The sequence below is a fragment of the Seriola dumerili genome, unplaced genomic scaffold (genome assembly GCF_002260705.1).
Source record: "Seriola dumerili isolate Sdu_G_001 unplaced genomic scaffold, Sdu_1.0 BDQW01000291.1, whole genome shotgun sequence".
Classification (NCBI taxonomy): Eukaryota; Metazoa; Chordata; class Actinopteri; order Carangiformes; family Carangidae; genus Seriola; species Seriola dumerili.
In genome coordinates, this window is record NW_019174546.1 from 6,007,964 (window position 1) to 6,078,933 (window position 70,970).

Below are 70,970 nucleotides of genomic sequence, written 5' to 3' on the forward strand. Positions count from 1 at the left end.
CAGCCTGGAGCACCCCTCCTATTAGTTAGTCATTCCCTCAGTATCACACCCGGAATCTGTCATTTCACAATTTTCTCCTATAATGCATATGTGCCGCTCTCACCACTCCACTACAGCAACTGCCATCTAACAAGTTGACACAGAGAATGATACAATTCACGTCCAGTATTCAGTTCCATATACAGCAAGCATCTGAGGCAGACGGGTCAAGAATATGGTACATTCTGTTCTCTCTCAAAATTGCTTTTCCAGGACTAAGCTAGATAAAGCTCCCATATCATTCAAACACCTAGGATGAGGTTTTAGGATTGAAACTCACACTCATCAGATGTAAAAATTGTTTGTATTAGTGAAATGATGCAACATCTCCTTCCTTAAGATTCATACCTGTCTACTCCCCATGAATGTTAGTCTCTTAAGATGCATTATCTCTTATACAAGAAAGATGTGGTAAAATCAGCAGTGTAGAGTAGCATATATATATAAAACACAAATAGTTCATAGACAGTTAGGACCTGAGAGGCATGAATGAGAAAGCTTGACTTTTTAAAACTGTGACTGCCTTCAGGAAACATGTTTTGAATGTGCAGTTTGAATGCAATAATGTAATGTCGGTCTGTCCAAATGAAGTTTATCTCATAAATTATTCCAAAGATTTACCAAATTTAGTTTTTTAGTTTGCACCATCTGATCAAGTAAAAAGATTTTATTTTATTTTTTTGAATAAACAAGAAATTCTTCAAATTATATGAACTAGAATTAGCCTACCAACTCCACCCCCCCAGTTGTACCCTCCAACACTCAGACTAGTTATCCAGAATCATATAAAATATTAACTATTCCTGTGAAATTTTGTCATAATTTCTGTGTGAAGTCTTGAGTTATGGCTAAAAAATGTTTTGTTAGGTCACCGTGACCTTGACCTTTGACCACCAGAAAATAATCAGTTCATCACTCCCTATATAGTCCACTACATAGTGAGTGTACCATTTTGTATAGCTGTCCAAATGTATAGTGAGAATTATTATACCCTATATAGTGGACTCATAGTATCCCACAATGTATCGTGAAAAGTAGCGGACAACCCATGGTCACTAACCAAACAATACATACCATCATGCATTGCGCTCGCGCTGAAAGACAGAAAAACGGCAGGTGAAAATGACCGAGTAGTGTCCGAAAGTGTTTTTCATTTTAGGATGAGCTCACTATATAGTTGTCTACATTAAACTCCATGGATAGTGAGTAGGCAGTGGTGAATGACTGAGTGATTTCGGACACAACCCGAGTGAATGTTTGTGCCAAATTTGACGAAGTTCCCTCAAGGCGTAACTGAGATATGGCGTTCACAAGAATGGGACGGATGGAGGGACGTACAGATGGACTAAGGGACAGACATCATAAAGTCTCAAAGCTTCTGCCCTGACCCTCGCCGGCGGGGAGGCATGAAAACATTTGTAATTTTAACAGCAATGGCCATATGAAGATAAGTCTGTACTTGAGCAACTTTTGATAAGTAAGTGAGTTTAGCATCTCCACGTTTTAACATGTCTGCTGTATTAGCCAGTCTAGCCTGTTCACAGTGCCATTGCAATGAACGGAAACCGGAAATTACTGCAATGGTGTAATTTGAACATGAAGTTCAATCTGTTCTCGGAACATTTTTTGATAAATAGGCCAGTTAAAGCATCTCAATCTTTTAACATATTGTCTGCTACATAAGCTAGTTTAGCTGGTGCTTAGGTGTACAGTAGCCTGTCCCATCCTGTTCCTGACTGTTAGGCTTTATTTAAGAAATCTGATATGGTTTGGCTACAGCAACTCTTTAGTTAAGTGTAGTTCAAGTTAAGGTAAGGTAGTTTGTAAGCCAGTGTGTTATCAAAGTTAGGTAGATAATTGGTTACTTAGTAAACCTGCTAGTTAGCATCAACATTTCTGTAAGTGAGTATAAGATTAAATTCTAATAAACTTTCTTAGCATGATAAATTATTGCCAAAGCTATATTTGTATTTATAATAGTTACTGATATTTCATATCTGTGTCTTTATTTGGAATAACAAGGTGAATGTTTTGTTTCAAAAGGTTTTGTGTGGTTTGAGAACATAAGTTACTCATTGTTGGATTGTTTCATGTTTTATCATGATGATGTGATGCTACTGCCCAAAGGAGAATACATTACTATTAATTTAGTTTGCTGAAAGTATTAGCATGACAAATTTGCTGACATGTTTTTGAAGTATGACCAAAGGGGCTGAAGGAAAGCAAGCTTTAAATCAAAAAGCACACTTAACCAAATTTGGGTAGAAAGAAAAAAAAAAAAAAGCTCCAGAGGAGGATAGTGCGCACAAAAGTTGTTCTGTTGCCTGTGAGTGTGGTGACAGCCGGTCCCAGTCCCTGCAGCCCTCACCGTGCACTGTGCAAGCCTGACGGGAAACTGACTGCAGCTCAGGACATGGCCTTGTTTGTTCACAGTCCCCCCTCTCTGAAAAGAGTTATGCTGTCTGTTTTGAATGGACAGCGTTTTTCTTTGTGTGCTCGATCAAAACAGAGGGCAAAGTTAGTCAGCAAGTTGCATAGCTTCTGCATTCTGATTCTTCAAGCCTCTTTTGTATGAAGTTTAGCACAATGTTTTACACTGTGTTTGACCTGAATGGCGTGCTGGAGGTAGGAACATTTTTACAAACTACAAAATAGAAAGGGGTAGAATGTAATTTTGCTATCAGATATTACTCAGTCATGTTTCTATGATAGAACTAAACAAGTAAAATGGTCATATGGGGTTAAAAACTCAGCTATAATACACAAAATGACAGAGTGCAGTGTTGCTGAAATATTTATATGCTTTTATCTGATCTATTTCCTAACCACAAGGTATTTGCCTGCGAATCCCTGGCACTTTTGATATTACCTGAAGGCAAATGGTATATAGATTTATACAAGTTATTTACAACAACAGCCAAGCCATTCCTCTGGAAACTAGGCTGCAGATCAAAGGATTGTTTTGATCTCTACTTAGCATATTTGTTTAACCTAGCCAGTGATTCTGAAAAGTGCACAAGCTTTTCGGTGATATGCAGAGCACCCTTTATCCGTCTTTTTCTTCTGTTAGCTCTGGATTTAAGTACTTTCTGTATTTAGGAGACAACTGGATTTGCCAGCTTTTGAAATTTAGTTGCCCACTGCTAGCAGTCTTGGCACTCAGAAATAGATAACTAGGTATGTTCCACTGCTAATCCTGATCGGCCTTGTAATAGTATTTGCGGACTGTACAGCACTCAATTAGGGCATAATGTGCTATTTTTATTTCCTTTAAGTTGGATTAAATGTGAAAACATGTTTGTTTTTTTTCAGTTTCCATCTACTGTTTACTGTGTGGGTACTTTGCAAAGTATTGTTTTATACTGTTTCAATCAGTACCACTCTCTCCACACAGGACTGCAAAATGTCAGGAGAAAAACAATGTCCAAGCGCTCTCTAAAAAAGATGCCAGGGCAATCAGGAAATTTTCTGGAATGCTTAAGAGAATGCATATGCACACAATGCCCTAATTCTCTCTTACTTTGGGTTTGGGAAAGATGAGCACAGGTTTATTGAGAGCCAAAAAAGGGGGCAGATGGCTCACAAGAGGGATAAACCTGGGAAGTCATGCTGTAAATGTGTTTTACAGAAAACAATGAAAGGAGCGGACAAAGCGATTGTGGCAAAGTCCTTTGGAAAATGGAAAAGCAGCTCTCTAAGGTCCAGGACCATGGAGAAGCCGGATGAGCCGTCCGAGGAGAGTAAGGAGGAGAGCCTATCCAACTGCACCTGTGAAGCCCCCCAACTCGGCAAGAAACCAGTTGGTAAAAGTACCTTATTTTCTTATTTCAAGTCCGTTCATACTGCTGTGTCTCCCAGCTTATTTTTCTTGTGGCAATTTTAATTATTACTGTGGTGACTTGTTTTTTTTTTCCATTTGACTCTCTGGCCTGCCATATCCGGTGAACAAACAAACCACATTGTTGGGCAGGAGAATTCCTTTTGAGGGAAAGTGTGTCTCCGATGATACAGTGTTGCCAGAAAAAGACAAAGCAAAAAATAGCAAACACAAAAACAGTCACAGGTGCATGGGAAAAAGAGAGAACCGAGTGAATGGTCACTGCGGTCCCCAGGAGGTCTTTCAGTGTTAGCCAGTGCGGTGGGTGGACTTCTGACAAGGACGTTGGTTAGCAGCCAGGTGGAGTGTGTAACTGAGAATGCTCCTGTTTATTCTTTTCACATGCTAATGTGGCTCCTATGTGACTTTAATGCGGCAAAACTTTTTCTTAGAGTTAACATTTTTGTTGTTTCAATACCTGCTCTTGTAACACAGTAGTGGGCTGATTCAAAGGCTCCACACTCTTTTATATATGTCTGGGAACGTGCCAGGGATAGAGATATATGCTAACCATGCTGTACATAAAGACAGACTGGTGGAATATTTTCAGTGCAAACAGGTACAAAATATGGCTTTTAAATTCATGAACCAGACAGAGAAAATGAACAGATCATATTGTGTGTTAAAAGTATGATTATGAAACATGTTTTGTTTTTTTTTTTGTTTTTTTACAATGAACATATATGAATAACCATCACTGTAAATACCAAGAGATGCCAGTTTTTGTAGTTCAGTGTTGAAGTGGTGATCGGTATGTAACATAACAAAATGCTCTAACAGATATGTACTCTTTAGGATAATTTTATCTCATGTAGCATTTGGCTCCTATCTTTTTTTCCAGCCTATTATGTTCCATGTTGTGTAAAATGTCGAATACAGTACAATATCTTACAGTAGAGAATTTTTACCTCTCCAAAAAGCGTAAATTAGGCTTCTGACACTCTGCAATGAAAGACTACATGACTACTACTCTAAGCAAATGCACCCCTATGTGGACAAAGTAAGAATAGTGGGGTATTTGGATGAAACGCACAGGCCATGCAGTTCTCATCGGGCCATTGTCTCTATTTCCAATATGCTATGTAACCTGTTAGTATAATGGGCTATCGGTACTGTAGTAAATATACTCTAAAATATATCTTAGCTTTCATTAGTGGTTCATGAGCCAGCTTAATGTCTAATTCAGCTGCACAAAAGAGCAATATGGCCTCACACTATGGGTCTTTCCATACCTTGTAATGTACAATCTGTAAATAGCTTCAAAGGCATTGCATCTGCCATCTGCACTTCTAGGAACTCTTCTGCATAACCATTAAAACAAGCTGTCTCAGAGGACATCATTCGTATTTCAGCCTCAACCCTGAATTACTGTGTGTTCATTATAATTATAAGGGAGGAGTGTTGCCAGGCTAGCCTGCAGAATGCCAGGTGCACACTTCCATAATCTACCATTTTAAACAACTCAGAGCATTAACAACAGTATCTATGTGCTATTCAGCCATTAGTTCACTTTGGCTTTCATGCTCAAACTCACATCAGTCATCTGAACATTTTGTGCCACAACAGACATACAGGAAGAAAGTGCAATACTTTGTAGTGTTCCATTTTCCTAAGCCTGCTTAGGTTATGTGACTGAGCCATGCCGCTGTGTGAAATTTTATCCCGATACTGGCACTGTATCCTTGTGAGGGAGTCTTGTAAAATAGGTTTACTTAGCGCCTTTGCTGGCATTTTCCGAAGATAGCAAATGCACAAACACTGTCCATGATCGGATTAACCGTTCTACAAAATGATGTAACTCTTTGTCTTTTTTGTGTGGCATAGGTTTCTCTGCTTAAGTTTAGTGGTCATCCACAAGAGAATAGAAACATTTGAAATCCAGTCACATCCTCATAATCCATATATTACAAATAAAATAGATGACAGCCTTGGTTAATCACAGCCTTTGTCACACAAATGTGACATATAACTGCCCAGAGTGAATCACTCAACCACAAATTCACCAGAATTTTGCAGATACTGCCTCGAACTGCACAACAACAATCCTTAATTAATACAAGTCCTAATTTGAAAGGCATTTAATTTTGAACTTTGCCTGATGTTCCTCTCTGGTGTTGAGGCACAGGATTTAAATTCCATGTGATAAGTGTGAAAGATTTTTTAAGCATCCATATACAGTATAAAGTACGCTATGCCAAGTACACAGAGAACATGAATTTGCACCTGAGGACATATAGCTATACATCCAGAGTCACAAGGTGTGTCAAGACAAAATGTTAATTACACAATTTATGACAGAAATCAGTTGAAATATCTCCACGGATCTCGCTTATTTACATTTTAATTACTACTATTACTTATTCTTATTTTTTGGATGTGACCATAGCAAGCCCAATTCCTCCCCTACACTAGAAAGGAGCAAAATGACTGTTTTCCACTGGAGGTTTAGATGCTTGTTTATCACTTTTAAATACCATCATCTTTGCTGAAATCCCCTCTCAAAAGAACCTTTCACTTGCTGGAATAAATTCAAATTAAAATTTAAATCCCTCTTTGCATTTCTTCAGCCTTTTTTAAAATAGCTGCCTCCTTTTAGAAAGCTGTTTATGTAGTGATCTGTTCATAATCCAGTTTGTTTCTCAACAGCGAAAAACACAGAAATCGTATTATCACTATCTTGGAGAGATGATGCGAGAAATCAGGAAGTATAAATGTCTGGATCTGTAGAAGTTTTCAAAGTTGTAAAGCTGAAGAATATGGCAAAAGCCTTTCAATAAAGTAGTCGGTAAAACTGCGATTTGACTTGCAAATATACAGAAATATAAAGTACATTGTGTTGTGATAACTCAAAAACATTTCACCTACCTTTGGCAAAGCTAATGTAACGACAGACAATATGTGCTCATTCAACAAATACACAACATTTTGGCATGTTTCACAGAACATGTAGACAGTATTTGTCATATACTGTAGATAGATGGCTCATCAGAAATGTTGATGTGTGTGACATACAGCTATTGAAGTAAGATTTGGAAGATTAACCCTTGGCATTATAGCTGACAAGTCATGCAGATCTCTGTAAACAGCTCTTTCTAATCTTAGGAGGTGCTCACCTTCCATTATACTGAGAAAAACAATATCTAATCAGAAATGTAACAAATATAAACAGAAACAGCAGACATTTACATGCAATGCCTTTTGATAACAACCCATTTCAGAGGTAAAATGACGCAGAAGAGGCCATAGGGAAATTTAATTTGCTCAAGCTAGATTGGATTTATTGTTTGGAAACAAATTATAATTGTGTCTCCAGAAAGTTAACCAAGATCTAAACAAAAGGAAATCAATGACCCACCCCCATTAATCACTCAAAACCAGCTACTTGTGCTGAAGAAACTTACTTCATAATCAATTTCTTTGTTTTGCTCAAAGGGCATTTGCATTTTAGTTCATGTCAGCAAGCTTCCTGTATCTGGCGCAATCAAAAATTGCAAGCCATCCACATTAATGGAGTTTTTTTTCTATTTATTCAAGTGCATATCTCTGAATACTTAAGATGATTTTAGCTTATTATGCAAACTGCCCTACAAATATAAAGACAGAAAAAAACTACTGTTGAGTGGCAGACTTAACTTTTCTGGGGCTTCTCATTGTAGTGTCATAGTAAATCGAATACATCATCAAAGACAGTTCTCTTTTAGTTTTAACGGGTAAGAGCTAACCAATATCTGCTCCTTAGAATCTTGCAATTGAGCACCCACGGGACTTCTGAGACCAGACAGAAATGCCTCCTGTTAGTTTTGTCTAGACATACTATTACAGCCACCAAGGTCATTATCAAAGCATGCATTATACACACCTGTTACCATTGTTTAGATGCTCGTTTTGGCTGAACATCCAAGCTCCTATCTTGCCATTTATAGGCGTGTCTGCTTCATTGTCTGCCCGCCTGAGTAGAAAAGATGGGCAGGGACCCCCAGAGACGCCCAGATCTGGACCTAACCTCTCAATGACACAACACAATGACTCCTCGGCCCATGAACTACAAAAGGCAGACATCGACTGACCAGTCAAGCGTTGATTTCTTAGATATAAGCAATCAGATGCTCTAATTTGAGGGCTGTGTATGTAGAGAACAAGCAGTGACCACTAATAATGCTTTTCATTTTTACTGATAAAGTGGATAATTTAGACCTGCAGAGCAATGCTTTTCTTTGGTACCAAAAAGACATTGAGTGACCAGTCGAGCACTGATTTCTCAGATTTAACAAATTCTATAAATGTAAGGAACCAATTAGTGACCAGTAATGAATGATGTGTTTCATCATTACTGATAAAGTTAATCATTTAGACCTGTGATTGTATAAATAATTCTAAAAATCAACATTATTAATGGATCCAGGTGGTTTTAAGGATTACCAGTGAACTTTTGCTTCCATGCACATCCTCAAGTGTGATTTTTACATCACAGAACACCATGTTTAGTCACCTGTAACATCAAGTTAACCTGTACACTTGGCCATGTAGTCATTTTATTAGTTTATGAGGAACCTGAAGGACCTGAATGTGTTATATTGTTAGTTTTGGACAACAAAGTCAAATATAAGCACAGTCTTAGTTCCAAAGGTATCAGTTGAAGGCAGAGACAGAAAACATTCTATATTTGTCCATAAAACATTTCAAATGTTATTGAGGTATCTTCAAAGGACACTGAATAAACATATTATAAGGTTGCCCACTGTCACACAGAAATCACCCCAAAGGGAATTGCAGGGAAGTAATCTAATCATTTCTTTTAACTGAGACACTGTGACATGCAGTGTAGATAATGATCCCCATGAAAAATGTACTATATTTTCAAAAGAATATTCCCTGTCTTCTAACATTAACATAAAGATAGTTCTACATCCTGGAGCCATATCAACAACATGTACTTATGTTTGGTTCATCGTATTTGCATATGCAAATAATTTTTTTAAAATTTAATTCAGTCCTTTTATGTGACTTTCTGTGATGAACAAGCGGCATCAAGTGGTTGCACAATGAGGGTTCAGTACCACCAAGAAGAAGCATTTGTGCCATTTTAGACCGAGCTTAAAGCATTATAGCTGAAATTAACCACAGTTTAATATAGATTTTTTCACGTCTATCATATTCAATGGCACAGTGTGAATATGCATTGTTGTTTTGGTGTACGGCCTGCCATGCGAAATTAGTCGCGTTGCTTTGTTGAAATTACGGGGCGGGGTGTAGAGTGAGGGGGTTTGTTGAAGTTATACTGCTGACATTTTGATCCTGCAGTGCATTAGAAGAATTCAGTTAAACATATTTGTGTAGGTTTCACGGGAGGAAGGTATAGTGCTCAAAACAACAGGGTGCTGTGACACTTCACTTTGCTTACATAATTTGCAGCAGAATGCAAAAAGCTTTTAGACACAGATGTGACCCATTGTAATACCTTTCTAAATGCAATCAAACACTTTCTACAAATATGAGCAGGACTTTTTAAATGTGAACCCTTGTTTGACATGTAATTTTGTCCAACCCACTCCTCTTTCATTTCTCCATCAGCTCTCTCCAGTTATGCCCACATTTTCAGTTGATGAAATAGCTTGACAAAACACTAGTTTATGTTCTATGCCGACTCTGAATGAGGTCTCTCTTTTTTTTTTGGAGATTTGAACAGATGTTAGAGCTAAAAAAAAATTTTACATTTTGTAACGTTGGCGTAGTGTTGTCTTCAATATGATGCTTTCTCACAATTTGTCGAGATTTCGTTACATGAGTCCATTTGTTTTTTTCCCTCAGCAATACTGATGTCTAGTTAAGAACGTGAAATAATCATCCCTAGAACAAGCTTGTAGTGTCCTCACAGCGAGATTGTCTGCATCAGAAAAAACAAAGAACATGTTACTTGATAAGATGCTTAGACAGATGATTCTTTACTTGCATGTGTTTGTATCATTATATGTATATTATTATCAGGCAGAAATACTGAAAAGAGGGGGAACGTAGCAGGTCTGCTCTCTTTGTATGTCTCTTTCACTGTGTACCATGAATTGGCTCTTGAAGACAGTTGAAATTAGACTTTCAAATGAGGCATTAAACAAGGTGATGGTCAACTGCCAAACCTTAAGTAATGATATTCTCCATCCTCAAGTCCCCAGCCTTGCATAACCAGATGCACAAATCACAGAAAAAAGAACTGAAAATACATTATTATTACATATTGTGTTCACACGTCAGTCTCCAGGGACCTGGGGGGACATCACCGAGAGATAAGCGTGTTTGGGTGGCCCCTACCATCAGCTGGGGAAGGGCTGCGCTTGGATCTTGAGGGGGGGCCCCTCATGGGTATCACTTATTTTAAATCCTGAGCCACACCATCCCACCCCCCTCTTTTGCCCCCCTCGCCCCAGGCTCCACCCAGAAGTGTGGTTGCCTTTGTCATTGTAATCTGGCCCTGTTTGCTAAACGCTTCCACTGTTTACTCTCTGCTATGGGGGCTTGTATGAACAGGAGTCAGCAGGACGCAGGGTGACATCACTTTGGCTGGGGGGGTGTTTGAAAAGCTGCATTTGTGATTTCTCGGGGCCCCTTGCTTCTTTTATTCTTCCTTGTCTCTATCCAGGCCTGTCGAACGCATGAGCTAACCCAGGAGGCTAACATGGCCTACAGGGAGGAATTACACCTAATTACTTGAATAACTGCTAGGCAGCAGCCTTCCGTAGTCACCAAAAATCATTTCCAGGTCTCTGCCTTTTACTGATAGCCAGACTTCTTGTGACAGAAAACCCTGGACAAAGCGTTTACATTCAAATGGTCCAGGAGAAATGAAACAGACTGACAGGTACAAACATTAAAAAGGGGGGAAATCAAATTAACAGACAAGGATTTCATATCGTCTATTTTTGTTGTTGCCGTAGCGATAAAGTCGCAGACATTGAAACTGGTCTGTTGAGCCATTGTTATCATCCCTGGCCATCTGCTGCTGAGGAGTGACATTCCCTCTCATTTGCATGATGAGTGATGTATGAGGAGCTTGGGAGGGCATATGCCCTGGTCTTGTGACAAAGCAAGTGAAAGTTTTTTTTTTTAAACACACGGAATAAGGATCGATACATGAATAAGGCTGGATGAAGGAGTTAAAAAAAGGACTAAATCACCTGTGAGTGTATATGTGTGTACATGTGCGTGTTTGCCTGCGTGTATGTTGCATCTTCACTGAGCGCACACAAATCTGTGGTGCATGTGTCTGTGCGAGTGTACACGCGCGCATGAGTAGAGGCTAGTGCGCATCTGCCTTCTTGTGTGCCTGTTTGTGTGTTTTGCGGATGTGGGAGTAGAGCGAGGAGGGGGGTTGGTGGCTGTTGATGTGCAAATGTGCATCATGTTGAAGGGCTGTGAATGGGGAGGTGTGACGTAAAAAGGGACCCGAACGCAGGTGCTTATCTCGAGGCTGTCAAAGGCACAGTATGTCATATTCCTGGGGACTACCTTTCAAAGCCACAGCACCAGCTCAGCTATCAAGAAACTGGGAGAAAATCAAACTTTTTGGATCACAGCACTAGGTTGGTGTCAAAGTTCTTTTTATTTAATATACTGTCGGTTTGGTCAGCATTTATCATCACTGATACTCTGTATCGCATATGTGAACGACAAGCCTTTTAGCTCATGCTGTTAGATGCTGTCATATGGAATTCAAAACAGAAGCTGATATGTGCAAGTGTTAGAAACTTACTTAGATTTACACTTAGATTCTACTCAGCTGCTAAACTTGTGTTCTGTGGATTTTACATGATGAAATATGGGAAATAGATCTTTGCTGGCATTTGTTTTGAACCGTGTCAGGGGGTATTTAGAAAATTCTTCTCTTGTGATGAACGTCGTTTGCCTGACACAAATCAGTGTTCTTAAAATCTTTGCTGGAAAGTGAGCGTAGCTTCTGTCCAGGTTTCAGACAGACAGTTTGAGAGGAGATTAAATGGCTCAAACTGTTTTTTGAGATGCATGACCTATTTTTGATCATCCAGATAACATGAGATACTGTCTACCTAGATTAAATTCACAGCATTTGTGTGGAGTATAAGCTTGTCTTAGAAGAACACATGTTTGTATTGTGTGCAGAGACAAAGCATTGTCAGGTTGCCTGTGGCTTTGACAGTGACAGCTGTACATACAAGACCACTGAGCCTAATGCACTTAAACATTGACTCTGTGTTCCAGTAACATATTTGAACAGTCAGTGAAGTATTTTATTGCATCCTGTTTTGGCTTTCCGTAATTTCCATTGTAACTCCAGTAAAGTTCGAAAACTGCATGCTAATGTTGAATGTAGTGTGACAAAAAAATAATTTACAAATCAGTTTTTGTGTTATATTCAATGGTCAAGTCTTAGATTTGAACAAATTTAGTAGGGCCAAATCATCAAATTGTCTTATGAATTTCTGTAATTATTCGCACTGTAACTGTGGTAAAGTTGGAAGCTAGTTCAGCTAATGCTGAATGTGGTGTGACAGTAATACAGTCGACCATGAACTTTTGTGTTATATGTGGGTAAGTCTCAGCTTTGAACAAATGCTCTGGGACCAAAGCACTCGACAGTCTCCAGAGCAACTATTGATTTAGGAGGACGGATCCTGGTTAGAAAAGTTCATCATTTACTAGTAACTTGCGGCACACTAATGCCTTGAATCTGATTGTATGACCCAACTTTAAGTTGATCTATGTTAAACAAAAGTAGGATTTTTTTAAACAAGCGTTTAGGCCCAGGTTAGAGGATGAACCTATAGATATTATCACAACTTTAATGTCATTTTAGATTTTGTTCTTTATTGCTTTGAACCACAAAAAATAACAATATAGCCAGGAGTCAAAAATATTTATGTAAACTAACAACATCTCTTGTATCTGCCTGTCATATCTATTCCCATGCCTTTCAGAGACGTTACACTCTGTGATTGAGGTGTTAAATCATTTTTATGTTTGGAGAATTTCTGTGGAAAATGTGTACATTTTTCAGGGGTAAAATAAATTGAAATGCCAGTTGTCATTCTGTCTGTTAGCCTCCATTTAATCATAACTCCATCAGCTTATTTCAGGCAGCTCGCCTCTCTTAATAAACATGAAAAGAGCAGCGAAAGACATTAGATAACACAGCATTGTGTAACTGTGTCACATGATGATAATCCTTTGAAAAGTTTGGAAGTCATTTAGAGATGGTAACTCATGAAGGCAGGAGACATTAGCGAGGTCACAAAGTTACTCTTCTCCGCTTTGTTTTAATTACAATAGCAGTGCAGGCTATGGCAGGGATGTGTGGTAAAGCAGTGATAAGTAAGAGGCATTATTCCTCTCTGCTCCACACCCTCCTCTTCAAAGGACAGGGATGTTAGTTGCTACACAACACATTAATGTTAACTTCTGTTCGCCTCCAGGAACTGTCCATGGTACCTGCTGCCCAACAAAGCTGGATTCACAAACTTATTCACATAGTTGCAATACACACTCAACGTCTGTGATGGAAAATTTGATTTTCTATTTCCAGTTATTTAGCAAAGAAGTTAAAATAAAGTTATTCAAGCTTTGAAATATTAAAAAAAAAAATTTCAATAGCTTGTTTAAATTTTAAGTCAATTGCCGTCGGGTACACACAATGTAAACAACAAAATTGCATGAAAAAGCTCTGCATACATGTCAGTCTAAAAAAACACACACACATTGTGTTACCTGTTTTTGCCCTACTCAAACTTCAGTTAGTTAATCCAGGAAAATGAATTATGTGGATTTAATTCAACAAGGTCTCAGAAATGATCCATCTGCTGTTGAGCAGCTGGTGAAAGGATAAATGTAATTAATTACTTAACTTTTGAACAGTATTCCAGAAAAAACTGTTTATGTGTCCTACTGGAAAAAATGTAAAGCAACAGTGTAAACAATACAAATTCAAATTTATTCATTTTTTTTCTCTTAGCAACATAGCTTTTGTAATTTAGATAGTATTTCAATGTAGCCTGTAGTATTGTTTAAAATTGGTCTTGTGTAAATGTATAATCTATATAATATCAGGAGTTTGTTACCATGGAAATACATCACTTTAAAATAATGTTTGTAATAAACTACACATTTTTATTTATCCTATTATAAATTAAATATTATAATATATGATTAAGTGTATAGAATTCCAGATAACAGTAATCCTCGTTGTAACAATGATATAGGCTTACACTTAAATCTTGATTATTTTTTCTGGTCCTTTCTTTATTAGTGGACTGATTCTAAAACCAGCCATTAAATGATGATTATAAAATTTTTAAAATCTTAATAAAATGCTAGGATTGTGTATAATGTCAGTCATATTTTCTATCTCGTGCTACTTTAAAGAAAAATGATGTGAAATGTTAACAAGGTTAAATCAGGGGGGATTTTCAACAACAGAAAAACCCTTTTAGCGAATACTTATATTTGTTTGACAGGGCAAGACTATGAAATGTTCCCAATTAATATTACATGGGATTTTTTTCTGCCTTTCTTTTTTCTAAATATATTTCAGAATTTACCTTGATTGTAATGTACCTCATTGGCTGTGGTTTTGTTTGTTGGCCTAACTATAAAGGATCTGCTTATACCCTTGTGGGTTGGGAAGAATTAGGATTTATGAATTTATTTCCTCTGTTGTATTGTTTAAACAGCTTTGGTTTAGTTTTGATCCCTTCCTCTTGCCTTTGAGGCTGTTCCACGGTGTCAGCTGTTGACTGATAGTAAGAGAACTGCCTCACAGTGTGAATGAAAGAAAACTAGCGGTTGGTAAACACTGATAAGGGATAAATAGAAAGCGGTCAGGCAGAGATAGTTCTGTGGGAGCCCAGATTGTGTGCGGTCTGTTAAAATGAGATTCTGAGCCTGTCCTTTTTATTCTTCCTCCCCTCCCCTCCCCTCCCCTCCCCTGTGCGGCGTTTGTCTGGAAAATCTCCAGTGACCCGGCTCGGCAGTCCCAGGCTGCAGTATTCTCTTTTTGTATTTGTTTTGTTTTCTAACAAGGGTCAAGTTGGCCAATAGACATGTCCCTGATGCTTATAGACAGCTGTCATGACTTCAAGTACTTACAATAGTTACATTTTACATGGATTCATGGTTCTGCACCAACAAGCACAGCAGCAAGAGATTTGTTAAAAAAAAAAGAAAAAAAAAAAACTGAACTAAATTTCTACACAATTTTGAAACATTGAGTTTTTATATATGCGGTGATTAGTTGTCGTCACAAAATCTACCTTTATAATTTTTTAAAAAGCTGAGTAGGAGTACCTCTGAACATCCATCCATCCTTTCTTATATTACCCACTACATATGTGCTCAACACATACAGTGTCAGGCCTGCATATATAAATATATATATATCACCATGCTATATTAATTACAGTCACATAATTACACATTTACACTCTCATCATGACAGACCCTGAGGAATATAAATCTCATTTCTCAATTAAAATCACTCTAAATGACTGTTTTATTCAATTCTTTTTAGGAGCAGTCTGTTCTTTGCAGTAGTCGTTGATTTTTTTTTTTTCTGGGTGAATCTATCTTTTGTGTGATTAAAAAGACCTTCAGAGGTCTTACCTTGAGGATCACCATGTGGTGTATTTACACAGAAAATAATTCAGCCCATTGTAGCCCAGCAGCTAATGAGATTGGTTGTTAAGTGAATGACACAAAGGCTACAAAAAAAGAAAAAAAAAAAAAAAGCTTAGCGTTTCGGGTGAATATCACAGTGTCCCTGCACACACACACCAACCAAAGACACTCTCTCAGCAGCGAGACTCTGGACTACCCTGTACCCCACCTCGATATCCTTCTGCTCCGTCTCCTCCCCGATGACACTATGAGATGCACAACAAAGGCTAAAAGGGGCATGGTAAGTCGAGCTTGCGAATCTGCCCTGTCGGACATGTTATCATGAGTACATTTAGATGTAGGAGACAAGTGATTCTGTTTGTCTGTGTAAGGATGTGCTGTGCTGTGAAAGCCTCAGGCTCAGATAAGTAGATTCATAGAAGGGTCAATAACATTGATGCTGTTTTGTGTGGCTCAGAAGAAAATCACCACACTTGACCATTCTTAACTTTGGCAGTGCTGCTAAAACTTTTTCTCTCCATTTCTTTCTCTGAGCCACGTTTCTTGCCTTATACTTGAATTTTGTGTCAAGTTTGTATCGGAGGTATGACTTGGTTTTTATTCACAAGCGTATAAAGGTTTATTTTTTTGTGTCTGTGCCTGTGTCTGTCAATGTGGTTACTCAAAGGTCCTTGAGTAAAGCTTGACTCGCTGTTGTATGTTTACTTACTGAAATGTATAGCAGAGCAAAGCATGACAGCACAAGGGTCTTGTTAAGCACCTAGACTCAGTTTGTATCGATTGCTTGACTGTTTAGATACTCACTTAAAAGTGAATAGATGATGTTTCAACATAATCGTGCACATTTTGAACACTGTGCAGATATGTTGTATCTTTGATCTCTGGATAGTGGCACTGGAGCATCAGTAGTGACTGCTGTAATACAAAAATTTAAGTGCATTAGCTTATCATGCTCTACTGTCAGGCTGGAAAGTGGGTTAAAGTCCATTGCGTATATTAAACCCTGGACTTAAGTCAAATTTACATTTTGCTAAAGATTACTCCTTTTATTGATGCATATAATCATATTCATGGACCATCTGCTGATTTGGCAAGCATGGATCAAACTCACAAAACAGCCCTGCTAACCTTTTAAGTACAAAATAGTCTGGCTTAACTCTGCTAGCCCAGACGTGTGTGCGTATGCATGTGTGTGTGTGAGTGTGAGAGATTGTATGGATATTGGATAATACTTAATTTAGATCCTCCAGGCTGCTCATGCCATATTTTATTTTATCATGATCGCTTTGGTATCAGAGCACGGCTTGTGTTTGAACAACTGAGCAAATAATGTTTGTCTGACAATAATCAAAGCAAAATCTCGGTATAAGGAATCTGATTAAACTCTTGACCACAGTGTACAGCTCTGAGTTTATATCTGTCACCATGGTTACGTGGATTTCACAGTGCAGCATTGCACACTTCCACCTGGTTGTGAACGGCTGTGCGGGCCTCACCTCTTGAGTATACTAAAACACTGCTTAAGGTTCTTCTAGTTATTCTAATAACTGATTTAGTCCTGGAGTATCTCCCACTGTGTGTTTCACAGAAATAGGAATTCACCATTGGGCATCCTTACTGCATGAAATACTTATGTTCAGCTCATTCCAAACAAAGCTTACGCAGATTGAGAATTCATATGCCAGAGGTAAATCCGAGTTAACACGGATTTATACTGGCATGAGTTAAAGGACTAGAGTTTGTAATCCAGGTGGCCAAGGGATTTTACCATACAGTGGCAAAAATCACTTAAAACTCCCCCAACATCCTGAGCCACTGAGCTCAGTAAGCAGACAGATTGTTCAGAATTGATGACAGCACAACTATATCGGAGCTGGACTCTGTGTTTGTGTGTGTGCATATATGTGTACCCGCGTGTTTGTGTGTATGTACGTATGCTTGTGTTTGTGTGTGCGCATATGTGAACATGTTTGCTTCCTATATATACTCAATTAGTACTAAAGGGGCTGTTTAGAATAAGACCTTGACAGATTGGTATTATTTTCCTTTAATAGGGTAGGGGAGGTGTATGGGGAATACTGCCTTCTATCTGCATAAACATCAGTAGCATAAATAAAAAGACAGCAACCTCAATTTCAGTAGCCACTGACTCATAAGTAAATTGATCAAAGTTGCTATAATATCCAAATAATTGATGTTTTAATAAACTTTAGCTTGATCACCCTACACAACAATACTGGGTGAAAAACAAAGGTGCGTGTGTATATTTGTAAGGGTGTGTGTGTGTGTGTGTGTGTGTGTGTGTGTGTGTGTGTGTGTGTGTGTGTGTGCGTGCGTGCGTGTGTGCGTGTGTGTGTTTGTGTGTGTGTGTGTGCGTGCGCGCACATGTGCACATGTGTGTGGAGGACAGAGGAGCAGAGATAGAGTGGAGTTGTTTAATGACAGGAACAGCTGACTCATTTAGAGAGAGCAGTGAAAGGTAATTAACCCTGGGAAAACTACAGCTGCCATGCGAGCTGTTCACTTCAGCGCAATCTGATTAGGAATCACTGCTCGAGTCCCTGACTCCTTTCAGACACTGTGTGTTCGAGGTAAACTTTTCCCTTTGCCCCGGAGAGCCCCAGAGCACTGGAGACCTGCCTTTTGTGACGGGGGATTAGCTGGAACGGTTACTACGTTTCTCCAAATTGCAGACCACCTGGTAGCATTCATGCAACCTCCTCCATGAAAGGGCCTCCTTGGGCAGGAACAATGAGCAGGATTACTCTGCTCATTGTTACACCAGGGCTGGAACTTCTTTTTCCCCAAACACCTGTCCCCAAATTAGACAGGTTTGAAAAACCATGTTCATGACAGAATTCAAAGATTCAAACTAACATGAGAGTGGTTTGGCAGGCTGGAGACTTGCCAATGGATGAATTGTCTGCTGCTCCATTTATTATGCTATTGATGCATAGTGTAGTGCAAGAAGATACTAATTTTATTTGTCTCAATATTTTGGTGTGCTTAATTGGATTGAAATTCACAAATAAAATAGCATATCATCTAGGCCCCTTTCATACGATAAGAGAACTAAAAGCACCAGAAATTTGGTCAAAAACAGAAATTGGCTCTTTGATGTCAGAAGAAACAATCTGGACTTGGTGCCTCTGTGTGGTCCGGCTCCAGATGAACTCAATTTAGAGGGAAGGCTTTGGGATGACTTTGGAAAGCGATTACAAGATTCATAAATCACCTCGGCAAAGGTGTCACCATCTGACTCTTTTATGGGACTCTTGCGAACTCCGTCCAATAACAAGTTTCCCCTGTAGTTATGCCATCATAACAAATCATTGAAGCGATAGTAGCTAGCCAGGCTCCTAATTGTCTGTTAAGAATTCTGTGAGCTGTGTTCTTTTATTGAAGCATCTCTGTCTTGGAGAAGTGATAAGATGCCAATACGCTCCTCTATAAAAGTACTCTTTGGCAAAAGGCACAAACACTTTGCTTGGCCGTCAGGGTAGCTGTGAGGCTGTTATATCTGAAATCGCAGTTGACTTCAAGATTTTTGACTGTGTCTGCGTGAATCCAGAAACCTCCATCAGACGGAGGAATGCTCATAATTTGCCGGCAGAATAATTTTCTTCCAGATACAGTATATTTTTTTCTTTAATTTGAAAGAGCATTTACATACGGAGCACATATATAAGCCCAACATTTTGAAAAAAAATGCAATTTTCTTATATATAACACAGCAAATTATCCAATGCTGTTAAATTTTAATTAACTTTCAAATTTACTTTATAGGTAACCAATAAGGAAACATCTTGAAATAGAAAAAAGGGAAAAAAAAGAAAAGAATTTGGTCCAAGTTTTAGCCATAGATTTGACATCTTAGACCTCTTTTGTCCCCTCCCCCCTCCTTAAATATACCCCAGCCATTATTCTGATGTCCAGCTGGTATTTAGGGACAGGGCGTCTGATGGCTCCCTCGCCACCTCACAAAAAAAAGGCAAGAAAGAAAAGTTGTTTATCTAAACACTCTCTGAACAGAAGCTGATTTTAATCTCTGAGCAGAGCTTAATTTACTCACCAAGGAGACATTTGCATCTCAATGAAAAATGGTAAAAGCACTCACCTGCTTTCTGTATACAGTTTTACCTGCTGTCCTCAGAATAGGTGTGAACACTTTTCAAGCAGGTATATTACTGCTAGCTCACCTTTTCCTTTCAGCTAGTCAGGCTGTGAGGGTGGCTGATTCTCTGCACACCTCAAACCTCCTATGGGGTAAATATAAATTGTGATCAGTTTGCTGTATCCTCAGACATTCATTACAAGGAAATATGAAAGTAAAAGGTGCTATCTCCTGCCGTTTGCTCTTTATTGTACATAAACAGAATACACTTAGCATGTAAAATTAATGTGAAAATTATTCCCGGGGTAAACTATAAACACAGAAGTTACCCCGCACATTTACCCTTTTTTTCTCCTTCCCCTAGATCAGAGTGTAATTGCCAGTAATCAGGTCTGTTTGCTGCTGATAAAACCACTCTGAATGCGAGGAACCCTCTTTGTGTGATGACTCAATTATGCCAGAAGTGGCTCATCAAACCTGGCCCATCAGCTGCTTTAATAAATAAGGAGGAAAACTTGCTGCAGGCGCATTATAATTCCATTCATTCCATAATTAAATCCATTCCAGTTTTAACCCTTCACTCAGTGTGCTTCTGGAAGAGGAAACAAAAACAAGGAGAGAGAGGGAGGGGGGGGGGGGAGTACACACCAGACAGTGACCTTGCACAGAGCACCCATCCGTTCCCTATAATTCAAAATGATACCGTTGAAGAAAGGTTAAGAGAAAAAGGCTCATGGAGAAAAGGATGGGAATCAGTTAAGATGCAGCCTCTGTTTTTTATGTATGCATTGTTTCCACACACAGCCTTAGACAGTAATTATATTAAAAGAGTAATCTAATCATAACAGTTGGTTGGTTGAGTGTGCAGTACTGACATTTTGAAATCTTATTTTGTGTAATCTCATTTGCCTCTATCATCTCGCCTGTACAACCTATCTAAAGGAAATAATAAAAAGTAAATAATGTAATTAATTTTATGGTCTCCAGAATCTTACTTTGCTACTCTGGCCTGGTTTATTGGTTTCAAGATGAGGTATCAGCACAGAGTTTTTCACTCCATCACAATAATGTCTGTGTTAATTACATGAGAGCATCCCAAGTGCACGGATAAGCTGGGAACAAGGGGACACAAAGACTCAAGGTCAGTGATGAATATCCACAGCAGCTGCACGGTATTAATAAGGCATTATATGAAAATAATAATAATAGCATCACTTTCAGCAAAATGCGAGAGTGTGGTTAGAATAATGTCAGGAGCGCTGGGGTGTTTTACAGATATTTCCCCTCCATCATCTCATCTTGGATCCAGCCTTTCTGATAATGGTGCGAGGCAATGGTTATTCATGATTGCTGGACTGGGAAGGTCTCTCTCTTTTTCTACCCCCAGTCGCAGCCCATTCTCTCCTCTGTGGTGGGAATGCTGGCAGATGGGGTTAGGGGGGAATGGGCTGGGCTCAAGGACACCTAGCAGCCAGATTAACACATAGAAAATCTCATAGAGCCTCAGCATCAGGCTGCCTCCTTTCCCCCTGAGAAATCTGCCCTCGACGTAGGGAAACAGTCCTCTGAGAAGCATTATTTGTGTTGGACTTGGGGTTTGTGTATGTGCGTTTATGAGGGGGGGGTGGGCGCATAAATATGATTCAGCAGATGACGAACCAGCTCAAATAGTAGTGAGTCTTTTTTCATATGCTAATGAAACTGAGTGAATACCCCTCCCTCCCTCACTCCCTCTTCTTTTTTCACCCAGTTTTGTTTTTCCGGGGAAATGCTCTGTGAGCTATAATTAAGAAGATGTTGGGTTCCTTTTTTTTTTTTTTCAAAGCTAACAGAAATAAATAATTCCATAATAAGATCTGTGAAGTGAAGAGGCTTAATGTACTCATTGTGTTCATCCTTGTTTTCCCTCTTGGATGTTTTGTATTAATTAGAAGCAAGCAATTTGATCTCTGTCAAGCAATCAATTTGCATTGTGCTCCTTATTCCATGTGAGGTATTAATATGCTCTTTCCACCTTTTTCTGACTTCATATTCTCATCCGTGTCCCCAGAATATGAAAATATAATAATTAAATACCTTCAGAAATCTGGTTTACATACATACAATTGATTTCCCATAAGCTAAAAAGTAAATAAGTTACAGGCTGTAAGATTAAAGTTGACACGTTTTTGTGTTTGGTGTATATTCTGTTATAGATAATGAATTACACGATCACCTCCTGAGAGATAAGAAGTGTGAAAGCATCAACCAGGGTGGACAGTGTGGATCTGGCATCTTATCCTACAGAGCGCTCGGAAAACTACAGTCAAAGGTAAATAATCTGATGCGGACGGGACTCAGAAAGAGCTTATAATTCTAAACACAAGGTGAAAAAATAACTTTGTGAGGGACCAAAAAAAAAATCCCTGGGGCTCAGTGATTGTGTAACAGTGTTTTGGATAAGTAGCATGCTAAGTGGTGGAGTGTCACTGCTCTTTTGACCACAGTGATCACAAACTGAGATTGGATTTTACTTATGCAGAGCTGTGGGAGGCTGGCAGATAATATAGTACTCTTTAAAAAGTGTTGCTGAGTCTGCTTTTTCTATTGTGGTCGTTGCCTTTAGATGTCAGGTTGACTCGGCTGGATTTGTACCTGAAAGAACATTCTGTGAAACCACAACAGAAAGTTTAGAGAGATATTTATTCTGTACGTTTTCCTTACATGTCCGTGAGGTCCATTACAGTACTTCAACTTTTTTAAAGCAGACATGATGCTAAGTTCATTCAAAGTCTGTGTGTTTCAAACTGAAATGAATAGAAATCAGTGACAGCCCAAGAGGATCGGAAAGTATGTTCAGAAATCTAAAACCTTGTGCTTTAGAAAATGCTCAGCAGCTGTATGAAGTGAGGATGTTTTGCAATAAAACATGCAAAAACACTCCTATCAAGCTTAAACATCGAACTCAGTGGCATTATTTCTGTGTGTAAACTTTTGTAAAAATGATCTGCCACCAAACAATTGTTTCTTAACAACATTTATTGTGAGTACGGCACAAAATTTAATGCGCACTATGACGTACCATAGCTGGGGATACAAAACTTTGATGGAAACACACATTGTTGTAACACTTACCAAGACACAACATGACATTATTTTTTGGGTAACAAAAGAAGTGAGCAAAGTAAATGATAAAGCCTTTAAATTAATTATTCTGAGGGAGTTTCTAAAAAAAATATTCTTTTATGTTTAGACTGTTATTCAGTCAGTTATTGCACAGGTTATTATCCTGGAACAGAGGCACTGATAAGTATATGTCATTTTTAATTCCACTTACTTCCACATTTATATACTATAAATTTAGGTGGTATATAAATAGTAGTATATACATAATGAAGAAATGGTTTATAGCACATGATAATATATGTAGTTGTAAGTAGATATAAGGATATGCGTGTTAATGTGAATGTACAGTATTTGTCAAAAATTATAACTTATGAATATTTTATATTATTACAGTGGTGTTTTTCTATATTGTCGTTTATTATCTGTTTATACAACAGCCTTCACTTATGGCTGCCCACAGGAGGAGTTATAGTTGCTGTCAAACACATTGCTAAACGCTCATATCTGCTTACAACTATATTATCATTTGTTATGGACCATTGATTAAATGTTTATACTGCTTGAATATGCTAAATTCAGGGTGTTGAAGTAAAATGTGCCCATTCCATTTTCAAATATCCATGACCAAAGGCTGCTTTTCATCAATCTATGACATATAGCACTCTATCTGAAAAATGTATGATCCCCTGACAAAAAGACTTGCCATACAATAGTAATAAAAAGGTAAATTATATATGTACGTTCTCAGCCAGATCATGCAGGGAGTGTTAAAACAAAATCTCCCGTTTCACCCTGAATGTATCTATTTGTTCTGCTTTTGTAAACACTCAGCGTCACATGTTTGTCCATGTTGTTGCCATGCCAGAACTACCTGTTAGTACACCACAGCATCTATCAAGTCTTCCCTTCCCGTCTTGTTACATGTCGCTCCTTCTTATGTGTAATAGATATAAGCTCAAACTCGCTGATAAACATAGGTTTTGTAATTATGATGTCAGAAATACACGTGACACCCTTTAAGCAACGATAAAAAAAAAAAAAGGGTTTCATTTTTTTGTCAGACTAAAACTTATATAATGTGTGAAAGTGGATACTGTAAGCAGTGTACTGTAGAGAGAAAGAAAATGGAGCCATAGTAAGATATATAATGCAGCCTGAAACCCATTGAAACTAATTGTTTTTCAGTGGTTGGACAGAACTGCAACACATTTCTAGGTGATTCTTATAGCATTGACTTTTTAAAAAAAAATTAAACTGACATTAGAAATCTGTTATTATTACACTAATTATTACACTAATATTGATTAACCAGAGAAACTCTGAATTGTATAAAGAAGTACAACATGGCAGGTCTAAAATGTCACATAAAGAAAAAAAAAAAACACCTTGGTAATAAACATGTATGACTCAGTGGTGATATTTAGGTTCACTGATAACATCATTTGAACTTTGATTAATGTCCACGTTACAGATTGCAGTGTGTAAGAGCAACATTTTTCCTTCAGAACAACAAATTTATACAAAACATTGAAACATGTCTGTGTGGAAAAGTGTTACAAACTAATGAGGTACATTCGTTTTTACAGAATGTAATCTATAGTGTTTGGGAGTTGTTTGTCTCAATAGGCTGTAGTAATCAAAAGTAATGAACCTATTATGAGCAGGACCTCTGAGGGCCCGGCGTGGCATTAAGAGTGTGGCACATAAAAGGTTTATTAAAGGAAATTAAGGTCCATCACTGCCACACCTGCTCCCCTATTATAAATGTATGACAGGTCAGTGCCTTCAATCACAACAGCAAACGAGAGAGAGGAGTCATGTTTCCCATTACCAGGGAAAAGTAACAGCATATCCTATGACTCACAGATTTCACTGGCCTGTGACCACTATACGCCACCATCAGCCTGGAATAATTATGTTTAATAGGTTTTATTTGGGACCCACAAGCAACAGCCAGAGAGAGTGGATGGATTTTAGCAACTATTTTTGTCTAAACACACACAGTGAGGTGCTGTCCGTACTTTAATGTCATTATTTAGTGTCATTACATTTTTACTCACCTTTGAAACTTTCCTCCCCTGACATTATGCTCCATGTGTTTGCATATTACTGGTGTTTTAGGAGCTCTTTGTGATGTTGTTGTGCACACAAATTGATTTTAAGGCTCACTGGCTCTGGGTGACTGACAAAAATCAACAATAATCTATGAAGTATTTGAACCTTTTTTTCCATTTCAAATAAAAGAAATTAATGAAAATAGATAAATACACGAAAAAAGCTGTCATCTACTGGCTTTTCTTTACATCCTATGTTTTATTTACAGATGGATTCTGAAGGTGAGGAGCAAACCCTGAAACCATGTAACAGTAGCACAGGTGAGTAAAGCTTTTAGTTTTAGTTTGCTTTTAACTACACACACACATGCATGCACACACACACATATTCCACTTATCGCCATGGGTTAGGGGTATCAGTTCAACAATCCAACTTTATAACTGTCAATTTTATGTATTATCTTACCGGTCTGAAGAGCACTGCACTGCCATTTCATTATTCAGAGGGGAATAACTTCATTAAATTGGAACAGTGGCTCAAATTAGTTAAGGAGTGTATATATATTGTGTGATTGAAAACCTCTAGACTGGATATGTCATTATGCAAGTGTTCAGGGCCTCCGAGGCCTGCCTGCTCACACTGGAGCTATTACTACATCTAGGGAAATTCATGAAAAGTGTTATTATTGGTTGTGCTTCATGGGAGTATGGGTAGAACTTGTGAATGAGATTGACGCAGGCCTCTGGGAAAATTGATTTACCCTTTTAGATCATGTTGTCGTCGCTGTCAAAGGATGAGCTACTGTTGGTCTCCCGGAGAATGAGCCACACTGAATGAAAAGCTTTTCAGATCAATGAAGAGACCACTTCTCCATCCTTATGCTGATTATACCCGATGGCATTGTAAAAGAGAATAAAATCTATGGTGAAAGGCTGGATAAAGCAGTATTAGCCCTTGTGGTGTCATCCCTAAAACATTATCTGTAAAACAAATATTTACAGAGCGTTGTAAAATTTCATTAGCGATAGTCCAAAAGTAGTGAGTCGCCTTGAACCTTTGATGAAGATTATGTCGACAGATGCTGTGCTGCTGTAGTGGAAATGTAAACATGACTTTTTATCTGTTCTTTCTTGGCCTTTATTTCACAGGGCTGGCCGACTGCATCACTGAGACGCACAGGTACAATTTTATGATGTGAACACTTTGAATTTTTCTCACCTTTTTCATCTTTAAGCCAGACGGGAAGTATTCATTTCCCAGATCAAACATGTGATTCTTTCTGAGGGTTTTCACTTGATGATGTATTAAAAAAAAGTCTCAAATTTTAGTAGTTGGACCTTTAAAACAAGCCAGCCGAAGCCTCTGTTGACCCTGCTGCGCTTTTTGTCCGTTCCCCTCGTCCCTCCAGCCCATATGGGTCCATGGCGAGGAAGAGGAGTGCTCAGGAAGGGGTGCAGGGCGCCCCCGTCAACAAGAGAAAGTCCCTGCTGATGAAGCCCCGCCACTACAGCCCCAGCGAGGCATGTGAAGAGGAGAGCGAGGACCTGGCACCGCCACAGGACAAAGAAGAGCTGAGGAACATTGACACTCCAGCAGGTAAACAGATGTCCTGTTGTTTTGTCTGTTTTGATGAACAATTGACGCTGAATTTTAAAATCCCATCTGTTGCATTCATATTTCCCTCCCTCTGCCATCAGCCAGCAGCCGCAGTCATTGTGCAGTGGAAGTGAAAGACTACACTGCTGGGTCCACATTAGTTGTGTCTCACGTCCACAAATTGAAGTTTTGACAGCTGATCTGCCATGATATTTTTGGCGTGGCTTTACCCTCTTTTGATGAGGCCAGATTTCAGACCCCTCATCTGTCCTTTTTCAATAGCCAGTCCAAACTCATTGAATCCATAGAATGAAAAACTGAATGGGGGTGTTCACCAGTTCACTTTGATTTTGAAATTAAACTTCTGCCATTCCTTTATATTGAATTTTTATTGAAGTTGCCTATTTTGAAAATCAAATGAGTTGTCAACATTATTTGGCTGATGTTCTAATATTTAAGTGTTTTATTTTTATTTATTTAATTTCAAAGATTTTACTCAACAACAGGCGAATTTAATCAACAACAGTTAAAAAATGTTTATTTTCACTTATTCCACTGTCCTTTTCAGGAGCGAAAATGTTTTCTTTTTTCCTAATGAATTGAATTTTGTGCATTTTGGCAACAATGCTCGTGGTGTACATGTGCATTCTCGCCCACTATAATCTGCACTGATTTGGTATATTTTTAACGATGTAACTAAGCAACAAACGTAATTGTCCCTTTCAAAAGCTTTTGTTAGGCCCTCTAACACAGTCTAATACATAATTAGGCATAATGTCTACAGCTCATTATAGTACACATGTGTGTAGTTAAATGGACCAGGAGAGTAGCTCACTGAATTGTGTGGATTCATTGGAAATGGAATTTATTTGTTTCCTGGGTTCATATTACATTACAATTATCTAAGTAATTCACTGTGTATCATCAGTTCTTCCTTTTGTTGCTGTGAATTCTAGATACATTTTCTTTTTATCATCAGGCATTGATTGACTGCTGTATATTTTCCCTATTTGAACCTGATATTCAGTGGCCTATGGCTTTGAAACAAAACAAAATCCGTCCAGAATAAAAAAAAAGTCTATTGACGTGTCAAATGAATACGGCTAGCGATAAACATATTTTGCTGTTATCAGATTTTGGGACTATTTTCTGTAGGAAAACAAAAAATGGAAAAAGTGTACTGGAGGCAGCAAGAATTTCTGCAGTGGGAAGCTGGTCATATCTGCATTTTAACAAAAAGGGAGAAAAATAAGCCTCTCGTTTGGTCGAGCCACACTGTGTTCAACTGTAGCCAACTGCAGCCCTGCTGCAGAGTGCTGGTAATGGCTATTCTGGAGTACAAACTGTTCACCTGTTCCAACACACAAACCACTGGAGGGATCCAAGTTTTTTTCCTCCATCTCTTTCCTTTTTTCACTGCACTTATGTGTGTGTCTTTGTCTGTGTGTGTATACGTCTGTGTGCTTGTCTGACTGTATGCGGCTGTGTCAGGCCAGAGAGTCCATCTGGATGAAAAACAAAACCCTTGTTGCTTGCCTCATAAATGTAAATACGTGTAACTGGCTTTAATTTTTCATTCAACAGGGTTTGTCTTTAGACGCCTCTTTTCAAATATTTTTCACAGCAGGGAACACATAGTAACACATTGTAATGTTGCCCGAGCACAATGCGTATGAAACCAGGCATGTCAAATTCCTCTGCAAACAATAATGTACAAACTCATATGTCACAAAAGCAGTTACCTCTTTTATTAGTGCTTGATAATTTGTGTCATATTTTAAAGCTCATTCGGTGAGGATTAAATTTTTGTGGTGGCTGTCTGATAAAGCCTATATCTGTATCATCCTCAGCACTGTGTGATCTGATTCTAACAATCCATCTCTATCTATCTTCTCAACCTCTCGAATCCTACTTTTGCAGCGGTCTCTGATGTCTGGCCACTTAAGAGGATATACAGTCCAGCCTGCTGAAAGTAAAAACCTTCACAGTCCAAAGAGCCTTAGTCGAGCATAAGTTTGACTGGTTTTGGAGGATCAAGAGAGATTTTGTTGAATCAATCCAGATGACAGCTTTCCATTGTTAATCACTGACCATGACTTAATATTATCAGTGGTGTTAATAAAGTGTTGTCTCAGATGCATTTTGAAAGATAAAGCTAACCCTCTCTGTCTGTTCCACTGATCAGACGTTCAGTGCGTAAGGCTTCACTCAGTCTTGTGGCTCTCTGCACATGTGACCGGGATTTCTGGATTTATTCTAAAATATGGCGGACCAGAGGTCAATGCTAATTAAATTATTGAGAGCACTCAGCAAAATAAGCTGGAGAAAAGAGATTATACAAAATGAGTGTAAAATTTAAGAAGAAATGCATATATATTAAATTAATCTGGAATAATGGCACTACATATATCATATATGGTATCTTATCACACCCACAAGGATTTAAAAAAGAAAAGTCAAAACCTAAAAATGATGGAATTAATTTTCTATTAAAAAAAAAAATAGTAAATTATTGGAAAAGCTCTTCTAACTTTATAATTTGGAATAACTTTTTATTAAATAATCAATCTATTTGCCTTACTGTAGGTTTTTAATATTTTTACTTAGATACTTATTAGATAATAAGATATGTTAACCAGGAAATGTTGACATATTTTACCTCACCAAGGCCCACAGAAAAGATACAAATGTATGATTTCAACATTAAAAAACAGCTGTTTTAATTGAAGTAACTGGTCCAGTCAACTTTACTCATAATAACTTGAAATTTGCTATTTAAATTAAATAAATACATTTTTTCTATTTTTCTATAATTAGCTTTTTCTCATGATTTTTAAAAAAATCCAACCAAAATTTATCTTATTTGTATTTTTGCAGTTGCCTTGTGTCATGTTCACTAGGCAGGCCTCTCGTTCCTGTTGTAACTTCTCAATGTTGTGCCTTTAACACTTTTATCCAACAAAATTATTGTCAGTTTTTTGACTGAGGTTGGCTGGCTTCTCCTAAACCAAGTCCTGCCACACAGACAGCAGCAGCTCACAGAAATTCCTCTCTTTTATCTCCGTGTTTGTGGTTTCTGCCATCTGTGTTTTCAGGAATCCTCTTCACTTTCCTTGTTCTCATCCTTAGAAACAACAATTTTGCGTTTTTAAAATCATTTTTTGTGTGCAGATGACAACATGTTGCTGCTTAGCTTGCACTTAAAAATACACATTACTAATTAAAAACTGATGTTCACTGTCCAACGCACTGTAAATCCTTCCATAATCTTGTCCTAAATCTATTTTGGGTTGTTTCTCCAATTGGAGACACAGAGGAAGAAGAAAACAATTGTGTTCTTCATCTCCAGCTTTCATGTTCAACTAGCAGAAAGAAGGGTCATACTGTATATGTTTTCTAAAATATACTTTAAGAATTGCATGGAAATCTTGCAACCTTCTGATTATCATTTCCATTGCGACATGTGTTCTTATAAATCCTCTAGATGTTAATAAAAACATGTTTTTATGAAGATATTATTCATTGAGAAGTAATACAAAATCTAAAACCTTGAAAGGATTTGGAGAAGATTACCAAGGACATACAAGTCTTATCCTGTGTGACTGAGGGGTCAAAAAAAGAAGAACATATGTGGCCTTAAAACACTTGAAAACACAGAGAATAATACGTGTTTTCTTGTTGTTTCAGATGGAAACTTAAATACAGTCAACGGAGTGACCAACAGAAATGGCTGCCACGATGCAGCAGCAAAGTCCAACGATTCGCTGGGATGGTCAGAAGTGACCTCTGATGGCTCTCCACAGCGTGAGCCAGACACATCTGAACCTCTGATGGATGAAGATGAGGATGAGCTCCTTAAGAACGAAGAAGACCAAAGTCAAGAGAGGATGAGCGGTACGTCATCGCCACAGAGTCCATACGGAGACATGAGGGAAGCTGAGTGGGAGCCTCTGTCTCTGTCTGCCAAGGTGAACAGCTCGGGCTGCAGTCCCTCCAGAGCCTCTGAAGACCTTTCAGGCAGGAACGGCCACGTTAAAGAAGAGCCTCACTCGGAACTAGGTGGTCCAATGGGTAGAGCAAGTATTTTTCATGCCGAGGCTTTAAGATACAGGCCGCCACCTACGGAGGAGGACAGCGAGGGGGAGACGGAGGTGGAGAGGCCACCTCGGCTTGACGGCTGGGCGCTGGGCCTCCATGAGAGGGGCCTTGAAATGAGCCGAGGGAGGGTTAACTTCAGCCTGTTGGAGCAGGCCATAGCTTTGCAGACAGAGCAAAGACAGGTCCTACACCATGCCTACAGGGAAATGGACCGGTTCCTCATGGAGCAGATGACCAATGAGAGGAGGCACCATAGGATGATGGACATGGACACCAGACTCAACTATCATGGAGGAAAAGGTAACAATAAAGAGGAAAAGATCTGTGATGCAAGTCTTAAGAAAAAAAAGTGATCAGTATGGGAACAAACAGTTTTCACAGTTGTACCTTCATCCAGTGTAAATCAGTTCGACCACTTGTGATTTGGATGATTGGGTGCTCAAAAAAAAAACATCAAAAAGAATAAAAGAAGCATACGCAGGGTGGTGGTGGGGGGGATCAGAGGGAGGAAATCCTCTTAAATACTAAAAACATTTTGGCAACAAGTGAAGTAATAAATAAACAGACTAAAATAAAGAAGAACAAAATTTTCTAATGGAATTGCTACTACTCAGAATATTGGATTTTGATAGGAATCAACTGGATATTTAACCATGACCATAAGTCTTAAATCCTCCTAAAGTGCCTCTCATGTTTCCCTCTGATTCTTCAAATGACTGCGGCTAAATGTGTAATCCTAGATGTAATCTTTCGATGGATGGGCATTAAGAAGTGACTGCTCTGTGTTGAACTGCAGCCTTAACTAAAATGACAGATTAATAGATGCATTTTGTGAAAAAAGTGTCTAGCTTTGCATGATATTTCAATCTGTTGACCTATGTACAATAATTATACAGGACAAGTGCATTATATGTATATTTCATTTATTTACACATTTCTTGACAGAACACATAAAGACAGAAAAGCTTTAGCATGTCACGGAATCAGCACAGTGGTTGTATTGTATTTTTTTTTTTATTGTGAAATATTATCTTTTCTGTGTCTACAGATTCCCCACGGACAGATAAAAAGGATATAAAGTGTCCCACCCCTGGCTGTGATGGCACTGGTCATGTGACCGGCTTGTACCCACATCACAGGAGTTTGTCTGGGTGTCCTCATAAAGTCCGAGTTCCTCCTGAGAGTAAGTTGCACAAGCAGTTCTGTGTATACATTCAGTATAATGGATGATTTCTACTCATAAAAACTGCCAGTTTTAGGATTTACAATCAGCCGCAGTAATTGAAATCCTCTTAGCACAAGCCCAAAGACAAGAAAGACCTGCTTATATGTTTAGTTCAATTCAAAGATGTGCATGAAACTTTTCAAATAAACTTAAAGGATTTTTTTTCCCTCTCTCTTTCTCGTAATGTGTTGTAATGTGTGAATATTGAATTCTTTTTTTTTTTTTTTTTTTTTCCCACATTGGCGATTGTTAAGTCATTTCAATATAACTCAACAAACATTCAACATTAAACAGTAATGTTACAAAAGGAACAGAAAAAGTAATTAACTTTTTCAAAAAAGCGTGTGCTCTTAGACTGGAGGCAGTATTTGCAAATCAAAGGGCTAGCTAACGCAGTATTCAAAAATAAATAGACAACTCCAACAAACTAATTGGAGAATATGTACAGAAAAGAAGTTTCTAAGGATACAGAGCGGACCTTTAACAACGCGTTTGTTTTGAAGAATATAATCAGCTGTCTTGTTACGCTCCTCTTTGCACTAAGCTATTTACATTTCAGCGACATTACAGCATTCCTCACAAGGAGAAAGCCTTTTGCTTTTTTCTCCTATTTCTGTCTCTGTAGGATCTTTGCTCTATAGGCTCTAATGTACCAGCCAGTTACATAAACCAACGTTTAATGTATGAAAATGTATTTGTTTTACTTCCAAAATGCTCAGTAAATATATATTTATTTACCATCTTATAATCTTTTCAGCTTCGTTCTTCGTTATCTCACATGTTGAATTATTCTGGACATGTTTCTCTTACCATACTTATCTCCTCTCCCCTCAGTCCTGGCCATGCATGAGAACGTCCTCAAGTGCCCTACACCCGGGTGCACAGGAAGAGGCCATGTCAACAGTAACCGTAGCACCCACCGGAGGTACATCCACAGGAGAAAGCCATTAGAAAATCTGTACCCTGTTCATAGATGAGTTACAGTATTAGGCTAATGTGTTTGATTTCCTCCCCATCCAGTCTCTCAGGCTGCCCCATCGCTGCTGCAGTGAAAGTCTCCAAACCTCAGGACGACAGCCTGAAATGCAGACAAACACCTGACCGCTCACCGAGGTATAATGCCAGATAACGCTCGGGATTTTCACTGCTCTCAATGTGGTCACATGTGCAGAAAAATAATTACAACAAGCACCCAGAAATCATATTCAGCTCTGTAGTGGACTGAAGTTGTAAAAGCCTAACTGAGGTTATGCAAAAAAGTGATAAACACTATTATTGTTGAGGAGAGTGTGTGGGATATTTTTATTCAGTGATCCCAGCAGAACGCACAGTCTATTTTCAGCTTTCCAAGCAGACATAAGCAATGGTTGCTGGTCCTGTGAGTTCCTCTCTATTAGAAATGATAAAAGAGCAGAACTCTTTGTTCCCTGTGGATATATCATGGGCAGGATGCCCACTCCTACTATATTAATTAGTCTGGCAACCTGGCTGTGGATCTACAACACACATCAGATCCCAGACTCTATGTGTGCAAAAGCACTGGCGTCCCTGAATGGTTTAAAACAATGTCTATACTTAACTGCTTAATATGAACTTGTGAGGCATCTTATTTTTACAAGTTTTACACAATTAAATAAAGTCTTTTTTCTTTTTTAATTTGTCTCTTTGTAGAGCCATCGGCTTGATAAAAAAGTTCGAGCTGAACCAGCTGAACTACAGGCTCTCTCATCCAGTAGCAGCCTTGCAAACAAGCCTCACAAAAGACATGGACAAGTACAGCAGAATCCGCTTTGATTACGCCAGCTTTGATGCACAGGTCTTCGGCAAACAGCCTCTGATGGGGACCAACCATGACCAGGAAATGTCACATTTCCCCGATTGTAAGCCTCATATATTTTATTTAACCAAAGAAAACAGTTATTTGTTAGTTAACATGTTAAGGAAGATGAATAAATGTTGCAAACTACTTTTTGTCATGTGTTTTAAGTGTGTAGATGTTGTTTCAGCTGCTGCTAAATTAATAATAATCTATTTGCATACATCATATTTATGTGTGTATATTTATGTGTCATTATCTAAATTTTTGTATCACTGGTTGTTGCTAAAACTGTCAAATATGAACTTACAACTTGCGCTCTTATTAAGTTTAGGTGGAACACCTGGTGTCTCAGTAACAAACTTATTCGCTAATTATTTGTTTTTTAGCACCTCAGCAGTATCCTGGCTTCCTTGGTGCTCCAGGTGGCCGCCTGCCCACCCCTGGTCAGCACAGCCCGCCGAGTCAATTCAAAAAAGAGGATGGTCTCCAAGCCTCAGCAGCGACCGCCGCCATCCTTAACCTCTCCACTCGCTACCGGAAGAACATGGAGGCTGTCGCCGGCCGGCCCTTGGCAACCTCCACAAAGGTAATCAAATTAGACCACTTGGAAAGGTATTTAATGTGGTCATTTTAAAGGAACTCTGATTTGTGTATAAAAAGGGAAGACATCAAAAGACAGATTTTGGCAAAGGGAGCCTGGCACTCTGGTGGCAGAAAAACAAGGAGGTTTCCACTTCATAAAGCTTTAATGTACACAAATGAAAATTTGTGTAATCACATCAAAAGAAGAAATACAATCAGCCTTCCTTCCCAATTACAAATACTTGTCTATTTTTTTGTAAAACATGTGGTATTGTATTTAGTTTCGACATCAGCTGGCATGTAAAAACCCTGAACTGTTGTCTGAAAATGCATCTTGCCCACTGCAGATGGCAGAGGATATTTTGCTTAGTTATATGATCCAGCATAGGCTGTTTGTCTACACCAGATAGTCTTTAAAAGCATTTTAATGGATTAAGCCAATCAGCTAAAGGAGTTAACATCTGAAAAGTTTAATTCACACAAAATCCAAACTCTTCTTGGAAATGTGCACAGATCCAAAATCTCTTCAGCTGTCTTTATCTGCAACCCGGCATTGTGTTCAACTTTTTCCAAACTCACTTCATGATTAATATTGATCACATTCTGTGGGTTACATACGTGCACACTGTACTGTAGATGATTCAAGGTTTCCACACCTACACAGCACAGATCCTTGTCTCCCAGCTTGTTGAGCTGAGAATGTGGCCCTGTACCAGGTACCAGCCCACTGAATGAATAAAACAGTGTTAGCAAGTTAATCATCTGTTCTCATTTACAGCTTAGTTTCCTTGGAGAGACGTACAAAATAAAGAACAGCTTTCAAGTCTGAAAAAAAGGGGCCATATTTAGAGTGTTATATGGTGTTGGATGCTTTAACTTATCTGCATATGTATATTACACGTTGAAATATCACACACAAAAAAAGCACCAAAAAGCTGGCCTTTAAAGCGTGAAAGCAAGCTGATTTTACATACTTAACAGTGCAAAAAAGCTTAAATTACATCATTAATTAATCAATAATAGCAAAAAAAACAACAAAATCCTTAGTTTTAGCTTTTAATCAGAGCCAGAAACAAAATAAAAATCAAAGTAAATCACAAAAAGTCTTGCAGGTCCTATAGTTTTACACTGGTGTTATTTTGATTAGGTACACACATCATCAAATGGCTGAATAATTAAAGTGGACAGCCAAATCCAATGTTCATGAAAATTATCCCCTTTAATTAATTTGAAAGGTTCCCCTCTGTTATGAAAAATAATGATGTATAGGCTTTAATGAAACATATGCGTTGAATAATTGGTTCCATTTATGGAAAAGGATTTCAGCATTTAATGAGGTAAACTTTTAATACCATAAAACAGCCATAAGTCATCATGCTACTGCGTTTCAGCGCAAAAACGACAAACACATCTGTCAGCGGGGAAACTTATGCCACATTAAGCTTTTTTAATTTTTGCTATAATAATGATGACCTAAAACCAGCCCCCACCCCCCCAACCCCCCAGCTGCCATCTTGGTTGTGTGTCCTAGAAAACAGATGACACAGCTGTCACTGAAAAACTACACACCAGTGATTATTTTTTTTTGTGTTCAGCAGAATTAACGCTGGCTTAGTTTGGTACTTTGTCTAGTGTGAGATAACCACTGTATGTATTATTTGTTTGCTCTGAACTCTACTCTAAAGTAATTTTTCATGTTTACAGTGAAATGTTGTTGGATTCAAGTTTACCATACTGTTGGCGTCATATTAATGTTAGTTGTGTTTTATTTACATTCCTTTTAGAATAATTAGAAAACATCTTCTATTTTTATCCTCTGATTCATTTGTTTTCATATGTTGGCACGCACTGCAATGATATTACTTTATCTACTGTGCTCTTCCGCAACATGTTGTGACATGTATTACTTGATTAAAGAATTAAACTTCTTGCCTTTAGGACATGCTTATAGAAGTGGATGAAAATGGCACCTTGGACTTGAGCATGAAGAAATGTAAGGAAAATGTGAAAGCCCAGACGAAGGCACCTTCAGACGACCCGCTGTCTCCTCTCGAGTCCACTGTGGCCAAAGGCGGGAGCGTGCTCATCAGCCCCGCCTTCTACCAGCCGCTGTGTGAGAGAGACAGCTGGGAGAGCCCCATCCCTGTCAACTTCAGCAAAGCACATGTTTTACAGGACAAAGAGGTAAAAAAAAAAAAAAAAAAAACACAACAACTGACACCTTTAATGTAATGTAATCTAAAAATGTAAGATTATATTAAACACATGAGAAATGTAAATGGTGCAGGGTGAGAATTTGAGAGTCTGTGGAGTGTCACCAAACCAAAGACATTTCAGTTACACAAAGTGCATAAATAACACAGAGACTGAGGAGCACAGTAATAGACCAAAAGTAAAAGATTAAGATACAAGATTCCTGGTCAACAGGGAGTACTGACGTCTTGAGTTGAAGTCCCCCAACACCCAGCCTCTTTAAGATTCTCTAAAACGTTTACACCATTTGGAGTTTTCATATTCTGATTATTCGGTTTGCTGCGCAAATAGATTTTCTGCACAATAAACTCAACACATCAAACTAAACTGTAACTAAAATCTCAGAACTCTCTATTTGTCCTATAATCATTATCTGATTACATTGTTCTTTCCAGGAACCCAAATAGGGTTTTTAGGAATTTACTGACCTGCAATGAAGCGTTACCTTTTCATTTCCCAACCTCAAATTGTAAATGTTTCAAAGCCTTCTCCACACTGACAAGAATTAAAATATGGCAGAGAATTAATTAATTCTCTTTTATTTATTCACTTTGTGGGCCAAAGAGGTGGTCAAATGTAGTCTAAAAATAGCCACAGTGTCAAATTTGGTCTAAAAATACTTGAATCACACTAAAAAAGTTTCGTAACTGTAAAATCCCCCAGCTTGCTAAAATCTTAATATTTCCAGCATGAAATACAGATGCCATCAATGTAAGCAACGACCTGCTGGTAAACAAAGCAGCAGCTCCGGTCAGATCTGTGCAACTATGAAATGTATTAAATATACACTGAGGACTATAGTGCTAATCTAGTCTCCACATATCACCCTTGCCCAGGGGCCTGAATGAAGCTTAATCTGGGCTTCAAAGGTTTTCTTTTCATTACTTCACAGGTGGTATTCATTTGTAGTTGATATCAAGAGTTATCACATTTGACCTGCTTTTAAATCATACACAACATCTGGTGACTGCACAGTATTGTCTGTGTGAAAAAAAAAAAAAAAGGAAATCCATATGTCATGGCCATACATCATAAAAACTATTTGGATTAAGTATGCCTTTAAATGGATGTATGGTTTACTACAGTTTAAGTATTCTTAAGCATAATCTCTTTGCCTTGCACTCCAACCCCCAGGGCTTGTGTTTTAAGAGTATTATACAGGGCTTTTCATTAATTATTCACTTTTAGGTCATTGCAGATTGTGTTCAGGTTCAATATTTTGGACAGCTAAGGCCATGTTTTTATCTTTTCTTTCTCAGCAGGAGGATTACGATCAGGTCTCCTTGGAGGACCAGCACTATCAAGGAGACGGCAGCATGATAAGCCCCAAAACCAAGCTGCTATTACGAGATTCAAAGAAAGAGCTTTTGAGGTACGTCACGTTAAAGACTGAAACATCTCGAGGCATCTTTATTCAGCCAGCTGTGCATAATGTGAGCTTCCCGTTTAGTTGGCAGATGGTCAGTTTTAATAATAAGAAGTGTAACTCCAAACTGTACCTTTGTTTAAGTAGGACAGATTGATATAAGTGAGTCAAAACACACAAATGAAACTCACCGTGTTACATATATGACTGTAACTGGTATGTCTGCAGGTTCATGTGGAGAAGAAATGTATCTATTTGAAAGTGAGTTTTCTCCCTGTATGTCCTGTACAAGCTTACAACTCTTGACTCTTGTAGTTAGAGTGCATGCTCTGCTGGGTCTCCTCTTGAGAATTACACCACGAGAAAAGTAGGATCCTCTAGTTTCCACAGCACAGCACCCCCTCCGACATTCAGAAACATTGTTAAACTGAATGTTGAGCAAAAATAATAATTTTCTACTAAACTTCCTGCTGTACTAACTCTTTTTTTACTTTAATGCCCATGAAAAGGTTCTCAATGTAAAAGAAAGATTCAGTTCAAGCTTTGCAAAGTCTGTGGGAACTAGAGTAATCTGTGTATTAAATGCTTTGTGTTCTCCTGCAGCTGTCCGACCCCAGGCTGTGACGGCAGTGGCCATGTGACGGGGAATTATGCATCACATCGGAGGTACTGTAATTAATTACACTCTCATTAGACGCAGCCAGCACATATATAGACAAGGGAAACTGTGCTGATTGTTTGATTATGTTTATTACTACAGTTGAAAACTTGTCTCATAGCTTGTTTAGATAGATTTTATGTCGTTTTTTTCCCCACATTGGTGACAGGAAAAAGCTTTTTCATGAGGAAGAAGTGGAATTGTGTTTTCAAACAATTTTGTATAAATATGCATTGAGACATTGTATTAAGATTATTTAATTCAGCTGTGATCAAAGAGTGCATTAAAATGACTGTTAGCTCTTTATCCTCTTCAGTGTGTCTGGATGTCCCCTGGCTGACAAAACACTCAAATCACTGATGGCAGCCAACTCTCAGGAACTAAAGTATGTGTTTTGAAAACTGTTATTGTTGCTAAAGGATTTTACACATTAAGCTAGGCAGCTTGTTTTTGCCTTAGTGAAGATCAGCTCAGGTCAACGCTTTCCTTTCCTTTCCTTTCCTTTCTTTTCCTCTCCTTTTCCTTTCCTTTCCTTTCCTTTCCTTTCCTTTCCTTTCCTTTCCTTTCCTTTCCTTTCCTTTCCTTGTCTCTCCTTTCCTCTTGTCTCCCTTTCTTTCCTCTCCTCTCTTTTCCTTTCTACTACACGTTAGGCACAATCTCTATGTACTCCACATGAAGTTGTTTGCTATTTGCACCACATCTCTGCATATTAGCTTGAATTCACTGCTCTACTCTCAGTCTTTTGCTGTAAAAAGCACCTGGTCTCTGTGTCTCTCAACCTGCAGGTGCCCAACACCTGGTTGTGATGGATCTGGACACGTGACTGGGAACTATGCTTCGCACAGAAGGTAGCAGAGAAAAATCATCGCAACTGAGCATGAAATACATTTGTCAGATGCATGACATTCAAACAGATGGTGAAAGTCTCACTTTATACTGCAAACATGCTGCACTTTTTGAGATCTTGTTTTTACTGATTTTGTTGGCTGCCTTTCATGTATCTATGCATTTATTTATTATTTTAATATCCAAATTACATGCAGTTTTAAGGCTGTCTGTTTGATATTCTATTTTACATATCGGTGCAGTTGTAGTACAACTTTACAACAAAACAACAGGCTGCTATGTGCTAACAAAAAGTACAACGTATACAATTAGTAAAGTATTTGTCAATTAATGAATTTAATTTAGATGTGATTAAATGTGCAACTGAAATTTCTATCTACCTATCTGTCTGTCTGTCTGTCTGTCTGTCCGTCTGTCTGTCTGTCCGTCCGTCTGTCTGTCTGTCTGTCTGTCTGAACAGGCTGAACAGGCTGATATATGCTAATGCAGAGTACAACTTCTGCATTAATTAAACCGTTAATTGTATTTACATTAATACATTTAGATTTGCTTAAACGTGTGTCATTGAAACTCCATATTCCTCATAGCTGCCTGTGCGAGTTTAGCTTTTGTTTTAAGTCTTCTATAGTTTTCCTTCATGTTAACCCATACTGTTTCCAACCGTTTTTTAGCTTGTCAGGATGTCCACGTGCCAGAAAGGGAGGTTTGAAGCTCACACCAAACAAGGATGACAAAGATGAGCAAGAGCTTAAGTAAGAGTTTGTTTTTTTTTTCTCATCCCATGCTGTCATGTTTTTTGTTTCAAAATTAAAACAAGAAAACATTGTGGAAATGCGTCATGCTTTTGTACCCGGGGCATTATACCTGGAGGCCATTAAGTTAAACAAAGAAAATAATACTTCTGTTGTCATAACATTAGTGAATTATTTTCTAAGGATTAGCAGCATGTTTTGTGGGATTTTTTTCAGGGTTTTGTATTTTTCCTATTTTCTGAATGGAATATCTGGCTTATCACTCTTCACTGAGTGCTTTCTTTATAATTATAGTATACTAAGAAAATGTTGAATTGCTTGCTCCGATGGCATTGTGCTCATTTGCAGCTTAATCATTGCTGTCTGTGAAAGTGTTATTGGAAAAAAAATAATGTAATTGATTTGCAGTTTAAATCCAAAGTCAGATATATGAGCCCTTGTTTACTTATACATCTGGACACTGATTTTTTCTTTTTAATTACTAATGCAAGGGCATGAGCTTAGGAATTATACTGGAATAGATCTCATACACATTAAGAGAGACAGGGAGAGACAGGGGGAGGGTAGCAAATGTCCCTAGATTATTGTAAATAGTAGGCCATATGGCATGCCTCCATTGTCCTGGTGCCTTGCATCAAGCTACCTACCTGTGGTAGATGTAAGTAATGGGACTGGTGTTGTTTTGTCCTCTAAGTGCTGCTGTGCTGTCGAGCAACAAAATGCTGAAACAGGCTTTTTGCAGCAGCACTCTACAGCGTGTGTGCCATTTGTATCATCTCAGGTGACCTTTCACCTTTATCAATAAGGGAAGGGTTAGCCACCTTCAAATTACATTCTTTCGCATGAGGGGATACATGACAATTATCTGTAATTCATGTCACTCCATTACTGACCTGCAGAAAACAGGCCTGAAAATACAACTGACAAACTCTTAATGACATTCAGCGTGAGTTGTGCTTTTGTTTTTCAAGCACAAATATCAGTCACCTCGAAATGTATGCACCGAACAGAGTGTTCGCTCTAACTCAAGTTTTAGTGGATTAGTAACTTATAGTTAATGCGATTATTTGAGTCCATCTCTAGTTTTGGCGACTTCATTTTTAATCAGCATTTGGCTGGATTAATCAACTTAATGGTTAACAAATCTTCCGGTCTAGTTATTGAAAGAGAGATTTTTTAAATTATATCAGAGAATGATTTAGTTTCAACATTTTTCTGAACATTTTTTTTGCAGTTTATCAATGGAGTACTTGTTATTTCTGTGCAGTTAAATGTCTCTGTTTTGTCTGTAGCATAGAAATCCAAATTAGTTTGTTTTTTCTCGTGTGAATCAGTGGTATTTGCAGGTTCAGAACCTGTACGACTCTTTGTGTGTTTCTCTGGTAGGTGTCCAGTCATTGGATGTGATGGACAGGGCCATATATCGGGAAAATACACATCCCATCGCAGTGCAGGCAGTTGTCCACTTGCTGCCAAAAGACAGAAGGAGTCGTCCATCAATGGGCTGCCCTTTGCTTGGAAGGCCAATAAACAGGAACTACCCCATTGTCCCTTGCCTGGCTGCAATGGCCTCGGACATGCCAATAATGTGTTTGCCACTCACAGAAGGTGAGGTCGCCTGTCCTCCATTTTATCTCTAAACAACACTGCTGGTCGACATGTTGCATTCTTACTGTACAATGGCACCGTTTTCACTCCCTCTCACAGTCTCTGTTGATGCTAAAGTTTGAAGATGTTCTTGCTCCTAACATAATCATTTGTGACCTGCTGAACTAGCTTGTCGGGTTGCCCACTGAACGCACAGAGCATCAAGAAAAAACACTCCGAGGAAGAGATGATGACTATCAAATTGAAGGCCAGCAGTGGTAAGCTACTCTGACATGCTGTGTGGTATGACAATACTCAAGTATTCTGCAGTTACATGTATCTTGGCATAAAAAAAAAATCAATATTTGCTGTTGTTTGAACATGATAAATTAGATCTGTTTCAACTCAGGTGTTGAAAACAAAGAAGATATTCAACATTTGGATCATGAAATAAAAGAATTGAATGAATCCAACATGAAGATAGAAGCAGACATGATGCAACTCCAAACCCAGGTAAGTATTTACTCCCACAAGTTTGGTTTATGGACACCAGCTTGAGATCCTTGCTCGCTCGATTTGACGAGTCTTTTTTTTTTTTTTTTTGTACCCGAAAGCAGATCTCCTCTATGGAATGTAACCTGAAGACAATTGAAGAGGAGAACAAGATGATCGAACAGCACAACGACAGCCTTCTGAAGGAGCTCGCTTGCCTTAGCCAAGCTCTCATTAACAGTCTAACAGACATTCAGCTGCCTCAAATGGTACAGTAAGCCTTGACCACAGACTCCACTACAACTCATTATATCTAACCTGTCCTGGAAGAAATGTCATTTTCTATATATTGTCATTTCTGCTGTGCTGTTTTCACTAATAGTTAAACATGTTTTTGTTGCAGGGACCCATCAGTGAGCATAATTTTGAAGCCTATGTGAACACATTAACTGATATGTACAACAACTCGGAGCATGAATACTCTCCAGAGTGCAAGGCCCTCTTGGATAATATCAAACAGGCTATTAAGGGCATCCATGTTTAAGCTGTAGAGCTACCAAGAGGTTTCTTTGACTTCGGATAATGGCACTAGATAGCTCTATTTTACTGAAGAGTCCTGGCTTGGCTGCATGTATAAGACAAGGCTTTTGGAAATGTGTTTGGCATTTCCCGGTAAATACACTGCACTGAGAAAATTACCAGCCGGATTTGTAATGCTTTTACTGTTTCTGCATTCACTTGATATGTTTATCCTGGTGAGATTTTTACCCCTCTTGCACTTAATTATTTTGTATGGTTTGCTTGATTTTAATCCGTATGTGTTCATGTCATTCTTATATTATCGCTATTTATTATTATATTTGTTCATCAGTGTATTTATTTCCTCGATTTTTATTTATTTCTTGAATTGTAAATGCTTAATATCTGAGAAATCTGTTTGACTTTCTGCACATTGTAAATTACATAGAAGCACATTCCAATTTCCTGGCATACTTTTGCCATCTAGTGTTGAAAAACTTATATTATTATTAGACCATAAGTTGGATCTCCCTTCAAAGTAAAAACCTACAAAAACGATTAAGCATCGATATTTTTAAGCATTGCTTTTGCTTTCTTTATTGGAAACTGAATGTATGGTAAGACATAGTGAACACTGAGATCAAAAAAATGCAATGCAACTGTACTGTACCTTTTTCTTCTCAACCAATAACAGTTGAATGCAACCAGGAGGTGACACTGAGCAAAAATGCAACAACACTCAGTGAACTGAATGTCCAATTCTGCTTTGCATAGTGTGCCACAAGAAGAGTGCAACAAAAATCAAGAATCCACTTTGTCAAGATGTCTTTCTTTTTTTAAATATAGATATTAAACTGCCTTCTGTGCACACACTTTGGAGTGTGCATATAGTATGTGCCTAAATGTATATGAATCCATAAAAATATACGAGTACTATGTTTTGTGGTAGGACAGTATTATGTGGATGGTGTCTAATTTATTATACAGTACAATTATTTTCATAGGAGGAAAATGTTCCTGATGACTGTTTAAATACCGTTGTCTCAGTAGCTGTAATCTCAGAGTCAGGTTTTGAAATATCATGACTGAGATCGAAAAGTCTGGTGTTTATTTTAACTTTTGCTAGCATGGAGAGGGGAAAAATGTAGGAGTGAATTACAAAAAAACATCTACTTCTGTTCTATCTTAAACTGCTTACAAGCCTTAACATTTCAACCAGTCTTACAGTTTGAATATTCTTGTAACGCTTGGGGCAGATTTGAATAGTAGCTATTTCAAAACCGAGCTGACTACCACTACAACTCGCATTTCAGTTTCGATCATAAAATGCAAAAAAAAGAAAAAAAAGAAAAAAAGAAATGAAAACATAGACAAATGATAGTTGTTGGCTAATCAGTTGTTTGTTTGCATCAATTGCACTTTTGTATTTTGATTATTTTGTATTTTTAGTTCCACCACACTGCCCTTGACTTCAACAAAAAGAGAGAAATGGGACACTGTAGTCTTATAACCAAACTATACATGTCTCAATTTCACATGAGGCTTATCCCAAGAAAAAAGAATAAAATAACTAATTCATTCGAGCAATACATTTTTCATTTCTGCAAAAAGAAGTCAAAGACATGTAGCCTAGGACACTGCGAAGAAACAAATGTAACAGCAAAAGAGCCAAATTACAGAAAAAAATAAGACCCTATTTTATCCAAATACTCAATACGTTTTAAAGAATTTTAATCTTTTAAAAATTGAATCACATTCTTTAATCCTAACAATCCTTTATTTATAATTTCTTATATTTAATTCCTATACCACACATCGTTTGCTCAGGAAGTTTTGTGAATAATATTTATTTTTTCCCTGTTAGTATTTGATGTTTTGTAATGTGAAATGCTTTTTTGTGGACCGATATTAGTATGATATGAAATTGTATTGTATTTCTTTTCTTTTACATTAAAATGTAATGCTTTTTTCAGTTGAAGTAGTTTGTAAATTGAAACTTCCTATTACTTTTACTATTTCATAATAAACAGATATGCGCTGTGTTGTACAGTTTGTGTATGGTAGAAATAAACTTTTCAAATGGTTGTGTGGTTTCTCAAAGCTCAAGTGCACCGTCAGTCAAACATGAACCCAGTCAGAAGTCAAAGGTATCTGCTTTCCTTAGGCATTAGCATCACCTAGTGGTGAATGTGACGCATTACACCTAAAACATCAGGGAGTGGTCAGTGGCATTCAGATGCAGAAAGTTAAAGAAAGAAGTGTTTGGAGTTAAAGAATCAAAATAAAGAGAAATAATTGCAATGTTACAGTTTCAGTCCAGCTTGATACCTTTGCTGAATGTCATTCCCACTTATAAAAACAAAAAATGCCCCAAATATTACTTGAAATAAATCAAAATATACTGCACACTACAGTCTGTTTCAGCGTATTTTGTTTCGGGCTGCAACTATTTTTCTTATCAGTTAATCTGCCAGTTGTTTTTTCTGTTAATTGATTGATATTTGGTCTATAATATTGGAAAATGTCAATTGTTGTTGTTAATGTGTCGACTTCCCATTGCTTGTTTTGTCTGACAGTCCAAAGCCCAACAATGTTTAGTTTACTTTTACATGAGACGAGCAAAAGCAGCAAATCCTCAGCTTTCAGAAGCTAGCACTAGTAATGAAAAAATAGCATCAATCAATCAGATATCAACAGTTGCTGGTAAATTTTCTGCCGATTCACTAATCAATTCATCAACTGATTGTTCCTCTTCAGACTTAGTTAACAGACTTTAGATTAGACAAACTTAGACAACAGGTCATATCAAACAAACAAAAATGAGGAAGTTATGTCAAATAAACAACCGATCTCATAACCAATTTGGACTGTTAGTAAAAACAAGTTGCCTGAAGACGTCAATATGGACTGTGGGAACTTGTCACAGGCAGCTGCCAAACTTTTCTGATTTTGACATTTTATGGACCAAAATGATAGATTGAAAAATGATCTGGAGATTCAACAATGATGGAAATAACTGTTAGTTGCAGCCTCACAGTGATTCAGAGATAATGTTGAGTTCACAAGTACATAATTAAATCTCTGTATCTTTGATGTATTTACTTACAGACGTTAAAGTGGGGAAATAAGAGGAATTATATGCAAGGACCCACTGAAACAAAGGCAGCTCATGCAGCAAAATTAAACCACAGTTCAATTTGTGGTGTAGTAACAACACATTATCCAGAATATGAGGCTGCTCAGCGCACCACAAACATATTTCCTGTGACAGACAACCCAGTCTTCCTGTAATGTACATGCTGTGTGTGTAGAACATGAGAGGGTAACAGATATATAAAGTAACTTGATGGCCACCCACCCACACACATACACCCATACACACACACACACACTGTTGGGATGTGACCTCAGCTAACCCTGCTGAAGTAAACTGTCTGTGTATATTTACTTAATAAAACAGGTGGCAAGAAAATGTTTGGTTTCATGGAAATAACAAAGTATCCTATGTTTGTGTGCAATAGTGTAGTTTTTTTTTTAAATAATATGTTTTTTATGCCTTATCTGACTCAGTTCCTTTCCTCAGTATTCAGTTGTATTTTCAATTTTCACAATAATCAATAATTAATGTAAAACAAAATGAACTCAGTGTTTCTCTCTAATTGACTTTAGAAGACAGACTATCATGTAGGAAGATAAAATCATTTTTTGTTTACCTACATTGAACAGTTCAATGAATATTAAAAATCAGAGTCAATGCTTTTTCTTTGTGGCTAGTTAAAACTTTCTCAGGGGGCATGAGACTCCTGACCTCTGTATTTCTAAAATGCCCCGGTTTTATGTATCACATACTAATTATGGTGCTAAAAGCAGGTCAGACTTGGAGATGCTGATCTTGTTTGAATCATTAGTCAGGCCTCTTAAGGCCGTGAGTGACATGACTAATGATCCTCCCTGAGTAGGTATTCAATTACTAGAGAGACTTGAATGAACCCAAATTAAACACTCTGCAACCTTGTGTATTTTGTACTTTTAATAGTTTGTGTTGATGTAAGTATAAGGCTCAATACCTCTCAGTGTTACGCAATTAAAGCCACCCTTGCAGGAAGTAAACAAATTCTTCACCTTAGAAGACAACCTGTAGCAGAAAAGCACCACACACCACAAAAAGTGCTTTGCCACAAAATGTATATACAGAAAGTAAAAATCAGCACATTCCTCTTTAAATGTTGATGGATTTGATAAACTTGGTTTCTCTACCAGACACTTTGGCAACTGCTCACTCAGACCATTTAGTGCTCCAGAAAAAAGGTTTGGTGGTAGAAAACAGAGAAATGACTTAAATCTGTGTTAAATATGATCTACTCTCCTTTATGAAAAGAGAAAAGTACAGGAAGATGATCAGTGTAGCCGATAACTGTGTCTCTAAAACATCTTAATAAACTAAACAGCTTGGTTTGAAATGTTCTAATTTTCTTGAACTGACTGTATATTTAGTAGTCAAAATCTTCCTCCTGAAAAATAGGTGATCAATACTAATATCAAAAGATGAGGTGAAGTGAGGCCCCTGATACCGTGGCATTGTGTCCTACAGATCAAACTACAACTACAGTAAAACAAAAAGCTAGTCTAGTGAAAGCTGACCGGCCCAGACCCACGCATGTCTGCTGACCACAACTGCTTCCTTATTAAACCTGGTAATCATCTTTTCCCACACTTCGAGAACAGTTCAGGATCCAACTACAGATCAAAGTTAGGCCTTTTCTTAAGGGAACTGTGCGAGGTTACGAGGTGGGAGAAGCTTTCAAGCATCACTTGAATTGGATATTCTCTTTTTAAAGGCAATGAAAATGAGCCACACTATTATCATAGCCATATTAGTCCTTTTTTCATATGTTTTTCTAGGTAAAATTTAATCAGTGCTTAGGACATTCATCAGTTGAGCTGCCAGTAACCAGTTTAGATAGATAGATACATTGATAGAGGGCAACATTAGATATGATTTAACTTCAAAAAGATGAAAAAACATAAGTGTGGTTTGACTTTTTTGGATTGTTTGAGCGGTAAATAAATTTAAAAACAAACTGTGGTGAAAGTAATGCTCGGTTTACTGTCATTTTTTCTAAAAGCTTACAACATCTGTTCTCTGTAGCCTACAGGACTAATCCAGGATGCAACAAAAGGGGGCATTGTTGGATCTGTAAACTTTTAAATAACTTTCATTAGTCAGTTTGGAAACCTATCAACATGTGTTCTCTGTAACTGGTGTGATTTTCTCTGTAGTGAAGTACATCACTCCTGACTCCAAAAAGTACCCAGAACTACCCAGAACTGCTTCAGTAAAAAGAGCCTTGGTGCTGTGTACTGTGTTGGCATTGATATTGTACAAAGATGATGAGATTAAAAAAACAGTGGTTAAATATAAAGATGAGTAGAGCTAATAGTAACTGAGCAACATAAACTGATGTACTTCAACATCATCAAAGTCAAAGTACTGACTGAGATTTTCTCACAAAAGCTACTGTTGCCACCTTTGATATTGTAACTGATATAGATTGTGGTGATAAAAGTAGCCTACTCATACAAATACAGCATTCTAGTTGGTTAAGTCAAACGGTAGGTAACCACTGGTTTAATCTTTGAAATGTATATTTAATGTAAAATCTGTAGCTTGTAACTATAGCTGACCAACAATCTAAAACCCAAAGATATTTAGTTTACTATCATATCTGATAAAGAAAAGATGAAAATATTCACAACTGATTAACTGGAACCTGCAAATGTTGGCATTTTTGCTTTAAAAAAAAAGAAAAGATTATTCAAATAGCTGCTGATTAATTTTTTTCTTTATCTAATCAATTAATCAACTTATTGATGCATGATTGATAAACAAATTAGAAACTTAACTGTGACAGTAAAACACAGAACTTCAAAAAGTAGATAGATAGATAGATAGATAGATAGATAGATAGATAGATAGATAGATAGATAGATAGATAGATGTGAAGCAACAGTGCTTCCCTCTATCGACAACATTTTAAAACCACGTGACCTGTGTTTACATCCTCTCCTCAGCTGTTTCTTTCTTCATCCGCTTCGACACAGCGGCTCGTCCTTACTACTTTACCTTACCTTACCAAACCAACCAGCTGGTTAGCTCAGTTAACTAGTTCTCAGCCTCTACAGGAGGCATTTCACGTCTCAAAGTTACTGTCACTGACCGTCGCATTGCACAGTGCGTCCAGTTACAAGGAGTGAGTTAATGCGACACTGCATTGTGAGTATTTTTAATTTCTTTTCAGCTAACTGCAGTTTATGTGCGAGTTAGCCGGTGTGCATCGTCGGTTGCCTCTCTGTGTGATAGTTTTGATAGTTTTATATTAATGTGACAAAACAGAGTAGGTGTGTTGCGTGTTTTCTGGCTGTATAACGGCAGGGTGAAGAGGCGAGCTTACCTAACCTGCTTTGTCTCTGTTTTGATGATGGCGCACTCAGGCCCACTAAAGCTAGCGTTAGCCAGGTTAACTTTAGCTCAGATGCCAGTAGTCCGACAAAACACGGAAGGCTTGAATGCTTAACTCTCAATTTAAACCCAGCAATTCACTGCCACTGTGACCTACGTTTGCAAAATGCACACACATTTTTTGTGCACCTTGTCTTTCATTTTGATGCGTGTGTACGTGTGTTTGTGTTTGTGTGCAGGCTGCTCAAGCAGAGACTTTAGTTACATCAGGCGGAAGAGGCAGCGAGAAATCAACGTCATCATTGTTTTTTGTTTTTGTGTTTTGTTTTGTTGCGATTTCTCCTCGACTGTTTCTCAAAACCTGCAGGGGTGATATTCAGCCTCTTCTTGACAAACCAGTTTAGCTAGTTGCTGCTAAAGATTGAGGTTAATCGCACTGCAGAGAGCTGGACGGCAACTGCGTTTTGGTTGTGAACAAAAGCTGCATGAAAACACAAACGCACAGACACACAACCTCTCTCAGTGTTTGTCATCTTGTGTAATGAGTGCTTGACGGGCCGTGTGTTTCTCACAGATGTGAACGGGCAGGATTAAGAAACAGCCATGATTATTAACGCTTGACAACATTTCATGAAAACGCTGTTGTTGTTTTGCTCCATCGTCACACGCAGTGCGAGGAAAGTGTCCGGCCCTCTGATTGGCTGACAGGCTGCCGTCTGTGTGGCAACTGCAGCACGTGACCAGGTACGGAGCTGATTGGCTTCATCAGGTGTCAATTCTGGGGAACTTAGGAACATCTGTGAGTGACCAGAAAAATAGAAACGCCTGTATGATGTGGAGCAACATCCTTGGAGGAAGTACCACCTTACTTTATCCGTTTCTTTAAGTTTCTGAAGGTGTTCCTAATATTTTGGTGCAGTTAGGTTGGTTACATAGCATTTAATTAAATCCAAATCCACTTGCCAAATCCAAATGATTCTGTTTCATGAGGTTGAGCTTTTGTCATTTGCAAGTGATTTAGAAAATAACTAAAACTCAAAGATTCAGTTTGGATCTGTTGTTGGGCTAGAAGTTTTTAATGATAGCTACTAAAATAATTAACATCAACATTGATTAAGCTAGCCTAATTGATTGTTCGAACATACTGACTTTTACACCCCATTTTTCACAAACTACTTGATCCAACTAATAGAGGTTCTGATTTTCAACTATGAGGTTAATGAACTCAAACTATTGGTTTGATATGCATACAAAGTTTAACCTACTCTCCTGGAGTTAAAGCTACAGTATGTAATTTTTTTTCCTGATAGTTTTTTTTGTTGTTGTTGAAATATGCATTAAAACATATGTTAATGTGGAGAGGTGCTGTCAAAAGCTTCTGTGACCCAGACTCATTGAACAGCCTGGCAGCAGTGAGGAGGTATTCCCTTCTAAGTTTCTGAGCGACCCTCTTGCTTCTAACCAATCAGAGAAGGCTAAAGTCATAAGTGGGAACTGTGCATGATTGCACTTCTCCCTATTACTTCTCGGCTCACGCTAAGACTTAAAGTTAGTATGAGCTACTGTAAGATGTTGCTGTGGCTGACTCGCAGGCTAACAAACTCTCAATTCTGCACTAGTGTACACAAGGATGTTGGAGCAATAAATTATTATTCTCAGTTGATTAATCTGCTGATTATTTTCTCGTTTGGTCTATAAATTGTATCAAAATAGTGAAAAATGTCCATCACAATGTCCTAAATCCCAATCAATTGTCCAAAACTCAACAATATTCAGTTTACTGTCACAGGAGACGAAACAAAATCGGCAGATCCTCACAACTGAGAATCTGAAATAATTTCTGAACCATCTACATCATGGCAATTCCTAACTTGAGCTGGAATTTACAAGTATCAAATAAACCAATTGTTTTTGCAAATAATAATTATGTCTAAATGTTAGACAAAAGTAGAAAATACCAATTATCATTTCATAGGGCCCAGGATGGTGTTTTGTCCTACTATCCATGTATATGACAAAGAAAAGCAGAATATATACACATTAAGGAAGTTTGTTTTTTAAATGATTACTTCATTATCAAAATGGTTGCCAATTAATTTTCTATAGATCAACTAATTAATAAATCCACTATTAGTTTAGCTGAATGAACACCTGTGACCCAGTGTTGATAGCAGTTCACAACACTTAAAGTGTGTTGCCTTGCTGGCAGCGCTGTGATGCTGACATTCTCATCACACATCAGATAAAATAATAGATGGATAAATTGTTTACCGTTTTAAAGATGTGCTCAGATCAAAAGTGACAGTGTAGAAAGTCAATAGTGAGATACAGTTTCAAGTTTATCAATGTGCCACAAACTGAGGGAAGGACACAGCTACTTGAGTTTAATTAAATTGAGATAAAATTACAATCATATCCCGAAACTGTAAGACTCCTCCTCTTGAATACACAGAGACAGCAGGAGTAAAATTAAGAGGAGCCAGAGAAGAATAAGAGACACAACTGGAGTTGTGGTGCCTGTTCCTGTTGTCAGCCTGGCACGACAAAGGCCTTAACTGTCACATCTCTTGGCTGTTTCTGGCTAATTAACACAGAGTCTGGTGGTCACATTTGCATAAATAAAGAGTAAGGCAAATACACTTTTAATTAAGTCTGAAGGCACCAAAAGATCATTAGTACTTGCTTGAGGATGGAGTCAGATGAAAAGCCTTATTATTGCCTAAATCAGGAGGGTTTATCCCCTGCTGAGCATGAAAATGTTCAGATGTTTGCATGATGGTCCTGAGGAAGATGCTAAAATAAGGTTAATTATGGTGAGTGACTCAGTAAACTGTATCCTGTGTAGTTGTGGAAATGACAGAATAAGTCTTGATGTGATACCTCAACTAACATTGTCCAAAACGGCATAACTGGAGAGGAAGACACATCACTGGAAATGGGAAAATATTTTTTTAATAGAAATTGATCTTGTGTAATGTATTAAAAACACACAACAACATGCAGGCTGTGCCAAATAAAAAAATCACCAAAAAAAAAATCAGAGGTTATGCCTCATATTTATTCATATCAGAACATACTTTCTACTGTTGTATCAGAAGACAATACATTGCTTGTTTTTTCCCTCTTACCTCTAAACTATTAATACAGTTGAACTGGGAAAATGTCCAAGGTCATGGGGGTCAAAACTATTAAATGGCTTCTTCCTTTTTGGCAGTATAAACTTGCTACAGTGAATATGTAATAAAAGATTATGTGTAAAAGGTTTGCCTTGTTTAGGTCAGTAGGTCAACAAAATCTAGAAGATACCTCCCCTGGGGAGCATGAATGTAAGCAGACAGCTTTATAGTGTTCCACATAAACAGATGTTTATGTAAAATTGGACATTTTACCATAAATGTGATACTATAGGAAAAGTCGGGCGGGGCCAATATCATAGGACAGGTGGAAAATTTGAACCTGTGGTGGCACAAGCCTCATCAACCAGATGAGGCAATCATCAAATTCATTAGCACTAATAGACTAACTGACTGACTAACATTGCTATACCTAGAGCCATGCTGTCACTGTGGCTATAAATTAGCATGAGCTTCACAAAGGTAATATTTATTACAGGATGGTTGTGTTGAAATGAATTGCAGTCTGCAGGTGCTTTATGATTTTCATTTCACTCAGTCTGGAGAGGAATGCAGCACAATACCTTTTAGTCACAGTTTTCACACAGAGAAATATTCTGGTATACATGACTTTAATAACATATTCCTCTCAGGTAACATGAGCACTTCTATGAAATTTGCATTTGTAGAACAGACTGTGTTTGCACATGTTGTATTAATAATACATTTGGCTTCACAGACAAATTTGTAGCAGAATTTGTTTCCCAAACAGCCAGATCTAATTAATGAAACCTTTTCAAATATTCGGTTTTCTTTCTTCTTTTATCTAGTATTTTAGGCCATGTTCACCAAAAGGAAAAAAGAAAAAAGCCATCCTTTAATGGGGTGTGTGTATTTGTGGGGACATGTTGTTTCATATACCAGTGAGACACTGGGAGTCCAGTTGGCAGAATGGATTTATGTGTTTAAAAGTTTATTAGATGTCAAAACTCAGCACATCGGTTTGTTATACTCACAGACAGGATTTTACAACACTGGAACGTTACAATTGTAGCAGTTGTGTTATCTGTTGTCCCAACAATCTCGTCAGCAGCCAAACCAGATTCAACTTTTTTGCCGGACAACACAGCACTTTTTTGGATGGACCTTTCCTTTGGCCCCCTCACTTCCACGATAAATGAATGAGAGGAGCTATGTTTTTCCACGCAGAGTGAGTGTCAGTGTGAATGCAGCCTTATCCTCCAATGTGAACACATGTTCACATTTTTTTGCTGCAAGGAAAATAGAACAAAACATTCACACACCAGCCTCAAGAAATGTAAATTGACAAACAGGATTTGTGTATGCAATTTTATTGCATTATTAATTTCATTAATCACAAATACGCTCAGTGATCACTTTATTAGGTACACCTGTACAATCTAGCACAAATCAATACAATAGCCTACCTGTGTCTTAAATTCTAGGTTTCTAGCTGATGTTGCTGGAAATGTTTAAAGTCACTTATGTGTTTATTACTGAAGTCAAAGTTAAAGCTGGTGCTGAAGTGGACTGCATCATATTGAGACGCATTTCTAATTTTTTGTTCTTACATACATGAGTGGGGCAGAATATTAGAAACACATCTGAAAATAATGCATTCCAGTACAACAACACAATCTATCACGCTATCACAAACTAAGTTCTTAATTCTAAAAACAATATAATTAAATCAAAACTACATCGTAAAACTAGATTTGATGGCAGAGCTGTTGTATTGGATTGCATTACACTGTAGTGGCCACTGAATGTTTATTTCTCACAGTTATTGTAGCTTGAAACCAGTCAGTGATTACAAATGCTTGAATCTGCCAAATTAATTCGGTGTACCCTTGATAGAAAAAGTGAGGACTGTGCCTGTAAAGTTATTGTGAGCTTTATTCCTGCACGTGTGATTACTTTCTACTAATGCACATTATATAGGAGAAGTGCTCTGGTGTTTTCCAAATAGGTATGAGTATAATTCTCTTTCTTCTGGCAGAGCTGCAAATAGTCTGATAAAATGTCTGAAGTGTGCACAGTAAATGCTGGTAGCCATGAAGATTATCAGTTTACCTCACACACTGTCTGTTGATCAGCGGCGTGCATGTCTTGGGTGTGCTGCCTAGACAGGCCTTTGGTATTTAGTTACAGCACTAGAGCTGATCTTGGGTTCTTGGGTGTTGCCGGAGGATCTGTTATAGGTTTCCTCATCCTGCTTGGTTCAGTGAGGTGTCCATAAACGGGTCACGGCAGCCCGTCATGAGTTGAAATGGCATCCATGCACTTTCCATATACCCCAGGGGTCATCCTAGGCCTTCCTGTGTGTGTTTACCAGTGGATTCCTGTTTTCAACATTTTTTTCTATTAAGGCTAGCTTTACTTCAGCAACAAATGTTATTACCAAGCTGGCCTTTCTTGATTTGTCTTAAAGGGGTGGATGAATAATGACCTGCTTCAAGACTGGGTTATCATTGGTAAGACTGCACAGCATTTACCAAAAGCAATTTGCCTATAGAATACCTCCCCTGACCCATTTTCCTGGATTTGCTTTCAACTGCAGGCAAGTCAAAGGACTATGCATTGCAGAGAGGAAGAGGGAAAAAATGGGATAAAAAAAATACACTGCTGTACAATCAGTGATGGTGAGCGAATCAATGACTCTTTTGCCTGCAAGAAAGAGCCAATGGAAAATTACCTTACCAGGCCTCCCACTACAAAGTCACCTCTGAATTTAATCTTTATTAGCTGAGTCAGATGTGGAGATGCTGAGAAGGCAGAGAGCGATTTCAAGACTTGTCTCCCTCGGCTTCAGTATACCCATTCACCCTGTGGCAGTGTGGGATATTTTTGTTAGCAAAGTTTTCATAAAATGTTTAAATACGTCTTTGTTGTTATAATGTGGTACTTTTATAAGGAAGTATTACATAGTAAAGGCAGTAGCTCAGTATTTCTAATCTAAGTAACTTTCAAAGCACCAGAGATCAGTGCATATTTTTGCAAAGACCCACCCCTATAGCAGTGATTTCCAACCTTTTTGGCTTGTGAGCTTCTAAAAAGAAACTGCCTTCTTTTATTGTGACCCCTCATCACAGGTTATGGCCTTAGTTTGGACATGAGCAGGTCAACCAAAGAGTTGTTTGATCTTCTCAGACTGTTTCATTTGAAGAGTTTTTAGAGGCCTGATGTGCAGAAAGTATTCAGTACAGTAAAAAGTCTGAAGCTAACTTTGTTTCACCTCCAACTTTCTCTTTGTACATTAATTCTCTGTTTCAGTACAGCAGGTAAGATATATATTATAAAAGAATAAAACAATGTTTTCATCAAGAGTATGGCCCCTGTGTGTGGTTGGATTTTTAAAGACATACATGTTATGTGATAGGTAGGTCCCTCCTTCGCAAAGGTTATAATGTTCTTAGGAGGAAACACTGAACTTTAGTTGGGTGTCCTACCTCAGAAAATGGGACTCCACACTGTGGAATTTATTTCCAGTTAATACGCTGACAAATCTGATTTGTGTATCAACACGAAAGCTTCATCAGAACGTGATTATTATGGGTTTAATGTTCTGTGAGGAGAGTTTCTCATATCAGAAACTCATTATATCAGCGAAGAAAGACTAAATATTTGAGACAACTCTTGGTAAGACGCAGTGGAGTTCATTGGTGAAGAATCAACATCTTTTGAAATGATTTCAACAAAATACGAACTTAACAAATGTAATGATAGTTGGATTTATTGCAGCGCTGTTGTATTAGACTGTGTTCATTTTAGCCAGAGTATACCGTGACACAAAATAAATTTCCTTACCATCAGAAATTTTGCCCTGATAGTGTTGGTAATGTCCTGTCTGGTTGTTTTATCCGTCAACGTTTTCTCACTAGATTTTCGATGAATTTTACCATATCACAATACACTGTATATCGATACTCTAAAATAAAAGTTCCAGGTGCCACGATAGATGATTTTATCCATATTTCAATACCCAGCCCTAACGTCAGCTTTATATTACAAAACCCTACCCTTACCCTCTGGACATAGCAGACACAACTGATGTAACAACTGTGACACTTGGGCAGACAGTGTCAGCCTTACATCAGGTTTTGGTTGTGACTGTCTGAAGCAGTCAGTGAATTCAGTCTATTAATAATAGACTACTAATAAAACATATATGAGCTGCAGCTATTTGTTATTTATTGTTATAATATATTATTATTATTTACCTGTCTTTTAAAAAAATTTACTATAAAATGTTAGGAAATTGTTAGAAAAAGTCCATCACAATTTCACGGGGCCCAGAATGACGCATTTGAGGCGCTTTTTTTTTTTTCGGCCAACACTGTAAATACTACAGATATTCAGTCAATGTCATAGGGGGCAAATGTTTACGTTTGAGGAGCTGGAACCTGTGAATTCTTGGCATTTTCTTGGTAAAAAAAAAAAACATTTAACTGACTTGAAACAATTAATAAATAGTATCAAAATGCAGGTTAATTCTCTCTCAGCTCTTAAAAACAAAACATATTCAGCACATTACACTGCATGCAGAACATTTGTTAGCACTGGAGATAGTGTAACTCATAAAAATAGTTCATATTTGAGTTTGTGTGACCTTATTAATGTGACGAAATAGAGCCTTTTCACGGCAGATATTTTGACATGTCATTGCAGGAAAATCACAGGTGTAACTATAATTATGTTAATGACCCAGTGAGTCAGCATGTGTAATACTGGACCCCTGGAACCTGCATATCTCCATACAGTGCAGACATAATTAGGGATATTAAGCACACTTGTGCTTTTCTTGGTATCACACAACAGAGTCAATGCACTGGAGAAAAAAAAATGATGAGGTCTGCAAAATACAAATTTATTGAGGCCACGGACAATATTATAAAGTTAAAATGCCTTGTTGTTGTATCATTGGATTGTTTTCAAACATGACAGTTTGATGAATACATTGTCAACATTTATATAAATACAACTAAATTATTTAATTTGGCATATTGCAAATGCATTTGACAACTTAAACTTTAGCCTGAGGGGGATTAATTAAGAGAACACTATTGTAGCATAATATGTCATTGATTGAGTCTGTTTCTCTCAGAGTTGTTAATTTTTCATCAAAAGACGATCCCACTTGTGGGAGACTATTAATAAATCTTTACTTTTATCAGCATCTTAAATCTGCACTTGTAGGATTTAAGCAGACACAGTATTATTTAGCAAGTGTATCGCTATAACATGTTATTATAATTTTTCTCAGGTCATTTGCTGCCTGGACATGTCTGTTGTGTGAACTGACACTCGAGGAGTCACAGCGGCGGGATCCTTCAGCCAGCCGTTCATCTTCATGCCACTGTGAGGACGAATCACTCATCCTGAGTACGACTTCGCCCCTTGTGTTTCTCTTCTCTTTTTGCCATGGGGGGAGCCGTGAGTGCCGGGGAGGACAATGATGATCTCATTGATAATCTGAAAGAAGCTCAGTATATTCGCACAGAAAAAGTTGAACAGGCTTTTCGGGCCATAGACCGTGGTGACTACTATCTGGACGGCTACCGGGACAGTGCCTACAAAGACTTGGCGTGGAAGCATGGCAACATACACCTGTCTGCTCCATGCATATACTCTGAGGTGATGGAGGCCCTCAAACTGCAGCCAGGACTTTCTTTCCTCAATCTGGGCAGTGGGACCGGCTACCTGAGCACAATGGTTGGCCTTATCATAGGTAAGCATAGTGTACCTTTTTTTCCACAGCTTTTTTTTTTTTTTCATATATGGGATATGCTCAGACTAGGAACTAGTATCATAGTAGTGAAAGTTACCCATCACAATTTCCTAAAACCCAAGGGACTGTCCACAAATTGCTTGTCCAAAACCCGAATATATTCAGTTCACTATCACATAAAACATACAAAAGCAGTAAATCTTCTGGAGTCATAATGTTTAGCATTTTTACTATAAAAAAAAAAAGACTTAAAATTTAATATAACAATAGCTGCTAATTAATATTCTGGCCGTCAGTAAAACAATTAATTGTTTCAGCTCTACATCATACGATAATAGGTAGTGAGTAATGCTGTGTTATGCTTTTTTTTAAAGAAAATAATTTGTTTGTTTTTTTGTTTTTTTTTGTTCAAAGGGCCGTTTGGAGTGAACCATGGAGTTGAGCTCCATAAGGATGTGGTTGAATATGCCAGAGAGAAACTGGATGATTTCATAAAGAATAGTGACAGCTTTGATAAGTGAGTACATGCTCTGGGACATTCACTTTCATGAGAGTTAGATGAAAAGATACAAGTAAAGGTGGAGAAACTAGAACCTGTGGTGTGAATACATCTATTTCTTGTTAAAGGAATAGCTCGACATTTTGGATATCACATTTGCTCGCTGTTTTGCCAAGAGTTAGAAGAAGGTCCATTCACATATTTGACCATTAAATGAAAGGCTACTGCCAGCAGCAGGTTAGCTTAGTTTACCACCAGGACTGGACACAGAAGGAAACAGCTAGCCTGACTCTGCCCTTAATCTGTACCAAATCAAAATTTAACAGCACAGATTTTGTACAGGTTAAACAGGCAAGTCATATCTTGTTAATTATTGAGCTTTAAAAGTGCCGTTTAGCAGATTTTTTTTTTCACAATTAACCTTCAGCAAGAAAATGAATAAGCATATTTCCCAAAATTCCAAACTTTTCCTTCAACAAGAAGTGGATGTATTCAAACCTCAGCACTAGTAACAGTTTTGCTGCTTTGCACCTCAAGACTTTGTCTTGCAAATTAAATGCATTCAAATCTCTCCAGTTCTACTCAATTTATTTGCATTATTCTGTCACAGCTTAAAAATGTGATGATGAGCCTGAAAGAAAGAAAGAAAAATGTGTTTTCCGTGGTTGTTTATTGTATTTTATTCACTGTACTTGTTATTATTTTTTCACAGGTTTGAGTTCTGTGAACCCATCTTTGTTGTGGGGAATTGCCTTGAAATCTCAACAGACAGTCATCAATACGACCGCATTTATTGTGGCGCCGGGGTGCAGAAGGACCATGAAAATTACATGAAAGTACTGCTCAAAATTGGAGGCATTCTGGTGATGCCTATAGAAGATCAGGTAAGTGCCAAGCCACCTGAATGATAAAGAACCAACACATCCTGATTGCTGTTCAAAATGCTAACACATGAGGGAAAACAAGGTAAAATAGCTTTGACCTACAAGACTGGTTATGCAACTTTCACATGCATTATTGAGCCACAACTGTCCCTGAATTTGAGCAGCTGTGTAAGGAGCACAGGCAGGGCTGTATAAGTACATATTTTATTAAAATGGTGAATTTATGGTGGATGGTGAGTGTGGCCATGTAAGAGGGCATTCAAGATATTTTGGGATGTTTGTGGAGAAAATGGTTGGCAGGAACCTTTTCCAGTAAGCGGGTTAAAGAGCTTGACTGAGCCATGGTCAGCGATTTTGGGCAATTTAAGGTATTTCAAGGAAAAAGAAGCTGAAGATATCAATCCAATGTTATACTGTGTTTTTAAAGAAGGTGTTTGTTGTGGCTTTTCATCAGCACCAAGCTCATGTTCTCCCCTTCCATCTCCACCAGAGCTTTTTTTAAAATGACTCTCTGGAGTGGACCAATATGAAACATCACATTGCAGTACAGTGAAGGGGAGAACAGATCCTTTCGAAAATGCTAACGTACTGTGTGATTGATTATCTTCAAAGCTGGATGCTAGTGTGTAGAGGCAGCAATAAGATACAAGCTTTGTCATCTGTAACTCCCTCTGTTTTTTCTCTCATGTCCATATAACAAATTGTATGAAACAGACATCATTATTACCATACTGCTTCTTTATGTTTATGCTGGCAGATGTCCTCAAAAACATAAAACATAAGAGGTCTCCATGCATCTGCCCAGGAGCTACTGTTAACCTTAGCCAGCATGTCACATTTAATCAAAATACCATTGTACATATGCCCAGTTTGAGCAGAAAAATGTGAACACCTATATTGAGGCTATATTGAAAGAAAAAAGGGAGCAATTGCATAGAAATGGTTAGTGTTTCAGTGCAGAATTAAGTGCTCCCTGGGGGGAAAAGTACATTAAAGACGGCTATGAATGGATGAACCTTACTTCAAGGCAGTATCAGCTGGTATTAATGGCTCTGTGAGTGTGCCACTTGAATGCTTGAATTTTGATGATGTGTCAGGGAGGGGTGAACAATTTGAAATCCTGCATACTGTAACTGCAACAATTAGTCAATTAGTTAATTAGTCAATGGACAAAATTACTTGCTAACTTTTTTGATAAGTGATTAATCATTTACGGTCATTTTTCAAGAAAAAAAGACAACCATTTGAAGACATCACTTATCCCTGATAGTACTAGGCCAGTGTTAAAAATCAATCAGCAGAATATAATTTATTTAATGATAATATTACATTTTTACAGAGGACTTTAAAACTTTAAAGTCTCATCCCGTTAGATGAATATAAACTTCAAATTTTTTTCAAGAGATGTCTGTGATTGTTTCTGATGCTGTCTGTATGGGCTTGTGTGCATGTTTTGTCTTGTGATGTTTTTTATTTCTTCTGCTGAACTCAGGCCTAAAAAGAGATTTTAATCTCAATGAGACTAATAGATGAAACTTTGTATGATTTTTGCATCAGTGGAATAAAGTACTTTGATTTTTCAGGTAAAACCATCAACACATTTTCAATAGATTTTTTCCATGAATTGTATTATCTTGAAATATGGATTTCCCTTTGTTCACATACAAAGCAAGTGTAAAGAGAAAGTTAATGTTTGATGTGACTGCATATATGCAACTGTAAAGAAGGGTACATTTCTTCTCTAGGGGCATGGTTTACATTTCTCTGGTTACACAGTGTGCATAGATCTGCCCAACATTATGAATCTAGAGTAACATCTTTAGGTGTGTGAATGTTATTTAATAAGCAAATATTATGTTTATACAGAAATAATTGCTACTATGTTTTTGTTTACTGTCGACACCTGTAGAGAATCAAAATGCACCCTTGTGAGAATCATCTGTATTCAGGTGGCAAATTCACAAAAAAACACAAGAAGCAATAGCAGATGGTAAAAATATCCACACAGCTATACTGTAAATTCACCAGCATGTGTGCAAACATAGATACAGTAAAAAAAAATATATATATAAAAAATATATAAAAATATATATACTGTATATCTATATATATATATAAAGATATATATCTATATCCATATATATCTATATAGATATAGATATATATATATATGTTGAAGAAACTGTGGTGGTTGAGGAGCTTAGCCCTTGTTCCCTAAGGTTATACAGTATTTCATATTTTATAAGTGTTCAGTGTTGAGTTAAGGTTTTGTCTCTTTATGCAGCTGACCCAGATAACCAGGACTGGTCAGTGCACATGGGAGAGCAAAAACATCTTGGCGGTGTCCTTTGCCCCCTTGGTCCAGCAGAGCAGAGCTGATGGAGAGAAGCCTGACACTGTCCAGCTGCGTAAGTTACCCGGCCTCCACAAAGCACAAAACAACCAAAGCAAAACTCTTTGCGTCATTGTGCTTTATTCTGCCTTAACCGCCTTAAATTGTAAAGCAGGCAATCTTTTAAAGTTGGACAGTCCATTCAAAGCCTTGTGACCAGATGATTCCTAAAGCAATATCTGCCTTGACATATGAAGCTTGCCCTGCAGCTGCTTCATAGAGCCAGTTATTTCCTTTCCTTGATATACTGAGACACACTTTTCTCTTTGACAGCCTCACTTGTTTATGCTGACCTAGTTGAAGGACTGGTGCAGTTGTATGGATTATTCTTTTTTTTTTTTTGTTGAGCATTGCCCTGAAGGACTGTGTCATCTCTGTTTGTCCTCAGCCCCAGTGACTGTCCGCAGCCTTCAGGATCTGTCTCGGATCTACATCCGCCGCACTCTCAGAAACCTGGCTAACGAGGACAGTCAGGGCAAGGGGATGGTGCAAAGAGTCCCCCAGAAGCGCAAACGCAGGCGCTGCCGGCGGCGCCGCATCAACACCTACGTTTTTGTAGGCAACCAGCTGATCCCCCAAATGGTGGAGAGCGAGGAGGAGGAGCACGCTGAGGAAGAACACAAGGAAGTGGAGGAGGAGGAGGAAAGAGACATTGGCGACATTGAAATCCTCAAGCAAGTGAACGTGTTGAGAGACCAAATAATGGCTTTGCCGCTGCCTGAGTCACTGAAAGCATATTTGCTGTATTACAGAGAGAAATGACTGATTCCCTCGATATCCATTCATCATGGGTGCGGCTCCTGCTGAAATGCTTTTCTTCACCCTTTTCAGTACAAATGTAGCATTATTTCCATTAAATCTTGATGGCGAAACTGTAATGGAAAGAGACGTCATAGATAATATTGGATAATAATGTTATGATTGTCATGACTTGTTAGTTTTTGTTGACTTTTTCTTTTGATTTGTATATCAAAAAAAAAAACAATGTAAAAAGTATTCTAAATGGAAATAGTTTCAGAAACCCGTTTTGAGATTCAGATTTTATCACAATATGTCAGGATTTCTGCAGAGGTGTGCAGATTAAAAATTGTATAAAAAAAGAAGGTTCTTACTATATTTGTTAAAATATGATCATGCTAAGATGAAGACTTTTATTGCACCTTTTTTAGAAGCTTTAACTTACTCTCAGTGTCTGGAGATTTAATGATGCTGAAAGGAGCAAAAGACACTGAAAGGCAAAAATGGTCACATCCTCCCACTTTGAGTTTCGAGAGCAAGATGTTCTTGCATAATCATGACTGGGTCATTACTCCTCTGGATATTTGGTTTTAGGTCAACGTGTTTTTACCTTCCTATTACAACAGAGCATTGAGAGACCAGATTGGTTCATAATTTTTTCTACAGGGCACCTTTTGATGTAACTTTTTCTACAGGGTGCTTACATACGTACTTGTGTTTTCTCACTTTGCATATGAGTAGCTGACATCCTACTTGACATGGTATTGTGTTGTAGGCCCTCTCCTTTCCATGGTTTTCTTTCCATTGTAAATGCAAATAATATATTAGTTTCAATAATCATATCAGAGGTTTAAAATAATGCTGAAACTGATGTCAGGTGTTTAAAAGGTTCACATTTTCAGCTTTTTTAGAGGGAGCTGGTAACGGGGAGATGTTAATGAGTACATGCATGAATTTACTGTATATGTCTTGGGTGTTCCTGACTTTGCTTCACATCTTATGATTGGTCACTGGAGGTGATGTCCCAAGTGATCTAGTTAGGAAATGTTTTGGCAAAAGGAAAAAAAGGATTTAAAGATGTTTAATCAATTAGATGGCCTTGAGACAAATCTCAAATTCTGTCTTTTTTTTTCTTTTTTTTAAATCGACACCAATGCAAAATCAGAATCTCTGAGGATTTTGAAGCCTTTTGTATTCTGGACTGTAGAAGTGTCCAGCAAAGCACCTTAATCTCTTAATCTGCAGTCCTCAAGTGAAAAAGAAAAAAAAGTGCCATTTTTGTGGCTTAATTTGTACCGTGGACTGAACTTACTGTAAATGTAAATCCTGTTTAATCAAAGTACAACTTGCTTGCAGAACTTCCCTGATAGTGATGGCTTTTAAGTGCCAACGTACCCCATCACATTAGGATTTCTGTGAGTTTTCTGGCACAGTAAATTTAACCCAAACAATGCTATATTTCTACAAAAACATTCCACAATGGAAAAAAAAAACAAAAAAGAAAACAGCACATCACTGATAGATGTCACACTATTTCTTTATGCTTTACCGTCACACACTTGGAAATTTCCTTCATTTTTCTTTGAATGCATAATTTAGTATTCCAAAAGCTGAGTTGAATGTTGTTGATATTAATTCTATTCAATATAAAAGTGATATATATGTATTGTTATCATATGATTCTGCCTACAGTTTTATTTGCATTTGGTTTGTTGTAGCGCCCTCTTGCTGTACTGTATCTTGACACTGGGAACTCTGTAGATCAAAACTCCACTGCTGTCCGTTAAATAGATAAGATATATTAGTGCTATAGGTCTTCATTTTGTTCTGGTGTATTGAAAAAATATTTTGTTTGAAAACAGGCTGATTATTCTATTAGTAGTTTTGTGTGTGAAGAGGTAACATTTATTGTTCTGTAAGGTTCTATTTTTCTTTTTTTTTTTTTTTTTTTTTACATTCATCAGAAAGCTTTGCAACTAAGCAATAATGGAATAATTTCCTATCTTATAATTACCAATACAAACATAGTCCCATTTGATTTGCGTAGTATCCATTAAAGTTCACATAACCAATTACAGGCATGCAACAGTTTATATACCATTATCTAAAATGTAATAGCTAATTAGAGAGCACATTAAGAATTGAAAGCAGGGGACCTACAACCTCGACTCTCAGGTCAAGCCTTGCACCAAAGTTAATGGGACTGCTGTGATTTCATTTAATTCGACTACAGAAATGGCACCCGGTAAAGTCATAACCAGTTCTGCTCTGTGCTTATATTAAGTTAATTTGTTGAGAGCCAAAACAGTCCGTTACTTCTTTTTTTTTTAATCAGGCCTCGGTTGATTTCTCATAGTGTGTGCAGTTCATTTTGAAAACGTGTTGTTTCTCCGTAAATGTTTGGCACAAAAATAAAGGTCACAACCACATCACGCCTCCTCTAATCATTGTAACTGCTCTTTTTGGGGTCCTATTATGTTGCTCGTTTTTTTGCCTGAGTATGTCCAACATGGTCAAGGAGTCAGATGAGTCATCGTGAAAAACAGATGTGGAGGAGAAACCGTAGTAAAGATGCCAATGTGATATCTACTGCTACTTTGACCTCAAATATTAGAGCAGAGTGAGGAATGAGGATGAAAGTCTCAGGCTCATACCTGGGATGCAATAAAACACACTCAGTTTTGGATGCTGCATTTGCTGTTTCATCAGATCCATGACAATTATTACTAGATTTAGAGTCAGGGTCATTCTGAGCATAATCAATAGATAAACTTCAATTACATCTCTTTGACTTTGTGCAGTGTAAACATGCACAGATGACAACCAGAAACGAGTAGACAGGCTTTTATCTGCAACAGAACCCAAGGGTTGTACGTGTGAAAAATCTATAATATCCCATTAACATTCAGTTAACATACTGTTTTCCACTTTTATTTCCTTTCAAGCAGCTTTAAGGTTCTTCAGATCAACTTATTCCAAAGTCAGAAAGTACTGTGTCCTGTATATTCTATATAGGGTGAAATAGTGGTTTCATGGCAATAGAAGCTATTGTGTAAAGCAAGATTTTCTTGCATTTATATGTTAAAAAAAATAATTTCATTTGGTTGAACATGATTTGAAACAGAGCCGGCCCTGAGCAGAATTTGATTTGGCCAAGGGCATAAGTTTTGTAATAGTGTAGTAAGGTGTAAAAACGTCATAATATATTAAGTCAAATAAAACATCATAGGATAGTATGAAAGACAAATTGACAATTGAACTAATGCACATGTCCTTGGACTGTGGGAGAAGAATGCAAACTCCACACAGTAAGGCACTAGGACTTGAGTTTAAACCCACAACCTTTTCACTGTGAGGCCAAAATTGTAACCATTGTAATACCAAGCAACCCCATAGTAACTTCAAAGTACACAAGGTCATACTATAGTATGGCATAAAAACGATATAGTATAGTAAGGCATAAAAACGTCAAAAAACATCTTAGTATATTATGGAATATTTCACAATAGGTCATAGCAGAGTAAAAAACAAAAAACCATAGTATAGTGAGGCATAAAAACACCATAGTATAGTAAAGCATAAGAACTCCATATTATAGTAAGGAATAAAAAAGTCATAGTATAGTAAGGCATTAAAATGCAAAAAAACGTCATCGTATAGTAAGGCATAAAAATGCAAAAAAACGTTGTAGTATAGTAAGGCATAAAAATGTCAAAATACGTCATACTATAATAAGGCATAAAAAAGGCAAAAAACGTCATCGTATAGTGAGGCATAAAAATGCAAAAAAAACGTTATAGTATAGTAAGGCATAAAAACGCCATATTATAGTAAGGCATAAAAACGTCATAGTGTAGTAAGGCATAAAAACGCCATATTATAGTAAGGCAAAAAAACATCATAGTATAGTAAGGCATAAAAATGGCAAAAATTGTCATAGTATAGTAAGGCAAAAAAATGAAAAAAACGTCATAGAATAGTAAGGCATAAAAATGCAAAAAAAAACGTTATAGTATATTAAGGGCATAAGAATGCAAAAAAAACGTTATAGTATAGTAAGGCATAAAAACGCCATATTATAGTAAGGCATAAAAACATCAGAGTATAGTAAGGCTTTAAAACATAATAGTATAGTAAGGCATAAAAATGTCATAGTATAGTAAGACTTTAAAACGTCATAGTATAGTAAGGCATAAAAATGCAAAAAAAACGTTATAGTACAGTAAGGCATAAAAATGCAAAAAAAAACATCATAGAATAGTAAGGCATAAAAATGCAAAAAGACGTCATATTATAGTAAGGCATAAAAATGTCATAGTATAGTAAGGCATAAAAATGCAAAAAACGTTATAGTATATTAAGGGCATAAAAATGCAAAAAAAAACGTTATAATATAGTAAGGCATAAAAACGCCATATTATAATAAGGCATAAAAACATCATAGTATAGTAAGGCATAAAAATGCAAAAAAAACATGATAGAATAGTAAGGCATAAAAACGCCATATTATAATAAGGCATAAAAACATCATAGTATAGTAAGGCATAAAAATGCAAAAAAAACATGATAGAATAGTAAGGCATAAAAACGCCATATTATAATAAGGCATAAAAACATCATAGTATAGTAAGGCATAAAAATGCAAAAAAAACATGATAGAATAGTAAGGCATAAAAACGCCATATTATAATAAGGCATAAAAACATCATAGTATAGTAAGGCATAAAAATGCAAAAAAAACATGATAGAATAGTAAGGCATAAAAACGCCATATTATAATAAGGCATAAAAACATCATAGTATAGTAAGGCATAAAAATGCAAAAAAAACATGATAGAATAGTAAGGCATAAAAACGCCATATTATAATAAGGCATAAAAACATCATAGTATAGTAAGGCATAAAAATGCAAAAAAAACATGATAGAATAGTAAGGCATAAAAACGCCATATTATAATAAGGCATAAAAACATCATAGTATAGTAAGGCATAAAAATGCAAAAAAAACATGATAGAATAGTAAGGCATAAAAACGCCATATTATAATAAGGCATAAAAACATCATAGTATAGTAAGGCATAAAAATGCAAAAAAAACATGATAGAATAGTAAGGCATAAAAACGCCATATTATAATAAGGCATAAAAACATCATAGTATAGTAAGGCATAAAAATGCAAAAAAAACATGATAGAATAGTAAGGCATAAAAACGCCATATTATAATAAGGCATAAAAACATCATAGTATAGTAAGGCATAAAAATGCAAAAAAAACATGATAGAATAGTAAGGCATAAAAACGCCATATTATAATAAGGCATAAAAACATCATAGTATAGTAAGGCATAAAAATGCAAAAAAAACATGATAGAATAGTAAGGCATAAAAACGCCATATTATAATAAGGCATAAAAACATCATAGTATAGTAAGGCATAAAAATGCAAAAAAAACATGATAGAATAGTAAGGCATAAAAACGCCATATTATAATAAGGCATAAAAACATCATAGTATAGTAAGGCATAAAAATGCAAAAAAAACATGATAGAATAGTAAGGCATAAAAACGCCATATTATAATAAGGCATAAAAACATCATAGTATAGTAAGGCATAAAAATGCAAAAAAAACATGATAGAATAGTAAGGCATAAAAACGCCATATTATAATAAGGCATAAAAACATCATAGTATAGTAAGGCATAAAAATGCAAAAAAAACATGATAGAATAGTAAGGCATAAAAACGCCATATTATAATAAGGCATAAAAACATCATAGTATAGTAAGGCATAAAAATGCAAAAAAAACATGATAGAATAGTAAGGCATAAAAACGCCATATTATAATAAGGCATAAAAACATCATAGTATAGTAAGGCATAAAAATGCAAAAAAAACATGATAGAATAGTAAGGCATAAAAACGCCATATTATAATAAGGCATAAAAACATCATAGTATAGTAAGGCATAAAAATGCAAAAAAAACATGATAGAATAGTAAGGCATAAAAACGCCATATTATAATAAGGCATAAAAACATCATAGTATAGTAAGGCATAAAAATGCAAAAAAAACATGATAGAATAGTAAGGCATAAAAACGCCATATTATAATAAGGCATAAAAACATCATAGTATAGTAAGGCATAAAAATGCAAAAAAAACATGATAGAATAGTAAGGCATAAAAACGCCATATTATAATAAGGCATAAAAACATCATAGTATAGTAAGGCATAAAAATGCAAAAAAAACATGATAGAATAGTAAGGCATAAAAACGCCATATTATAATAAGGCATAAAAACATCATAGTATAGTAAGGCATAAAAATGCAAAAAAAACATGATAGAATAGTAAGGCATAAAAACGCCATATTATAATAAGGCATAAAAACATCATAGTATAGTAAGGCATAAAAATGCAAAAAAAACATGATAGAATAGTAAGGCATAAAAACGCCATATTATAATAAGGCATAAAAACATCATAGTATAGTAAGGCATAAAAATGCAAAAAAAACATGATAGAATAGTAAGGCATAAAAACGCCATATTATAATAAGGCATAAAAACATCATAGTATAGTAAGGCATAAAAATGCAAAAAAAACATGATAGAATAGTAAGGCATAAAAACGCCATATTATAATAAGGCATAAAAACATCATAGTATAGTAAGGCATAAAAATGCAAAAAAAACATGATAGAATAGTAAGGCATAAAAACGCCATATTATAATAAGGCATAAAAACATCATAGTATAGTAAGGCATAAAAATGCAAAAAAAACATGATAGAATAGTAAGGCATAAAAACGCCATATTATAATAAGGCATAAAAACATCATAGTATAGTAAGGCATAAAAATGCAAAAAAAACATGATAGAATAGTAAGGCATAAAAACGCCATATTATAATAAGGCATAAAAACATCATAGTATAGTAAGGCATAAAAATGCAAAAAGACGTCATATTATAGTAAGGCATAAAAATGTCAAAAAATGTCATAGTATATTAAGGCATAAAAATACAAAAAAAACGTTATAGTATATGAAGGGCATAAAAATGCAAAAAAAAATGTTATAATATAGTAAGGCATAAAAACGCCATATTATAGTAAGGCATAAAAACGTCATAGTATAGTAAGGCTTTAAAATGCAAAATAATGTCATAGTACAGTAAGACACAAAAATGTCAAAATACGTCATAGTATAATAATGCATAAAAATGGCAAAAAACGTCATAGTATAGTAAGGCATAAACATTCAAAAAAACGTTATAGTGTAGTAAGGCATAAAAATGGCAAAAAACGTCATAGTATAGTAAGGCATAAAAACGTCATAGTATAGGAAGGCATAAAAATGCAAAAAAACGTTATAGTATAGTAAGGCATAAAAATGGCAAAAAACGTCATAGTATAGTAAGGCATAAAAACGTCATAGTATAGTGAGCCATTAAAATGCAAAAAAACGTCATAGTATAGTAAGGCATAAAAACGTCATAGTATAGTAAGGCACAAAAATGTCAAAATACGTCATAGTATAATAAGGCATAAAAATGGCAAAAAACGTCATAGTATAATAATGATCAGCATTGAAAAATGCAAAAAAAGCAAGTTATTAAGGTATATTAAGGGCAATAAAAATGCTAAAAAGAAAATGTGGATACCCGATATATAAGGCATAAAACGCCATATTATAATAGAGGCCCGCATATAAAATTATCATAGTAAATAAGGTAAGGCAACCAAAATGCAAAAATGATGTGATGTATAAGTAAAGAGCTTAAAAATGTCAAAATACGTCATAGTATAATAGAGGCATAAAAATGGCAAAAAAACGTGCATTAAGTAGTAATAGTAACGGGCATGAAAATATCAAAAAAAAACGTTTATAGTGTAGTAAGGCATAAAAATGGCAAAAAAAACCGTCAATACGTATAGTGAAGGCAATAAAACGTCATAGTATAGTAAGGCACAAAAATGTCAAAATACGTCATAGTATAATAAGGCATAAAAATGGCAAAAAAAACGTCATAGTATAAACTTAAGGCATCAAATAATGCAGAAAAAACGTTATATGTATATGTAGAGGCATAAAACGCATATTATACTAGCAAAACAATGAAAAACGCTTAAGGTAAGCAGTAAGTCATACATGGCTAAAAAACGCATAGATAATGAAGGCATAAAAACAGTCAATAGTATAGTAAGCGCCAAAAAATGGAAAAAATAGGTCATAGTATAGGTAAGTTTGATAAACGTCAATAAAGGAGCCAAAAATCGTGAAATACGTCATAGTATACAAATGGGCAAAAAGTATGCAAAAAGAAGGCATAACGTCATAGTGTAGTTAAGCATGAAATGCAAAAAAAACTTATAGTATAGTAAGGCATAAAAACGTCATATAGAATAGTACAGGCAAAAAATTAACATCATACGTATTAGTAAAGGCATAAAAAAATGGCAAAAAACGTCATAAGTATACATTAAGTGGCATAAAAATGCAAAACACGTTATAT

At 37.1% G+C, this 70,970-nt stretch overlaps 2 protein-coding genes across 2 annotated transcripts; both read left to right on the forward strand.

Moving 5' to 3' along the window:
- Positions 1-3,673: 3,673 nt before the first annotated feature.
- On the forward strand, positions 3,674-42,682 carry st18 (ST18, C2H2C-type zinc finger). Its single transcript, XM_022758259.1, has 21 exons — positions 3,674-3,842; positions 21,860-21,975; positions 25,093-25,144; positions 25,973-26,003; positions 26,233-26,420; positions 31,567-31,701; positions 32,578-32,668; positions 32,764-32,856; positions 33,415-33,623; positions 33,949-34,148; positions 36,083-36,328; positions 37,660-37,769; positions 38,367-38,429; positions 38,738-38,806; positions 39,207-39,269; positions 39,939-40,019; positions 41,406-41,627; positions 41,796-41,884; positions 42,016-42,119; positions 42,224-42,367; positions 42,502-42,682. Exons 1-21 carry the CDS (start codon positions 3,674-3,676, stop codon positions 42,640-42,642), a joined length of 2,616 nt encoding a protein of 871 aa, XP_022613980.1. The 3' UTR covers positions 42,643-42,682.
- Positions 42,683-48,697: 6,015 nt separating this feature from the next.
- Positions 48,698-64,881, forward strand: pcmtd1 (protein-L-isoaspartate (D-aspartate) O-methyltransferase domain containing 1). Its single transcript, XM_022758157.1, has 6 exons — positions 48,698-48,891; positions 57,475-57,939; positions 58,354-58,456; positions 59,151-59,322; positions 61,607-61,730; positions 62,103-64,881. The coding sequence occupies exons 2-6, from the start codon at positions 57,633-57,635 to the stop codon at positions 62,474-62,476; spliced, it is 1,080 nt and encodes a 359-aa protein (XP_022613878.1). The 5' UTR covers positions 48,698-48,891; positions 57,475-57,632; the 3' UTR covers positions 62,477-64,881.
- Positions 64,882-70,970: the final 6,089 nt, after the last annotated feature.

Coding starts and splice junctions, on each gene's coding strand:
- st18 (XM_022758259.1), top strand. CDS start 3,674: ATGAAAGGAGCGGACAAAGCGATTGTGGCAAAGTCCTTTGGAAAATGG. Junction 25,145..25,972: donor ACCATGTAACAGTAGCACAG/GTGAGTAAAGCT, acceptor TTTATTTCACAG/GGCTGGCCGACTGCATCACT. Junction 41,628..41,795: donor GTGTTTGCCACTCACAGAAG/GTGAGGTCGCCT, acceptor CTGCTGAACTAG/CTTGTCGGGTTGCCCACTGA.
- pcmtd1 (XM_022758157.1), top strand. CDS start 57,633: ATGGGGGGAGCCGTGAGTGCCGGGGAGGACAATGATGATCTCATTGAT. Junction 57,940..58,353: donor AATGGTTGGCCTTATCATAG/GTAAGCATAGTG, acceptor TTTTGTTCAAAG/GGCCGTTTGGAGTGAACCAT. Junction 59,323..61,606: donor TGATGCCTATAGAAGATCAG/GTAAGTGCCAAG, acceptor CTCTTTATGCAG/CTGACCCAGATAACCAGGAC.